We start from the raw sequence: 72,089 nt of genomic DNA on the forward strand, positions 1-72,089 counted from the left end.
ATTTTTTTTAAATGCCTGCAATTTTGTAGTTTTATAAACAACTGATTTTTTTGTAGTTGTTATATTATGCAGAGACATGAATCAATTTTAGTTGTTCAAAATCTCTTGTGTTTTTGAATTAACATCCATTCTACATGTTCTATTTTTTTTTCTTACAATAGCAACTAGATGTGGGTAAGTTTGCCCTGATTGGTGCGGCCTGTCAGTTGGGCGGGATCCTGAGAACTACCATCAGTCTGACCGTCATTATCGTCGAGTGTACGGACGATATTTCATTTGGACTGCCCATCATGATTGTCCTCATGATTTCTAAGTGGGTTGGAGATTTCATCACCACTGTAAGTGATCGATAGAAATTTTTTTTTAATCTCTTGCCTCTTTAATGAGGATTAAACCATATTCAAAATACAATAATGTACACTAAATAATAAGTTCTGTGTATTGTTTTGATTTTATGAATTACATGTACTCCATTATCATGTAATGATATTTTCCATTTGCCAAGTTAAAGCACATGCCCAACAAACTTTATGGAGATCCATTTTAACATGGTTAATATGACATGTTGTCAATTTATTCTATATAGAAAATAATTCTGTGAAATCAAAACTTCTGTTCAGTTCACAGAAAAAAATGTTTCAGCATACATAGATAGCATTAATGCCGGTAAATTCCATGTGGAAACAGTATATGTTTTTTTTTGAATGGCAGGGTTTGTATGACATGAACGTTGAGGTGATGGGTCTCCCTACTCTACCGTTTGAGTGTCCGCCCCTGTGTGACGACCTCAGAGCAAGGTAAATTATTACTGGAGATATAAACTGTGAAATTTATAGCTATAAGTATTAAAATTAAGTCCTTGAAATTATCTTAGTTTGTGTAAATAAAATGAAATATATGCCACCTAATTTTTAGCTCTACTGGTCAGAGACCAGAAGAGCTTATGCGATAGTAATGCGTCCGTCGTCCGTCCGTCTGTCTGTCCGTCTGTCTGTCTGTCTGTAAACAATTTTTCAAAATGCTACTCCTCCTACAGTTTTGGTCCGATTTCAATATAACTTGGCACACAAGTAGACTACACTAAGATACATAATTCTGTGCATCGGTTTCTGATTTGGATGAACGGTGTTGCCGTGGTTACTAAAAATAGAAATTTCTGTGAAATACTTTCAAAATGCTACTCCTCCTACAGTTTTGGTCCGATTTCAGTATAACTTGGCACACAAGTAGATTACACTAAGATACATAATTCTGTGCATCGGTTTTTGATTTCGATGAACAGTGTTGCCGTGGTTACTATAAATAGAAATTTCTGTGAAATTCTTTCAAAATGCTACTCCTCCTACAGTTTTGGTCCGATTTCAATATAACTTGGCACACAAGTAGACTACACTAAGATACATAATTCTGTGCATCGGTTTTTGATTTCGATGAACGGTGTTGCCGTGGTTACTAGAAATAGAAATTTCTGTGAAATTCTTTCAAAATGCAACTCCTCCTACAGTTTTGATCCGATTTCAATATAACTTGGCACACAAGTAGACTACACTAAGATACATAATTCTTTGCATCGGTTTTTGATTTCGATGAACGGTGTTGCCATGGTTACTAAAAATAAAAATTTCTGTGAAATTCTTTCGAAATGCTACTCCTCCTACAGTTTTAATTCGATTTCAATATAACTTGGCACACAAGTTGACTACACTAAGATACATAATTCTGTGCATCCATTTTTTATTTCAATGAACGGTGTTGCCATGGTAACTAAAAATAGAAGTTTCTGAGAAATTCTTTTAAAATGCTTCTCCAACAGTTTTGGTCCGATTACAATATAATTTGGGACACAAGTAGACTATACTAAGATACATAATTCTGTGCATCAGTTTTTATTTTGATGAGTGGCAAGGATCATTTTTAGCTCTACTGGTCAGAGACCAGAAGAGCTTATGCGATAGTAATGTGTCCGTCGTCCGTCCGTCCGTCTGTCTGTCTGTCCGTCTGTCTGTAAACAATTTTTCAAATGCTACTCCTCCTACAGTTTTGGTCTGATTTCAATATTACTTGGCACACAAGTAGACTACACTAAGATACATGAAATAGTGCATCGGTTTTTGATTTCGATGAACGGTGTTGCCATGGTTACCAAAAATAGAATTTTCTGTGAAATTCCTTTAAAACGCTACTCCTCCTACAGTTCTGATTTGATTTCAGTATTACTTGGCACACAAGTAGACTACACTAAGATACATAAAATAGTGCATCGGTTTTTGATTTCGATGAACGGTGTTGCCGTGGTTACTAAATATAGAATTTTCTTTGAAATTCCTTTAAAACACTACTCCTCCTACAGTTTTGATTTGATTTCAATATTACTTGGCACACAAGTAGACTACACTAAGATACATAAAGTAGTGCATCGGTTTTTGATTTTGGTGAACGGTGTTGCCATGGTTACGAAAAATAGAATTTTCTTTGAAATTCCTTTAAAACGCTACTCCTCCTACAGTTTTGTTCTGATTTCAATATAACTTGGCACACAAGTAGACTACACTAAGATACATAATTCTGTATATTTGTTTTTGATTTCGATGAACGGTGTTGCAGTGGTTACTAAAAATAGAATTTTCTTTGAAATTCCTTTAAAACGCTACTCCTCCTACAGTTCTGATTTGATTTCAATATTACTTGGCACACAAGTAGACTACACTATTAAGATACATAAAATAGTGCATCGGTTTTTGATTTCGATGAACGGTGTTGCCATGGTTACTAAAAATAGAATTTTCTTTGAAATTCCTTTAAAACTCTACTCCTCCTACAGTTTTGATTTGATTTCAATATTACTTGGCACACAAGTAGACTACACTAAGATACTTAAAATAGTGCATCGGTTTTTGATTTCGGTGAACAGTGTTGCCATGGTTACTAAAAATAGAATTTTCTTTGAAATTCCTTTAAAACGCTACTCCTCCTACAGTTTTGGTCTGATTTCAATATTACTTGGCACACAAGTAGACTACACTAAGATACATAAAATAGTGCATAGGTTTTTGATTTCGATGAACAGTGTTGCCATGGTTACTAAAAATAGAATTTTCTTTGAAATTCCTTTAAAACGCTAGTCATCCTACAGTTTTGGTCTGATGGCAATTGCTTCTTTTCTCATCCTTTGTTATAAGTACAAACCAGTAGAGCTACAGTCTCGACAGAGACTTCTGGTTGTTAGTACCAAGATCATCTGATGATTTTGGTATGCATTATTTATGTGTACACACAATCATTGTAGTGATGTCATGAATGCTCCACTCGCCACTTTTAAAACAAAAGAAAAAGTGGCCAACATTTACAGGATGTTGAAGGAGGAGACATTTTGTGGATTTCCTGTCATTGAAGATGATCCTAGGGTTAATATGATTTATATTCTATCAGATTAATGATCAGTATTTTTATGGTTTATTTGTTACACCAAATGGTAATTTTTATGTATACGTAGTATGATTTTTGGAAAAGTTTCTCAAGACAGGAAAAATATATATTAAAAAATGTTTACCTGGTATGCATAGTTAACTTTGAGCACAATGATTATGACCTTTCATTTTCTAAGTGCATGTGCATTGAATGATTAAAAAAATGGTTTGTGTACAAACAAAAAATGTATCAATTTATTTATTTTCTTCATGACTGTTGTAGTCTCCAGGAAAAGGCAAGCTAAAGGGACTTATTCTTAGGAATCAGCTACTAGTTCTGCTGAAGAAAAAGGTGGGTTTTTCAGGTTACAGTTATAAACCATTTTGATTTATTACAAAGATATGAATTCAGGATTTTTAAAAAAAATATGCTTCAAGGATTGAAATGTATATCAAGGAACAGTACTTCTTCTTTCCATCATGGAAGTAAAGTGTGATTTTGCTTTAAAAAGAATTCTAACATTGATTGCTATCTGTACATTGTCAGATATTCTGTCCAGAAGGCCAGGTACCACCAAGAAACATAACCATCAAAGACTTCCGAGATTTCTATCCTGTGTATCTGAAAGTTTCTGTAAGTGTCCTTAAACCTAGCAATCTTTCTTTTCAAGTTTCAAAGTATTTTTTGTCTTATTTTCATTATACACATGTACATATATATATATATAAAGTATCTTTTATATATGTGAAGTCAGTAACAATGTAATGGTACAAAGTTATTGAAATAACTCTAAAGAACTTCAAAATATGTTAATATGAAATGATTTACGCTCTTATTTTCCTTTCCTAGGAAATAGAGCTATCAGAGGAGGAGATGACATATGTTATGGATCTGAAGCCGTACTATAACCCCTCCCCCTACACTGTGGAGCAGAAATTCTCACTGCCCCGTGTGTTCAACCTATTCAGGGGTCTTGGACTTCGACATCTCATTGTCACAGATGAAAATAATGTGGTAAGTTAAGGAATCTAGCAGTTGGATAGATAATTCCATGCACTTTCTATTGGTACAATAATCCAATGAATTGGGCATGGACAGATTCTGTGAGGATGATGTGGATATTTCATGTTCATGATCTTATTGAAAAAAATTGTGCAAGAAAATTGGCTTCTTTTATTGCATTTTATTGACATGCATTTTTATGTTTGAAAGCATGTAAAATATTTATATTTAACAGCCTGTGGGTATAGTGACAAGAAAAGACTTGGCTAAATTCCGAGTAGGGTCAAAAAGAGGACTTGTGAAAATTGAGCAGCTGAAAATCCAGGACAAGTGAGAGAAACAGTTCCATGACGGGAGTCTCTATGTAGCCATGTAGTGATGAACTGCAAACCTATATCTGACTTAGAGCTAGCTAAATCATGGTACTCTAGTGTTCATTGTTCTCAGGGGAACAGACACACAGATCTCCATACGCTGTGATTCCAGGGGCCGGTGGGGCATTGTCCATCGATCAGGATCTTCAGTTCTTGAAATAATTCTATAGGCTTAGTTTGTGAACAAAGCGATGTGTATTTTATACTACCTTTATCTATGCAATTATGGTGTTAAATTGTTCCTGTGTTTTTGTTATCGATGATTATGTTTTTCTATATTAATGTATTATGACGGCTTTGATGAACTACATTCCATGTTGTATATAGTATACAATTTACAATGTAGTGGGACAGATGCCCTTTTTTACTGCAACAGAGTAATATAATGTTAATTTTGTAATTTGATGCATTCCATAAAGGGTAATTATGACAGAGTACATGTGTATTTTATACTAGGCTGTGTCTGATGTTGAACATTTTTGGGAACTGGTTTCCCCAGAAAATCAAATAATCTACAACAAATATTCAGCAACTGCACTTGCATTGTCAGTGCAGCAAAGAAATTCTGTTTTTCTTGTGGTTGTTTGTTTTACACACTGGGTATTCTATTAATGCCATAGACAGTTTGTGCCAAACATTTTCATGTTTTTACCCAAGATGTAGATTTTTATTTCCCTGTTTTAGGTTGACATTTTATTGAATGAAAAGTTCTGTTTGGTTTTGTCTATTTCCATTATTTGCTTATAACTTTTCATTATTGGTTTAGAAAACCCATTTTAGCCAGAATTTGCAGGTGCTTATACATGTAACTGAATGGAGAAAACTGTACATTATATATAAATATATTATTGATGAAAAATTCGGCAAACATTTTTCAATTCTTCAGCATCAAAGTGTTTTCATCGACATTTGATTTATATCTTAATAATCAGTCAACATTTTCCTATGATGTGAATTTTTATTTACCAATGTGAATGCTTTAGGTTTACGCATAAATGTAGTCATGTGGCAGGGAACTGCGTGTCTATTGTCCAATCCATTATATTGAAGATTTGTTTAGTTTTGGAATACCTAGTCATTCAGTGTTAATTATTTTTAATATTGCAAATGTGGACACATTATGTTTTTCCAATTGATGAATTTTCCATTTTATACCAAGCTGTGATAACCTGTATTGCTGAGTCCCTTTACTGAACAAATTATCTACACAAGTCAATCCTATTTCAGTTGTTTTTTCCCCCTTATTGCTGGTATATTGCAAGAGTGGATATTTTAAAAAAAAAATAGAAAATTGTATCTTAATTACCTGAATTGGTATTTAAATCCATGTTTTTATACTTTAATAGAATTTTAACCAGATACAATATTGTACACTTCTACCAGGGATACCAATAATGATATGCATATTCAGCAGTTGAGAAAATTAAGATGCCCAAACAGCTGTAATTTTTAGTTGGTCAAATCTTAAATTTTACCCAAATTTGTTTTAGTTTTGGATTGATTAACTTCTTCAGAAAATGTATTGGTTAATTAAAAGTGATCCAGAGAATAGAGTTACTTGTGTTTTGAAGGGAATGTTAGTGTCATTATTTTAATGGCCCCCAAGTAAGAGAGTGTAGAAACATTGTTAAGTGTTGTCTGTAAACATGTTCACTAAATGGACCTTTTTAAAATACTTTAATTTTCAATTAAAATGTGCTCAGAAAGCTGGAGAAGGCTGTAAATTTAGACCTATACTTGGCACTTAGAGCCATTGAGGAGCGAGGGATCTTTTTTTTATGTCAACATCTACTGTCACATATGGTCTCATCCAAAGGACCAGTCTGCATGTCCCACAGTGGGATTTGAACCCATGACATAAGGATCAACTTTCTTCTCAAATGCTGTAGCACAGGACATAGTCTTTGTCCTTCATTTGAACAAACTTGAATCCTCTTCAACCAAGAGTGCTTTATTGCATTGGTCCAGTGGTTCTTCAAAAGAAGTCAAAAATGTGAGAAGGTGAAAGATGAACAGACAGATGGATGCCAGGCAGAATATGACAAATTCACTTGAGCTGTCAGCTTAGACAAGCTAATAAAATGACACAAGAGTTTTTAATTTATTATCACTTTTAAGTGTTTAAGTCAGGTAGACTGGTAAATAATAGATGAATAACAAGGCTAATGAGCCACAACACTCACTTCGATAAGGCCCTGCTGTTCTTCAGCAGTATAAACAAAGATTCAGGAGCATGTAGTTTTAGGCTATCTGTCCATGTTTGTTTCTCTAGTTGTATAAAAAGCTTTCACATTCTCATAACTTTTGACAGTTGGTGCTAGGGTTGTCATATTGCACTTTTATTCCTTGTGACTAGACTTTTCTTTGGGTAATATATGACTCTTAACCTTAGAATTTGACCTAATTTTGCAAAAAGTTAACTTATCCAATCATTATCAGCGAACAGTTAAATCTAGGGCTTTTGTATGTCACGTGTATTCCAGAGGCCTGTTCGACACAGTGAGCCCTCGCAAACATTTCTCAGGAGGTATAGGGAATTTTGGCGAGCACTAGCGAACATTCGCTCTGTTGAACAGGCTCAAGTGTCCAGGCCTTTCTTTGAGAACAAATATCTTTGACCTTCAACTTTGACATTTAAGTGATCTACATAAGAACATCCTCGCAATGTGGTCCTGCGTCAGCATGTTGTGGGGCCCCTGGCAAATTTCATCCAGTATTTTGTGGGCTGACTGTTGTAACATCTTCAGGAAAAATTATGAATCTTGATCGTTTTTCTCTCTCAACTAATCACATTGAGCCATTTTATGATAAACAACTTGAAACACATGCAGGTATCAAGCTGATCCTTATCTTATGTGAAAGCTTCAATTTGTTTTGCGATTCTCGGAAAGAAATCCCTAAAATATCGAATGAAATTTGCTGGGGGTCTCTTGACCAAGGACCCCTGGCATTGGAAGGATGACATTAGAAAAACTTTAACCTTGTCCATATTCTTTTCAACAGTGGGTGCTAATACTTTCATAAATTTGGGTAGACCAACATTTTTTACCTTTCAACCTTGACCTTTGAGTTTAACCCATTTTTGAAAAACTTTAAAACTGCCCATATCTTACAACAGTGAATGCTAGCAAGATCACAGGGTAAAAAAAAGTCAATCCCAAAGAAAGAACATTTCAAATGAAATATACATGTACATGAAATATTGAAACCCTACCACTAACTATTCAGAAGTTTTGCCAAGGTTACATTATTCTAAAGTAGGTCAACTCCAGTTTATGAGCTCAATTATGTCAGTACCCAAGAAAAGTCTGGTCACAAGGAATACACATGGAATATGAGGCCCTTAGCACCAACTGTTCAAAATTTATGGCCAAAATGAAAGCTTATGCAGCCAGATGACCTAACCAAAAATCATATGCCCATGAATCACCAATTTTGGCAGCAAAAAAATAAAGGTTGGTATATTGACCATTCTATGAAAATCATTCTAACTAAGCTAACAATTACAAAAACTAGATCTACAAAAACAAAACAAATACCAGATTCTGATTTGTTCATAATTTCATTTCATCAACTTTTATCAAAAGTACATCAATTTAGATACATTTTCATGTATAAAAAAAGTTAATTATTAATGAAAATAATGCCATCCATTTGCTGGCAGTGACTTCAAAGAAGGCAGTGGTTCATGTGAAATCAAAGGCAGTGGCTCACACAGCTTAACACTGCTTTTTAAAAATACAGTAATGACATATTGACTCACTCTTCCAGATGCATGTTGAACATATGAACAATTCACCTGTATTCTAATGACCTGATTCAAACCTATAATCAACATGCTTAAAATGTTAAATGTGTCAAATTTCATGCTTGATATATGCAAAAATATACAAGTATAAGATTTACAATATTTTTTTAATTGTGAACACACATGTACCTTTCTAACCAAGAAGAATATTAGTGATATACATTGTTGTACATAGCAATTTTATCTGTGTAGTATGAAACATCATTTAACTTCATTGTCTCACGTAAAAATTTAATAAACAAAGTCAGCAATGAAGTCAAAGGCACCACCACCAACACATGCACCTTGTATCTTTACAATACACATGATAAGTAACAATGCAAGAGCAAAAATTCATCAAGTGATGCAAAATCAAAGTACTTTTTAACATCTTTGTTTTACTGCAAAAATAAATCCTTAGTAGAAAACTGATTCAACCCATTAAGGCCTCCTTATTATTAAGCATCAAATATATACATAGAGCAAAAAGAATACAACTTCACTTGAGGTTTTAATCTATGTACAACTGAACACAACTGGTGGACCTTTCCTCTCTTGAAAGAGTGCAACGAATACATTCAATTAAAGAGATAACATTAGCAATATACAATAAGATACACAGTTTTAATTGTACAAATTTACTGCTGATATTGACACAAATATAATTTTTTGTTCATATTTTTATGTTTCATATGCAAACAATTTTAAAAGCAGTGAATACTAGATTATTGATAATATACAAATGTACTAAACGTAAAGCACTGTTTACATCAAAGTTGAGTTGCTGCATATGATGAAGCTGAGTGTATATGATATATACAATATTTCTGTTGGAATTAATCGGGTCACTGACAGAGTCGGATCAGCTTGTTGGTCACGATCAAGAAGTCCTCTTCCTGCAGCTCCTTCAGGGCATCATCAAACATGTCCTTGGTGATAGCCTAAAAAAATACAAGTAAACAAATCAACCACAAAAGCATGTTTGCACGTATAACTTATATTACACATAAAATGGAAGCAGACTATTTCCGTTATTTCTCTGTTAATAACTTGTATCTATAATGACAGCAGGACTGAAGTAATGTATGAAACAATTGGACTGCTAATTTACAAACTTGTTGAACCCCTTTTTCATACAGGCTGTTTTTACGACGCCTTGTTGGAGATATATGAGACCTGAAATCCATAACCTTCGCTTGCATTTAAAGATATATGAACTTCTTCACTAATAGCAGAAACTTGACTCACAAAATCCGAGTTTTCCCTGAATTCCTCGTAGAGTTTTTGGTGTTTGAGTGTGGACACTTTGCCCTTGCCCTGTATGATTTTCTTCAGTGCCTGTGTGATCTCAGCTTTCCTTTTCCTAGCTGCTCCACTTAAGCCTGTAGTCAGGATAGTGACATCTATTTTACCCGTCGATGGATCTACAGCTGCCTGCTTCAGAGCCTCTCTATACAACCTGTTATTATTCAAATACATGTACGTATTTATTTAACCTACAGTGCATGTAATACAATGTATTTTTTAATGTTACAAAATTGCCAATGGTTACATTTATTGAAATGACATGAATTGAATAAATAAACTCCTGAGCAAGTTTTAAGATCTTTCTGATGACCATCAACCATACAAAATGTGTAAAACCCTCAACCTAGTGCATATCAACAAGACTAATTGTCAACTATTTCAAACCTCCTAGCCCCATTACCTTTTTGCTTCCTCCACATCAGCAATCTCTACTGTATCAGAGAGCCTCATCCTGGCATGAGCCTCAGCCAATCGAATCAGGGATTCCAGTTGTCTTGGGTATGCAGAAATTTGACCCCTCCCACTTCCCATCTTCCTCATGTTGACATATGACTCGATCAGGGTTTGTCCGGCTGCTTCACTGATCTTAGGTTGAACATATTTCTTTGCATAAGTCAGGTAATCTTTCAAAATACTCATGTCCTACAAAATAGTGTAAAGAAACAAACTTTTAAAGACACACACAAAAAAAATGCTATTAAAATCTGTAAGACAGTTTAAACAAACTTTTTAGCTTTTACTTTATTTCTCACCAGTTCTTTTACAGAAACCTCAGAAAAAATGAAATCCCATAAAAGAGCAATTTACTCAAATTCATAAAAATGACAATAACATGGCGTGATCAAATCCTCACTTCCTCCAAATTTAGGTATCATGACCTTAATCAGTTGGCGGAGGTGGCAGGGGGTGGGGGTGTCTTTTTTTGGTGGAAAAGGGGGTGCTTATTAATCAGAGTGTTTGTACAAACCAAGTTTTCATCTTCTTCATCTTCATGTGTCTTGAAATACAGGGACACAAGATGTCCTCCTAATTTTCGGTCAAACATTTCATCTTGTGGATCCAAGATCAGGAAAATAAGGTCAAACCTTTGAACATGTAATATCAGAATTAATTCGACATTTTATTTCATAGTTTAACAATTTCTATATATATCCCTTACAATAAATGATTATTATGTACACTTCTTCAATGTTGTAAAATATGCAAGAAATAAAATTTACCTGGAAAGTAAGGTATGTGGTAACTGAATGTTTTCCGTGATCGTTTTGTTTTTGTTCCACTGTGACTCTACAGGATTGGCTGCAGCCAACACGGATGTTCTGGCATTCAAAGAGCAGATAATACCAGCTTTCGCAATGGACAAAGTTTGTTGTTCCTGAAAATTATCATTATACAATAAATATACATGTACATCATCATTTATAAACTTGTCAAACATAATGTGATGCTTATATTGTGAGGTTGAAATTCTAGCTAGAGTTTTGCAGAGCTTTTGACTGACCATGACTTCGTGAAGGACTGATCTTGTACTGTCATTCATTTTGTCAAATTCATCAATACAGCAGATTCCATTGTCACTCAATACCAGAGCTCCCCTGTAAAACGGTCAACATCACCATATCAGATCAAAATGTCATATACATATAATGAACTCCTACTTTTCATACAAATAAGCATGTTTTCTGCATTAAAACTTTTTTTTTCTTCTGGATTACTGACATTCTTGAAGTAAGACTTTTTTAAAAAAATGATTTCTTTAAACTTATATGCAAAACAGTAAAAGTTTAAAACAAATGTACGTTTGTAAGACGAGTTGTCTTGTCTCTGGGTCCTTGGTGATGTAAGCTGTCAGACCCACAGCACTGGATCCTTTCCCCGATGTGTACTGTCCACGGGGAACCAGGTTATAGACATACTGAAGTAACTGGGATTTACTGGTACCTGGGTCTCCACAGAGCAGGATGTTAATCTCAGCTCTGGGAAAAAAGTAAATTCATTAGATATACTTCTGATATTTCATTCTGCCTTGTCAGTGTATAAAGAACAATGTGTCTCAAAACTGAATGCATGTATGTACAATTAAGAACAATCCAAAATTCATCGTAAAAATAAAATTATTGTCTTGCTTAAAAACACCTGATAACAATCTAGCAAAAAAATGGTGATCTTCAATACCTGAATTTTCCACGCCCTGAATGTGAGAAATCTTTTCTGCAGCCTCCAAACAATTGCAACAAAATCCCTTTTTTGATATCTTCATTTTCGTATATACTGGGAGCTAAAATCACAAATTGGAAATTATTTTTGTGAAGAGAAAAAGTAGTACTCAAAACATTAATCAATTTTAACTAAAGCAGAACTCAAAACATTACATCAATTTTAGATAAAAAAAAAAACTTGTAGGAACTTACCAATTGCTCTGGCTAGACGCTCATAAATATCTGGTTTCTTTGAAAGTTCTTTAACTATTTTCAATCTCTCTTCATTAATCAAAGTTTCCTTTCTGAGAAAAAAATTTAACTGCTAACACTGTAACTTATGTATATACTGTTTATAGATCTAGCTTTAACCAAGATGTAATTTACTGAAACTGAATGCTAATTTTAGGGGGAAAAAAACTATATAACGTTAAAAACTAGTCAAACTCCATTTTACTAACCCATCTCCTTCATCATCAACCTCTCTCAATCTCTTTTCATGCACTTTCCTGAAGTGTACTACATCGATGTGCGTTTTATACACGGACTTGACATTCCTCATGCGAGGATTAACCCTGAGGGGCGTGGCTCTGTAGATTCCCGTGACGGTCACCCTGTCTCCGGGCTGAACTTTGTCTACCAGGTCATTGTGAGCATACATCACCACAGTGTGAGGGGTCTGCCCTGGTGGCATATCCTCTGGAATATTTAAAATACAATATAATGCTCTATCAGATCGAAAATTCATTGGAGCTAACAATAATTTTACCACTTTTTTTCTGCAAACAGCATTTGCCATTTTTCACCCCATCATAGTTTATTCAGTATGTAGACAAACTTTGGACCAACTGGGGCCAGAATCCCAATTATAAATTTTAAAAGTGTATAGGAGATAGGGTTGTCACTGCCTATCATGTGTCATACACAATGTATAGGACTTAGACAGGTTTTACATCTCACCTGGCGATTCCTGAAGTTTTATCATTTGTTTGTCAGTAAACTGAGATCGATTGTGAACCAAAGCAAAGGAGTGGTTGGTGTTACAGTTGGTACAGAGCACGGGTTCAGCTATACGCCCCCTGTCAATCTCCACAGAGGCAGTGTTGGCACAGACATAACACTTGAAGAAGGCTTCTCTCATCTCAGGAATTAGGGAACTTGTTCTAATCACCATTCCACCAATTGTAATCAGCTGGTCAATATCTAAATGAATATGGAATTCAACAATCAGAAGAATTGAAAAATGATTTGCTCTTTCATTTTAAAGGAATGGAAGCTTATCTTTGGCAAAGAGGCAATTCACATTTGAATTTTTTTAACCAGAAGTCTCTGTCGAGACTGAAGCTCTACTGGTTTGAACTTATAGCAAAGGAAGAGAAAGTACTTAAGCAGCTGGGATTTAAAACTTTATAAACAGCATTAAATAGAATAATGATCGTTGATAAAGTCTCTTTATGTTCTTAGTGTAGTCTACTTGTGTGCCAAGTTAAATTGAAATCAGACCAAAACTGTAGGAGGAGTAGCATTCTGAAACAATTTTACAGAAATTTCTATTTTTAGTAACCACGGCAACATCATTCATCAAAATCAAAATCCGATATACAGAATTATGTATCTTAGTGTATAGTCTACTTGTGTGCCAAGTTATACTGTAATCAGACCAAAACTGTAGGAGGAGTAGCATTTTGAAAGAATTTCACAGAAATTTCTATTTTTAGTAACCACGGCAACACCGCTCATCGAAATCAAAAACCGATACACAGAATTATGTATCTTATTGTATTCTACTTGTTTGCCAACTTATACTGAAATCAGATCAAAACTGTAGGAGGAGTAGCATTTTGAAAGAATTTCACAGAAATTTCTATTTTTAGTAACCACAGCAACACCAGTCATCGAAATCAAAAACCGTTACACAGAATTATGTACTTTAGTGTAGTCTACTTGTGTGCCAAGTTATACTGAAATCAGACCAAAACTGTAGGAGGAGTAGCATTCTGAAACAATTTTACAGAAATTTCTATTTTTAGTAACCACGGCAACACCGTTCATCGAAATCAAAAACCGATACACAGAATTATGTATCTTAGTGTAGTCTACTTGTGTGCCAAGTTATACTGAAATCAGACCAAAACTGTAGGAGGAGTAGCATTTTGAAAGAATTTCACAGAAATTTCTATTTTTAGTAACCACGGCAACACCGTTCATCGAAATCAAAAATCGATACACAGAATTATGTATCTTAGTGTAGTCTACTTGTGTGCCAAGTTATATTGAAATTAGACCAAAACTGTAGGAGGAGTAGCATTTTGAAAGAATTTCACAGATATTTCTATTTTTAGTAACCATGGCAACACCGTTAATCGAAATCAAAAACCGATACACAGAATTATGTATCTTAGTGCAGTCTACTTGTGTGCCAAGTTATATTGAAATTAGACCAAAACTGTAGGAGGAGTAGCATTTTGAAAAATTGTTTGACGCCGGACGCATTACTATTTTTTTAAAAATCATACAGCCATTCAAGCTAGTAAAACCTACCCTCAGGGTTGAGTGACCTCATGTTCTTGGTGCGATCAGCATTCATTGGTCGAACCTGTATCTGATGTTCCAGAGTTGTGTCAGGGAACTTCTCAAAGAACATTTCATTGACTGCCATATCAAAGGTGGGGATGACTTCCTGGGGGTAATTGACCAGTTGTCTGTACAGGTCGGCATCAAACTCCTTCAGGTGTTCACAATTGATGTTCAGGAACGGTTCTCCAACTAAACTTATCTAACAAGAACAATTCATGCCAGGTTATTCAAATACTTCTTAACATAATATCAAACCTAAATGTACTCTTACTTCAGCCTCTTAGTATATGCACCATTTTGAAAATTGCACAACCCACAGCAAAAAACTTGGCAAGGATCTACCTTTAATTTCCTTTTTAAAATTCAATTCTTATAGGACTTGAATATTTAGCTTTATCATCCTTCAAACTATGAAGAACTGCCCCATGACAATACATGAATTATAGTACTACCTCTTCCAGCCTCTGTAGGTAGTAGGGCTGGGTGATATCCATCCCGTCAAACTGTTCGTCATCTGCTACATTTCGGTCCACATATTTGCAGATGAACCTCTTGAACTTTTCCTTGCAGTGACTGACTACCACATCAGTACCCCATATAACTAGCTGTGGTCCTGCATTGGGGTCACTGCTTATCTCACTTGTAATTCTTGTTGGTTCCTATGAAGAAAAAAATGAAAATATTTATTTTTCACTCTAAATCAAACTTTTTACCTCTAGATTAAGAAAGGAAACTTTTAACATTCAGAATAATTAATTTCAAAATTATGCCATTTACTACAAATCATTGTATCTTAATGCTATTTGAATTAACATATGGTCTTTACCAATATCATATTGTACAAAGAATCTTTGCATCCATCAAGTGTGAAGCTTTCAAACACTGATACTTTTTTATAAACTCTTTCTTTACTCTGCAAGTATTAGATTTTTCTAAAACTCACACTAGGGTCTGAGCCTCCAATGGTAACCTGGCGAATTTTGCGGTCACTTCTAACGTCAGGCCTGGATCGGATGGGGGTGCCAGCAGCTCCTGGGGTCATAGGACCACCTGTTCTTGAACTAGGGGTTCCATAGTTCAAAGGTGAACTGAGGTCAATCTCACTTGTGGGAGCTTGTTAGTACAAACAATTTATGAAATATTTATAAATTTGTGTCGCTCATTTTCAAAAACTAATGAAGGTAAATACTTGGGACTATTTTTTTTCTCAAATAAACATGCATTTCTAAAATGCATTTAAAATATTGTGTTAGATCATACATATACGCATAAAATAACTATTACTTCATGAGCTACGCGTGTAACTTATACCTCCAAGTCTTGACTGTGGGGGGCTTGAGAACAGGGACCTATCCTGATTTACTCCCCCTGATTGTGGTGATGATGGCAGCTGTTCCAGATCACCACCAGGAGAACTATCAATTCGTCGGCCCTTGGATGGAGGGGATGTTGTTTCATCCTGAGAAGTCCGCGTCTTTCTGGCACTGCTTCTTGTTGATGATGCTAAAGAAAAGGAACCAACATATTCTTAAATGCAAAAGAAAGCTTTTGAACACAAAACAGTAAATAAGAAAAGTAGATAAATACTTACGAGTGGAAGCCCCTGATCTTGTTTTTCTTGAAGCTGAAAATAGAAATGAAAGTCCTGTATGCCCTGCTCCGTAAAAATTTTACCACAATTCTCTGACCTACAATTCAACTGTAGCTCTACTGGTTTGAACTTCTTATAAAGGTGCCTTTAAAGAAAGTCTATTTGTGTATCATGTTATGCATGCTGTCCCAAGTTTATCATCTAAATAGTGACTTTCCACCCTCTTATTATCAACAAATTTTCGTTTCGTCGCTACTTTTATCCTCATCTTTACAACTGCGTACACAGTTTTAGTAGCACCCTATATATAGCGTCTATAAAGTATTTAGACAACATGTTATAATTAGCATTGGTGTATTTTTCATGTAAAAAAAAAATTCAATATACAGGTATAGCTGTTGAATGCATATCATTGTATATGGTATGTGCGCTTTTTTAAAGTATTTCACGACAGCTCACAGACTAAATTACAAACTTTTTGGTATGTTATTTATTAAACTCTTGCCTTGAGCAATATAACTTCCAAAAATCTGCTGATAATTTCCATTCATTTTATACTTTAAATAAAAAATCACTTATGAACACACAGGCACTGAACACACTTGGGGATGTTCAATCTTACGTGTAACAGGTTCCTCAGCAGCTGGGGAGCTAGGCTCTTCAGTCCTCCCCCTCTTACTTCTGCGGCGTGGAGTTAAAGGATCAGACATTATCTGTTTGTAATTTAAGAAAAAGATATTCACAATAAATATGCCATAACGTATTTTAGCCAAGTTTTTTTTTTAGATAATGCTAACAGAAGTGCAGGAGTAGAAAATTATTTAATAGACTCAAAACAATAACATCATGTGCGCTATTATGAAAGCGAATACATACACGATTTATTATAGAAGGTACACCAAATTAATTACGTTTGCTGTTTCTTCTTACCAGTTCTTAACGGTCACCAACTTTTCCCGAACAAAGCAAAGAGGAAGGCAATGTTTATGTCACGTGTTCGAAATCCGCGGGAAAAGTGTTTACGACAATGAAGAAGTCATTAAAAGGATAAGATATCCATAATTCTAATGATATATATATCAAACTATATGCAAAACATCTTAATCATTTTGGAAATAATTTTAAGAAGAATAAATCTAAATATTTTACAAGCTACAGTTTCACGACATATCGCCGTTCGACTCCATAACTTCACATCCGGTCAGTGACAGCATGAATTTAAGATGAAACACATGAAAATGCACATGCAGTATCGTTTGTTTGGGATTAGAAATGTGCTTGAAACAATGGCACGATCGGCCGTATCTAAAAATCACGTCAGATTGTTTCACAGTCCAACAGGCGGTGGTGGAGACAATGAGCCACCAAGTGACATTCACTATGTGGGAGCTGACAAGGTTTTAAACGAAATCCCTACAGAAGGAGGACCGCCTGATATTTCAAACAGAGACAAATCACTGGTTGATCCAATTAGTTCACTTCAAAAACACGGACCAGCACGGAAAAAGTTTTATGTGAATAAGAAATTTTCCGTTTTGTTGTTTCCTGGACAAGGGAGTCAGTTTGTGGGAATGGGTAAAAAGTCCTTACACTACCCAGGGGTCAAAGAACTGTATGAACAAGTCAGTGAACATTTCAAGAAAGACATATTGAAATTATGTTTACTTGGTCCAAAAGAGGAACTAGATAAGACGATAAACTGTCAGCCTGCAGTTTTTGTGACATCATTAGCTGCTGTTGAAATGATGAAAGAATTGCATCCAGAAGTATATATTATTTTATTTTTTTTATATCATGATATATTATTAAATAACATAAATGTTTCAGTCCAGTTCAGTATGTTGAATTTATGTGTAAGTAGTGTAATCTTAATATCTTTCTAGGTTTTCCAGAAGCCGACCTACACAGCCGGCTACAGTCTGGGAGAGATCACAGCTTGTGTTTATGCAGGTGTCATGTCCTTGGCTGATGGTAAGCATTTGTAATGATTTCATCAATTAAACATATGTTCTTCCTAAACAGTCTAACTTCTCATTCCTGTAGCACAGATACTTGTGGACAAGACACCCCACTCCCAACCCTCCCCAATATTCAACTCCAGGATACATTGGTCATATCTTCATGAATTATAGAGAGTGCAGCATGTGGTGCAAAACATCATGATAAGCAATGCCTGGGCAAAGAGAGATTTTGATTACAATCAAGTGATTTTTTCCTTCATTTATTAGTAAAATGCATCTCATCACAAACAACATTCTCTCAGTAACAAGACAAACGAGAGATTTATAGGATATTAAGCAGATAAACTGTAGATTACAGGTTTTTGATTAAAATTAGCACTGTTTAACTTTGATTTAGTAATGCAACATACATAGGACGTCATGTGAGGTCAGAGTCTTTACATTGCAGTTAGTGCTTTGAAAAATCCTTAGGTAAACACAACAGAAGTGCATAGAAAATGTATAACATATTATGATAACATCTGAGAGAGATGATTACATCAGGTAATTATGTACAGTTGTGCCTATTTTCTTGAATTTTATAGCTTTGAATATGTTACAAACCCGGGCCTACGCCATGCAGGAAGCTTCAGAGGAAGTCGGGAGTGGAATGATGACTGTAACCATTACCCACAAGTCTAAGCTTGGCTTGGCTAAGGAGGCAGCCATCAAGTACTGTTCTACAGAGTGTGGCATAACTAATCCTGTTGCTCAGACAGCTAGCTACCTCACTCCCTACCATAAAGTGGTGGCTGGCCACAATGAAGTAAGTTGTCTAAACGGCTAGTTACCGCACTCCCTACCATAAAGTGGTGGCTGGTCACAGTGAAGTAAGTACTGGTAGTCCAGATATCCAGCACTTCCTACCATAAAGTGGTGGCTGGTCAAAATGAAGGAAGTAGTCTAGAGAGCTAGCTTCCTCACTCCTTATGTCCAGAGACCTAGCTTCCTCCCTATGTCTAGACAGCTTGCTAACTCACTCCCCCTGCCCCAACAACTAGCTTACTCACTCCCTATGCCTAAACAGCTAGTTATCTCACTCCTTATGCCCAAAGAGCAAGCTATCTCTCTTCCTATTTCCGGAGAGCTAGCTACCTCACTCACTATTGCCCAGAGAGCAAGCTATCTCACTTCCTATTTCCAGACAGCTAGCTACCTCACTCTCTATGCCCAGACAGCTAGTTACATCACACCATATGCCCAGAGAGTTAGCATCCTCACTCCTTCTGCCTAGACAGGTAGTTACCTCACACCCTATGCCCAGAGAGCAAGCTATCTCACTTCCTATGCCCAAAAAGCTAGCTACCTCACTCCCTATTGCCCAGAGAGCTACCTTCCTCACTTAATATGCCAAGAGAGCTAGCTACCCCACTCCCTGTGCTCAGACAGCTAGATGCCTCATTCTCAACACCCAGACACCTTATTACCTCACTCCCTTCCATAAAGTGGTGGCTGGTCATGATGAAGTAAGTAGTCTAGACAGCTAGCTACCTCACTTCCCCTGCCCCAACAGCTAGCTCACTCCCAATGCCTAGACAGCTAGTTACCTCACTCCTTATAGCCCGAGAGCTAGCTACCTCACGCCTTATGCCCTGAGAGCTAGTTACCTCACTCCTTATGTTCAGAGACCTAGCTACCTCACTCCCTATGTCCCGAGAGCTAGCTACCTCACTCCCTATGCCCAGAGAGCTAGCTTCCTCACTCCCTATGTCCAGAGACCTAGCTTCCTCACTCCCTATGTCCAGAGACCTAGCTTCCTCACTCCCTATGCCCAGAGACCTAGCTACCTCACTCCCTATGCCCAGAGAGCTAGCTTCCTCACTCCCTATGCCCAGAGAGCTAGCTTCCTCACTCCCTATGCCCAGAGAGCTAGCTACCTCACTCCCTATGCCCAGAGACCTAGCTTCCTCACTCCCTATGTCCAGAGACCTAGCTACCTCACTCCCTATGCCCAGAGACCTAGCTTCCTCACTCCCTAGTCCAGAGACCTAGCTTCCTCACCCCCTATGCCTAGACAGCTAGTTATCTCACTCCCATAGGTACCATAGTCCAGACAGCTAGCACTCCCTTCCATAAAGTAGTGGCCAGTCAGTTTGAAGTAAGTAGTCTAGAGAGCTAGCTTCCTTATTCCTTGCAGTTCACACTGAAGTTAGTACTTAAGTCAGTTAGGTTCTTCACTCCGTACCATAAAGTAGTGGTCAGTCATAAGATAAGTTGTAGGCTAGATTCCTTACTCCCGACCACAAATGAGTAGTCACAGTGAAGCCCTACCTGCACCAAACTTCGCTATATTCACGGTGTTAATAAATCACGGATGAATAAATTTTGCAGATTTTATCTGGGGATGGACAACGATAGGGCTACATACATGCTTGAAGATGCTGGTCATTGCTGACCGTCATTCAATTAATTTAATTTCCTTAATAAATTCAAATCAGGATAATAACCCGTATTTGTTAAAGGTTTTAATAGCCAACGCTCCTACATGTTTAAATTTCATCAATCAAAACACGTGGGTCAGTACCTGCTAAACCATGTGTATTTGTTACTGCATTATCATGCATGCTGTTTCAGTTGCTGGATTTAACCTACACTTTCCAGACGAGTGATTTTTAGCTATACTCTAATGAAATTAGCCTGGATGATGTATCAAGGGGTGGACACTTTCAGGCTTGTTTGGGATGCTCAATTTGACTTATATTTTCTATATAACTGACTAGGATAATATTTTTGGAGTAGCTGTATAAATATGGCTCGTTATGATCAAACTTTGTTTTCTTGAACTCCTGCTTCAGCACGGATAGTTAGAACTGACCAACATTTTCTTGATCGGTGATCAGGTTTAAGTATTTGGAGTAGGTCCATTTCCAATAAGCCCTACATAAACAAAACATGCATGGATATTGATTTTGTGATGGCTTACTTACATGTATAAACAACATTGGTCAAGGTGAGCTTTGTAAGCTTTGATTACACTTGTTTTCGTATATAGAGAAAAGATTCTGTAATAACATAATGAATATCTGTATTTTAACTCTTTATGACAGGCTTTGGACTTTATTGCTGACACTGCCAGACATTTTGGTTTGAGTGGATGTAAAAGACTTTCAGTTAGTGGAGCATTTCACACAATGTTGATGAAACCAGCAGTTAGTGACATGTATTCAGCTGTCAAAGATGTGACTTTTCAGCTGAAATCAAAACACAGAGTGTTCTACAATTACACTGGGAAACTTCATGACAATCCTTCACAGATAAAGAAGAACTTGTGTGAACAATTGACTCATCCAATCAAATGGGAACAGATAATGCACACAATCTACTCTAGACCCCCAGGGGAGGAGTTCCCTCAGACGTACGAAGTGGGTCCAGGGAGACAACTAGGATATATACTGAGATTGACCAATGAAAAAGCTCACTTTAAAAATTATCATCATATAGACATCTGAATAATAAACTATTAAAAACATCTTTCTCTTGTCTTTGAATTCATCACTACAAAGCAAAGAAGTTCAATATTTTATTTTTACTCATGTTTTAAAAAATGAATTTCATATGATTATGAAGCAACATATAGGTATTTGTACCTATATAATGTATTAAGTCATGTTTTTTTTCCCACAACAAAACCACTGATTTAGTGTCAAGTTTAAGCACTGTTAGCTGGCCTGAGAAGCTTGGAATTCTGACAGATGGCCTGAGTTGCTACTTTCCTTCCAATACTTGTAGTGAGGTCACAGATATGAAGAATGTGTCTGTTGTCTAAAACACCTTGTACACTTCTAAGGAGATTTGACACCTGTAAATTACAAAGATTTCAGTGTGTATGAATGACTCTTTGAATTAAATCTTACTTTTACAGAAAATTATTAAAGATCAAGTATATGAACTCCTTATAAATTGCATGAAACATATACAAAAAAGAATTAAAAGCCAAAAATGCTTCAATTGTGTGAAACATGAAAACAGCTTCAAAAGATACACAAGACTACAAACCATTTGTGGGGGCATAAACTGCAGGATAAACTTGGCATTCTGACTGCCGCAGTTGATGGCTTCTCTAACAAAGCTTATGATAAAACTCAGTCTGGGTGAAATGAGGCTGTCCTGGGATAAAGCATTCATTAACCGCATCAAGTTAGCTGGAAAGAAAAGAGGGGACCAATCACTCCCAGCCTAAATTGTTACATACAGCAATTGTTCTTTGTGAGCGGACACTTGAAATATTTTGCTCACAGATATCTTTAAGATTTTTCCAATAAATACTTTCCCAATATACATATTACAGATACCCTAATATTAGTTAACTTAAAACTTTTACAATATTTAAAGGTAATTAAAATGAAGTGGAGATTACTGGTAGAATTTTATTAATAGATTTGCATTGTTTAAACACCTGTCTTCTCACATCAGGTATAAGGAGGCAATTTCTATACAAAGTTAAAAAAATTTAAGTAAAGCAAACCATTCCAATGCTTACCCAAGGATTTATTCAATGGATCTTTTGCATCAAAAGTTGGGGAAGTTTCTCCATCTTCCTTGGCTGTTAGGAAATCTGTAAACAACCCAATTTTACACTTCAGTGAAGATAAATTTAAAATACAATATCATAATTTGTATAAAGAGATCAAGATATGTCTAAGTTAAAAATTTTAAAGAAGTTATTTGTGTTGTTCATAGTGTTTATGGAAAGAGTTACAATGATTTGCCCCAAGATAAATTCTGAAAAATCATAATTCATTATTTCAAAATATAAGGATTCTATTATTCAAACCAATTAGGAATGTTACCAAAGTTAAATCCCTCCGAATCCAGTGTGAGCTGTGGCTCTAGAGACGAGGACTTGCTTCTCTTTACCGGACGACACTCTGTCTCCTCCATGTCCTGATAACAAACCAAGATTTAAAGGATGATAATAGTGGGGCTGTCTGATAAAACAGGTGCCCCTGAGGTCCCTGGTATTACACAAAGAATTCAAGTTTATTATAAATTATCATATTATTCTACTGTACCTCAAGTTCCACCTCTTTCCGTGACCGCTTTCTACCCCTCCTCAAATGTGGTATTGTGTCTAGAAATATATAATACAAGGGCATAAGTGGAAATGATTTATTCCAGATTGTAATTTACCATTTTATGAAAAGGAATGAATTAAAGAATATCCAATCTATGTAAGTATACAGAGGCTTTATAAAACTGCTTCACAGTTGAAATGCATGTATTGAAGCCTTTAAATACATGCAAGTTTTATTTCTGGCCCTGTGGTTTTCGAAAAGATTTTTAAAAGCTATTAAATTTTCACCAATTCTTAATTATCTCCCCTACGAAGACAGCATGGGTATTCAGTTGAACAAACTTAAGGTATCCGACCCATATTAGGACATAATTTTCTAACGTAAGTATCTATCTTGTATTAAAAACTCTGAAACTAATTCAAAGCAGTTTAGAGTAGAAAAGGATTTACCAGGAGAAATTTTCAAAAATATAATTACCCAAGCAGTAATTAATTAATGAAGAATGCATTGAGGTCTATGGGAACAAGCAAATTATTGAAAACAAAAATTTAAATACTGTGAATATCAAAAAATGCTTTGGTGGAAAGATGTGTACAAATATTTAGAATAGAAAAACGTTTAAAAAATAATTTTTTACCATGTAGATTTTTTTAGAAATGGATTTTATTGATTAAAAGCAAAGAGGGATAACTCTTCCAGAGTTTCCGAAAACCAAATATTTCTATCAGTCATTCGGACTGATGACTTAATGCGTTCTACCAGTCCGAAGCATATTCTATCGGTCCGAATAAATTTTAGAATATACAGTGAATATTTCATGATGTAATTCAAAGAAAATGACATTGAATGTGTAAATTTTTTCATGGTTATCAACACTGATTCAGATTGTGATACAAGGATTATACTATAAAGAATTCAAGCATGGCACCAGCCCACACATTTAAAGTCACTGTGAAACAACTAATATGGCAAAAAAAATGAACAAGCTAATTTCTTAAGGTTATATATAGAATTCTTTTTTAAAATTAAAAGTGGCCTAAATGCACTTGTAAAATGAATTCATATATATAGCAGTTATGATAAAAATTCAGAATAAAAATCAGTTTAAATTAACGTTTTCTCAGTGGTCATTGCACTTCATTATATACTGCATGTGTTAACCATTAACAGAGGAATGGAGGAAATTCAGATTAAAAAAAAACGATCGTTTTTGGAAGTGAATAAGTCAAGTAGAATTGCAAAATAGATAAGAATATGGATATTTACGAAGAATAGGAGCATGCTGCATTGAAAATTTTCATTTATGAAGACATTGCAATAGATCAGAGTACAATAAATTAATCTGGACAAGCCCTCATAACAATCGGTCACACGGACCGGTACTAGAGTGAATTTCATCGGACAATTTTTATCGGTTTTGACACATTCTTCAAGGACACATTCCGCTCTTACATATTGATACTAAAACAGGAAGATTTTGTCTACATCTACTGAGTATTCAGCCAATATTTATCTGTTATGCTTTCAAATTCATTGAATTTGAGGCTATTTAAATGGATACCTTAAATCCATTAAACCATTGTAAGTTTTGTTGAATTTGGCCCAGTGATTCTAAGAAGTCAAAATTTGAAAAACTTACAACAATGACAACAACAGACAAATTTGATCAGAAAAGCTCACTTTAGGCATTAACTCAGGTGAGCTAAATTATATGAAATTTTTAAGGAAAGTTTAACAAAATTAGTTATGTATTAGTAGACAGCATATTTACTGACGGAATATATGTAATGCATAGTTTATGACAATGTGTACAATACAGCCTTACCTTTCTCATCATTCTTTGAGTTCTGTGCGGACACTAGAACCATGACAGATAATTTGGCCAGGATATTTCCCCTGGGGTCAGTGAGGAGAGTGTGGTAGTGTGTGGTCTGGAGGAGGCGTGGCAGGGTGTGGAACAGCAGACTCAGGGTGATGTGTTCCAGGTCCATGTGGAAGATCGCGTACACAAGACTCAGGGCCTTCATCAAGTCCTCCAGACGACTACTCTCCAACATTGCCTGTAATAAGTAATTTTTAAAGTATTCTTTCTCATTTGGGATTCAGTTTTAATTCATAACTAGAACTGTCCAAACGGGACAAAATACCCCCAGCTGGGTTTTTCAGAAGTAAGTTTTTCCTTAATAAAGATATGTATCAAACATGAATAATGAAATTTTTCTTCCAGTGACCTTGAACTTCCCCAAATGACCTTGGGTCAAGGTCATGACACACCCTTGGGTCATGGGCAATATTTGTGTGAAATGAGAACCTACCAAGTTTATCCATAAGAAAGGTATGGACCGGACACAAATTATGAAATTTTTTTTTCCAGTGACCTTGAACTTCTCCAAATGAAATTGGGTCAAGGTCATGACACACCCTTAGGACATGGGCAATCTTTGTATGAAGGGAGAACCTACCAAGTTTATCCATAAGAAAGATATGGACCGGACACGAATTATGAAATTTTTCTTCCAGTGACCTTGATCTTCCCCAAATGACCTTGGATCAAGGTCATGACACACCCTTGGGTCATGGGCAATCTTTGTGTGAAATGAGAACCTACCAAGTTTATCCATAAAAAAAGATATGGACCGGACACAAATTATGAAATTTTTCTTCCAGTGACCTTGAAGTTCCCCAAATGACCTTGGGTCAAGGTCATGACACACCCTTAGGTCATGGGCAATCTTTGTATGGAGTAGTAGATTCTAATGTCCCTCTGTAAGAAAGATATGGACCGGACACGATTGCACAGACAGACGGACAGACGGACAGCTAGACAGACAGACAGCTCGACAGACAGACAGACAGACGGACAAGGTGATTCCTATATACCCCCCCAAACTTTGTTTGCGGGGGGGTATAATAATCAGCAGTGTCAGAAGCTTTGTTTTTATTATTTTTTTAACTACCTCTATACATCTATCACAGAACCAGTCAGATCCACATAAATTCAGGAGATACTCCAAAGTCTGGACAGATTTAATGTCCAACCAACCGCGTCTGAACACACTCTTAATGCATTCATCCATGACCTCACTGGGCAGCTTGTCTGATGGCACATAGTTTGTAAAGTTCACTCTCTGAGGTACTGGCAAGATGTCATTAATCAGTTTCTGAAGAATGGGAGTCATAAGTGCATATCTGTTGGAAAAGAATATGTTGGCATTAAATAAAATTTGTTCTTCAGCTGAATGCTTTATTCTAATGCAGGTATCTGAACATACTTAAACAAAATTTTCTCAAAATTTCATGTGAGGCCTAAATTCAAGACAGCAATATTTTATCCAAAGGGCTCTTGTTTCTCATAGCTGCATTTTCATGGTACACTACACTGACTTTCTTGAACTATGATATTGAGTAATTTTGTATCTTACCTTTCATTGTAATTAAGGTCGGGATCAGGATTCAGAGCAGGTGCTTGTAACATCTGTATCATTTGTAATGGCTTCTCCCGGGCTTTGTCAGGTACAACACTGATATAACTACACAACCAGGCACACAGCACGATAGGAATACAGCACATTCTGTTCTTAATGACCTCAATAATCATCTGTATAAAGAGCACGCCAATAATATTAAACGGGAAAGACCTCTACAAGCTTACAGGTATAATAATAACCCAGTTTCTTATTCTTAAAATTATTTTCCTGATGAAAAACGTTCAGGAATTCTCAGCTTTAATATCTTTTAATTAGTTGGCCAACCTGCTTTTCTGAGATATTTTTGCAACATGACATGAAAAGAGAAAATAAAATAAATACTTTTGACCTTTATTTTGTCTGGAGGAATTGCGCCATGTTCCCAGGCAATCAGAATCTCTTGAAGAGCCAGTGGAAAATTCAAACAATATTCATTGAGTCTTGTAATGCTGAAACAAATACAGTAAAGCATCCTTATAACAAAGTGCCAAGGACAAGCAATTTTGCTTTGTTATAAACATAATTTCATTATATCTATAAACTTCACTATATGAAAACCCAAACCATTGTTTTATGTAAGTGAGAATGAATAAATAAGCAAATATATACATGTATTAATATAAAGAATGTAAAAGAGTAAGGAGATAATCCTACATCAACATAATTTGGGTGCGATTTATATTAAAATCAAAACAAAATTGTACTTTATATTAAGTCTTAGATAACTGATTCTTACTTGAGTTTGTTGATGTCAACACCAGACACGAGATGTTGAATCAGGACGTCTAGTTTACTCTGATCTGTTGCTGTAAAGTTATCGATACACTTGTATTTCCCGTCCTCAGGGAGACACCTGGTGGCCCAGTGGAGGAAAAACGAGTCGGTGTACTCGGGTGATGGGGCTGTGATCTAAATTAGGAGGATAAGCGAGAGAACTTCACATAACTAAATCCATGGCAAAAAATAGTCAATCCCATACTGTTTGTGGGCTTTTATTTTGGATCATTTAAAAATGTTTAATTGATTTGATTCTTGATAAAAATATCTACTATAAATTACACTGTATCATCAATGGAAATGGCTTTCATTTTGTTAAATGATTTTAAAGCTTTAGGCCAAAAAAAATTAATAGTTTCTCAGGCCAAAAAATTCAAAATTCAATGCGGCAGGCAGGCTTTTTTTTTTTTTTTTTTTTTTTGGAAGCAGGTTTTACACCTTTTTTGTAAGTCATTTGTGCAGTAAAATGATAATATCTACTAATTCTTAAGTTTTGTTCTCTGAAATTAGTTATAATATGTATTCAACGTTAAATAATGTTATTCCAAACATTTATTTAAAAGTTAACTGATAAAATACTTTAGATTTAGAAGAAATATATTGTTTTTCTGATAAAAACGTCTTTCTTAGCATTTATAAAAAGGGGAATAACTCGATTTTCTTTTTCCACTTGGAAAAATAGAAAATTGAATTATTTCCCTTTTCAATATGTCAATAAAATTGATCAATGCGGCCGTTTTTGAACTGATGCGGCGGTGCCTGAGAAACTATTGATTAATTTTTTTTGGGCCTTACCTATGTTTTAAAACTATCAAAGAATATAGGAAGATAGTAAGAATATATTACCTCCAGTCCATATATCTGGGAAGCATGACATAGCATCAGGAATGAAATGTCAAATAGCATGACTCGGGTCTGAGCCATTTTTCCAGTCTCCCCTTGCATCTGCTTAGCAAACTCATTTATCCTGTAACACATAAGATTTGTTATCCTCCAGCACAATGTTTCAGCTAAAACACACATTGCACTATTTAGGTATTATGATAAAGTCTTCGAATCCTAAAATCGATTTACAATTTGTTGCTATTGTACACTATATATAGCCAAACTGTATGTTACTTACTTGTTGTTATATTGTACTATATTTAGCTATACTTTATGGTACTCACTTGACCAGTTTGTTTGCCAGGCTCTGTAGTTTCCCTATGGAGGCAGCTGCAGCTAAAATAAAATCCAGGTTCCTCCCTGACATCATCAGACACAGTAGACTCATCATGTCCCCCGGGGTCTTAGAGGAGTCGGAATTTTCCAGGGTCTGGGATAAAAACAAATTTAAATCACTTGTTGTCCTGAGATCTTAGCTGACAGTATGCTAAAGAGAAGCTTTCAGCATGCAAAGCAGATGAACAGTTATTGTTAGTGTCAAAATGGATATTGTTAGAGATTCACTGCACAATAGAGATGTTAGTTAGAGATCAACATCTATGAACATGTACATGAATGCTTGACAATTCAACTCTAGAAGCAGAATGAATTTGAATTACAAAATGAGCATTTGTTAGTTTAAAAGAGGTTAATATTTTCAAACATGATTTAGGTTTGTACATTTACTACGTTTGCACATACATGTATAATACTTTACCACAGTTGGCAAAAAAATTCAAATGAATGACATAAATTATCACTAAGAAAGTTGGAGATAAATTGAAGGTATTTTAAATTACAAATTTAAACATATATGTACTAGTAAAAGTAAACCAGTCTTCACTATGCCATACTAGGTTAACAATGTAGTCAATATCTCTACATAATGTAATATGAAAAAATAAAGTGCTCCTATTTTGATCCTGTGAATGACAAACAAACTACAAACAGCTCACCAATACAACATGCCTTAATTTTTACATTGAATATGCCCCATTGTGTAATACATGTGTAAAAAATTACATTAAATTAAATAAATGTGATTTCCATGTTGTTAATTTTCCTTCATTTTTTTCCATTTACAGAAGTTTGCAACTTTATTAAAAAAAAAAAAAACCATAAGGATGACAAACAACAAATGTTGATCAGAAGAGCTCAACCGCCAAAGGCTTCAAGAGCTGAGAAGCTAAAATATATAAACGTACAGCACTTTCCTTTCCGGAATCAAGGTGTGAGAAATTACTCAGGCCCTGCAAAAAACCAGAACAGTCACAGCAAGCCAATCACTGACCATTCATTTTAATCCCATGTCCAAACTGCAGAACAAATACCGTTAATTATAATTGTACCCCCCCCCCCCTCCTAAATATTTAGATACTTAAGCTAAAATCTTTGGGATATTGGAATTTCAGTAAGACTGATTTAATGCAAGTTTTACTGACTTTAAAAAAAAAATATGTAATGGAGACTGAAATGAATGGTCATGCTGAATCATATACAAGTATAATCAAAGCAGCCTAAAAGTCGACAAAGTTAGGAGAAACAAATTGTGCAGAAGCCACAGTCAATAGCTATAAGCATTCAGTTGATCAAGAATAGTGGCAAACTAGGTCACTTGTGCTTGTAAAATAAAACACGTATAGATATTGATATAAATCTCAGTATGTCACACAAATATCTCCTATCTAAAATAGTGAAATCCTTCATTATCATTTTATGTGGCCATTATTAAGATGCGTAACAGATATTTGTAAATACATGTACTGTAATTATAAACATGATAAAATGAAATTTAAACATTGTAATTTACATCTAGATGTAAAACTGGCCATTAATGTGATTTTTTAAATGTACCGACCCAACAAACATCACACTTAACACCATAGTATAATGAAAACATTAAAGACAAGTTTAAAAGAGAACAAAGTCAAGCTTGAGTTACAATCACACTTCATTATAGCTGACAGCAGTAGACCACTAAAGGTCTAGCAAGTAGTACGATTTTTAGACAAAACCTTTATGATTCTTGGAAGTTGTTGTTCATTCCGTATGATCAGGATCGGAGATGACTGTCCACTGGTCTCCATCTTGTTTCCAGAATTAGTATTTCTAAAAAAATATTACATTTAAAATTCTACAAAATCAATAGTTGTGTGGGAGGATCTACAAATACGGTACAAAAAAATGTTGTTCTGAATGTACATGTAGTTACACATTCTCTTAAATGCCTTAGACTTGTAAAATTATTATTTGTCTGCTGTCAGAGATCTTACCTTCTGTTCAAAAGCAACTGAGTCTGGTTTTTATCCAGTAAATCATTTTTGCTGAACTCCCCTACTAAATATTTTAGACATTCACACCTACAATTTAGTAAATAAATAATAAAAAATTAGAGACAAGAATAATGCAACAATTTCCAATATATGTATGTTTTAAAGATGCTACATGACATTTACAATTTTATTTCATTGATCATCATTACAATACACTGTCAGTTGCTTAGCTTGGTTACTGAATATCCATATGCAGGGTAGGGGAACAAAAATGCATTCCAACTAACCAGTAATTCCTAACACTGTGACATAAACCCCTGACCCAAGGTCCACACATTGCACAAATTTCAAAAAGGCACCCTTAATATCAAAAAAATAAATAAATGTTTTATAAATACAAAAGAGCAGATTTCAAACAATAAATTCATTTTCAGTATATAAGTAGAGCCCCCACCCCACCCCTGACCCTGGGGCTTTGAAATTCTCAATTCTGCAAGATTAAGGCCCTTGCTCATCATAACTATAAAGGTAGTTCATCTGCTTTATACCCAGAGACAAAGAAAAAAAAATTTCAAAGATTTAATGTTTTTTCATTATATAATATACATGCCCCCTAACATTTGTTACCCTGGGGCCATAAAATTCATAATTTTAAAAGAAATTTCACATCATAACTATGTAAGTTTATTTAATTCCTATAGCAGAGAAGAAGATTTTCAAAGAATTCAATATTTTAATATATAATCAATAGACCCCTGCCCTAACACCAGAAACCCTGACCCTGGGACCATAAAATTCACAATTTTTAAAAGCACTCTTGCTCATTTAACTATGCACTTAGTTAGTTTATTTAATACCTAGGAGCAGAGAAGAAGATTTTTTCATGTATTTTTACTTTATATAATCTATAGAATGATTTCTAACACCAGAACCCTTGAGCCATAAAATTCACAATTTTGGTTGAGGCACTCTTGCTCATCATAACTATGCACTTAGTTGGTTTATTTAATACCTAGGAGCAGAGTAGAAGATTTTCAAAGAATTCATGTATTTTCACTATATAATCAATAGAGCCCCCCCCCCCCCCAACACCAGAACCCTTGACCCTGGGTGCCATAAAAAGGAAATTTTGGTAAAAGCATGCTCATCAAACTATGTACGTTAGTATATTTAATACCCAGGGGCAAGAAGAAGATTTTCAAAGAAATCATGTAATTTCACTATATATAATCAATAGAGCCCCGCCCTAACACCAGAACCAATGAGCTGGGGCCATAAAATTCACAATTTTGGTAGAGGCACTTTCATCATAACTATGCACTTACGATTATATAGGGGAAGAAGAACATTTTCGTGAAAATGTATTTTCACTGTATATAATCAATAGAGCCCCGCCCTAACACCAGAACCCTTACCCTGGGGCCATAAAATTCACAATTTTGGTAGAGGCACTCTTGCTCATCATAACTATGTACTTAGTTGGTTTATTTAGTACCCATCATCACAAAACAAGAAATAATACATTTTCATATATACAACTGCCCTAGCACTAAACCCCTGACCCCATGGCCATGAATTTACAATTTTTAATATATAATGCTGATTACAATCATAACATTTAATTCCAGAGAGAAGAAGATTTTTAAAGATTGCATTAATTTTAGTGGTTTTGGCCCCACCCCTCAGACACACACAGGGGGGCAGGGATCATGAAATTCACAATTTTTGGTGGGGTTCACCCATAGATGCTTTGTGCCAAATTTGGTTGAAATTGGTTCAGTGTTAGAAGAAGCTGAAAATGTTCAAATGTTAACACACGACGGTGACGAACGACAGAGAGCCGGACGACGACGGAGAAAACGGTAGCAATAGGTCACCTGAGTTTACTCAGGTGACCTAAAAATTAGAGACAAGAAAGATTTAATATATGTATTTGAAATGATGTACATTTACTTTTATTTCAGTCATGATGAGTCATAAATCTTCTGATATCCATCAAGGATATACTTACAATTAATAATTCCAATTATAGGGGTCAAGGTCAAACACTTACTTGAGTTTGATTTCCACGAGGTCAAGGAGAGGTACAGAGTTCATGAGTTCACTCAATCCCTGGAACAGATCTTCTCCTATGTCCTGATTGGGGGACTGCTGCTTCATAAACCGCAGAATCTGGGGCAGCTACATAATAATGTACAATATTGTGTATTTAGTTAATTATACATGTACATTTGTTATACAAAATAATCAATTTAAATTTCACATCAAACAAATAAACTATACTTTATTCAATCTTTAAGTACTTATTGTACGCAAAAACAGCTAAAATCTTAATTTTTCATTTATTTCAATGAATGTACCTACATGTAGTATTTATTTTTTCATGTACTTATTATATACCCCTAAGAATGATTTCTCACATAAGCATTCTGTTACAAGCTTAAAAATATGCCCATGCAATTACCTTCAGATATGTAAAAGCTGCCCACTTAATCTCCTCTGGGGTGTCTACACAATTATTTAATCCCATAAAACAGGCCCGGATAATTTCACAATACAAGAACGGCCTTGTTAGGTGCTACAAAAGGAAAATGAAAAGATGGCAAAATAGTACATGTATCATCATCACAAAACATGATATACATTTCTGATATTACAATTGAGAAATATTGAAAATATGTACAGATAAATTTTATTATCCCACTTCAAACAAATTTGTAGATTACTGATTGGATAAAAGCTAATCACATGACACCCTCAAATTTTCCGTATTATGTCGCCATCAAGGAGTAATATGAAAATCAGACAAGCGATTCCATTCCAAGCATTGTTATTGTAAATAACAAGAGGCCCACGGGCCTCATAGGTCACCTGAGTATTGTGTAACAACTTTCAAACAATTAAATTTGGTTCGTGTTATAAACCAGAGGCCATGAAATTCACCATTCACAATTTTGAAAGAGGCACCATTGCTTATCATATTATAGACTTAGCATGCTTACTCTATTTACTTAATACCCAGAGGTAGATCAGAGTAACAAAGAGAAAATGCACTTCCACTTTATAACCAGTTGTGCACCTCATCCCAAAGGAACCACTGACATTGGGGCCACATACCAGTATTTCAAATTTTGCAAATTTTATCATAAAATGGTTGATCAATACCAAAGAGCAAATTTCAAAACATTAATTTATTTTCACTTTGTACCCCCCACCCCCTCGCCCAGGGGGGGGGGGGCATAAAAAATAACCATTTTGCTAGATGCACCTTTCTTCATCATAAATACATGTATTATATACACTTGGATCATTGACATAGAACCCAGGAGCAAAAGAAAAGATTTTCAAAGAATTAATGTATTTTCACTATATAATCAATACAGCCCCGTCCTAACACCAGAACCCATGACTCTGGGGCCACAAAATTCACAATTTTGGAAAAGGCACTCTTGCTCATCATAACTATGTACTTAGTTAGTTTATTTAATACCCAGGAGCAGAGAAGAACATTTTCAAAGAATTAATGCATTTTTACTATATTACCAATACAGCCCCCACCCTAACACCAGAACCCCTGATCCTGGGGCCATAAAATTCACAATTTTGGAAGAGGCACTCCTGCTCATCATAACTATGTACTTAGTTAGTTTACTTAATACCCATGAGCAGAGAAGAAGATTTTCAAAGAAATCATGCATTTTCACTATATAATCTACATAGCCCCGCCCTAGCACTAGAACCCCTGACCCTGGGGCCATGAATTTCATAATTTTGGTAGAGGACTCAATGTTCATTACATTCATGCCAACAGTTTGCCTGCTTGATGTCCAGGAGTAAAGAAGAAGATTCTTAAAGATTGCAATAATTTTAGTGGTTTTGGCCCCACCCCTCAGGCCCCAGGGGGGCAGGGACCAGGAAATTCACAATTTTTCCCCCTTCACCCATAAATGCTGTATATCAAATTTGGTTGAAATTGGTTCAGTGGTTTCAGAGAAGAAGCTAAAAATGTTCAAATGTTAACACACGACGCACGACGACGGACGAAAACAGATAGCAATAGGTCACCTGAGTTACTCAGGTGACCTAAAAATGCGGTCTAAGAAACGGTTTGCGTAGGTAGTTTAATTACTTAAATTTCTGGTTATGATATTTTTTGTTGATTCTTATTGGATTAAAACTTGATATTTTCATAATATGCACATAATTTTTTTTTTTTTTTTTTTTTTGGATATTTAAGAAAGTTTTCAGCGGGATAAATTCGTAACACAGTCAATTAGTGACCTAATACGGAGTCATACTGTGTAACTAATAATATATAAGTTGTTTATTATAAATTTGATTTAGAGAGAATAATATTGTAAATTGGCTTTATTACCAGAACCCTCTCAGACACACACAGTTGATCAATGAAGGGCTGAACGTCACTGGTGGGGTTCAGTATGGCCTCCAGGGTGACTAGGGTGTTAATGGTGGGACAGATTCCGAGGTGTGACACCTCACACAGAGCCTGGCTGGGGAGGGTCATGTCCTGTACCCTACAATAGAAAAGTCAGACATAGAGATAGAGGGAGTTATGTCCTGTACCCTACAATAATAGAGGTACTGTGAGGGTCAGGTCTAGAGGGAATTATGTCCTGTACCCTACAATAATACAGGTACTGTCAACACTAAAACATAAAGGTCAGGTCTAGAGGGAGTTATGTCCTGTACCCTACAATAATACAGGTACTGTCAACACTAAAACATAAAGGTCAGGTATAGTCAGGTATAGAGGGAGTTATGTCCTGTACCCTACAATAATACAGGTACTGTCAACACTACAACATAAAGGTCAGGTCTAGAGGGAGTCACTGGGATAATGACTTGTGTAAATGCTTTCTCAGAGGTACTGAGAACACTGACTTAACAAAAGGAAACCCAGCACTCTCATATGGGTATAAGGACAAAGTCCATTTTTTGCTTTGGAAGACTGCAAAATAGCTGTCTATTAAAACAGAATATAAAAGATGCACAACGATACTACGAGGGGTGATCAAAAAGTTTGTGAACTATCTCGATATCTACAAAACCACAATTCAGATTAGAATAAAATTTGGTACACATATAACCATACACAAGTTCTATCAATAGCATATGTTGAATAAAGTTTTACTCCTTGTTTGTGATGTCACAATATGAAAATGACGTCACTTTGTAGGTCACTTGTGACGAAAAATGGTTTTTTCAGTCGTACTCGTTCAACAAACGATTGTACAATTTATTGTATATCTTAGAAAGTCCTTTGCTGTAGCGTATAATAATTTGCATATACATGTAGTTTATTAAGACAAATGACTTATTAAAAATTCAGTCAATGATTGAATTGATCGTTTAAGTGAAGGAAGGCAGGTGGTTAAAAATGATACCTGTCATGTTGCCCTGTGAAAGCAAGTTTGAAAAGATATGTGTTTTTAATTAGGCAGTTTGCTATCAAAGACCTCCAATTTACACTTTGAAAAATAGTTGAATATTTGAACAATAATATAATTATTAAATATCTAAGATATCGTTTATTTTAGATTTTAAACATATCAGATATGATAAAAAGGAGGCACCCATTTTCTATCCACCTCGAATAAATGTCTCTCGAGAGACAGAAGATTTGTGTTTTAATGGTCGCCATGCTTATTTTTGGAAAGGATTTTCTTATCCATCCATTCTGTTGCCGAGATTTGACCATTTTTGACAAATGAACTGTTCTTGTTATAAAAATTAACTTACATGGAAAGAAATATAAAACTCAGAAAAATCGTTCAACTTCTGGGACAGAACGTCACGTGACCGCCAATATCATGTGATTCGCGCATGTGCAGAACGGTGGCTGGTGTTCATTAAAATTGGAGAGGACTAATTTGAAACCTAATCAACACTGAAACCAAATATTGCTTCTTTTATGAAAGTTATTCAATTAGTTCCCGAACTTTTTGATCACCCCTCGTACATGATGAAGATTCTGTGAATGTCTCAAATTTAATTCAGTGTTAATGGAGAAGTTGCATACACATGCATTGATTGTAGTACAGTGTAATAATAATAGATGACAATTATGCTTTTTGAAATTATGTTATATCTGTGAATCTTTAATGTTCTATGTAATAAAGATTCTGTGAAAGTCTACTAAAATTCTGTTTAGTGGTACAGAGTATAGGAGGAGTTGTTAAGAGATGGGTACCCCAAGTGCTACTGATGTACAGATGGACATCTCCTCCATCATATACTCTCTGCTTTTCAAGGGCATAATAATAAAATTAACACATTTCTTAAAATACAAGCACATGTACTTAAATTATTGAGATAATATAGAATTTTCTGTCTTTTTAAATTTTATCTTACATTAATCTGGAGTGAACACTGATTACAATTGATCATACTTTGAGAGAGTCTGTAGAGCTATCCCCACTTTCTGTTTAAAATTATTGCAACATATCTGATAAATGAATGCACATTTATAACATACCTATAAAATCTGTAAAAAATAATACTGTCAATAGACAACTTAAATTTTTTTAAACTAAAAAAATATTTATGAAAATAAAACACACTTTTTGTGTGTTTTTCAAAAATCTAAAAATTTCAAATTGTCTGATTTCTCAATTTTTTTTCAACCCAACTGAATTTGGGATAACAAGGTTTGACTGTATATAAATGCATAATTCAATGATCAGAAACCTGACAAATATCCCGACATGGCCATTTTGGAGAGATCTTGTGGGCCGCCACACTGGCGCTGTCGATGATGCTGGTGTACTCCTGCTGTTGCTGCATGTCTTTCATGGTCTTCAGGGACTGGAGAACACACATCATCAGCCAGTGGAGGGTTTTCTGTAGACATTTACACAGAACCACACTAGACTCTAACCCACTGGTGAAGCTGAAATCAATAAATTTTGGAAATAAATAACTCTCCCAAGATACACCTTGACTCTTGATTTGTTACTCATGCAAAATAAGAAAACCCCAGAAAGAATGATATTGAAAAGTCTAACAACATTTCTAAAAAATCCTATATTTATCAAATTTTTCATGCTATATTTTATAGAATACATGTAATTTAATTGCATATCAGTATAAATTTCATACTTATATAAATCCAACATTAAAAAATTAATTTGGCTGAAATTATACACTGATTTACTATTTGGTAATATAAATCTCAACATTGAAGTACCGTTGGCGGTATACACTGATTTACTATTTGTTAATAATAACAGTGTATTATACCTGATGTTACAAGCTATGACCTCTGTAATCTCGATCAGCCCTATGGTGCAGTAAGGCTTACTTATATCGTCATACTTCTGTACCAAATTCAGCACGGAACAAGGAGGTATCATCTTATACAAACAAAGAAGATTTAAATGGCATAATGGCATACAAGTAATTTAAAAAGAAAACTCATTTTTGATTGTTAAGATATTGATTTAAGCTAAGTCCTTTATGTCAGTTTACCTGTGACAATACAGTGTGCTTTAGATAACCCATGATCAGAACATTGGGATTGGGTCCAACTAATGCCTGCTGTAGAAGAATTTCTGAAAAACAAATACAATAAGCTGGTATTTCAAATTCCAACTTTTTGTACTAGTACATTCACATATTTATTTTTCCATCCACTATATGTATGTGAGATTTCTGATTTCAATTCTTTACAATGAGGGCATGGTGCTTACTCTTGAGTCTGACACCTTACATGTTAAAACTGACCTGGTAGCTCTTTCGTCTCTTCATTACTGCCACTGACTACTGACTTGAGATGGAGTCCCCACTGATGTTCAGTCCACCTCTCTCGCCACGCTCTCATCAAAAGGGCTTTTACTTTACTGGCAAAACTTGACGAAGTTGTTTTATTTGGAGAAGAACCAGTAGTCTCCATTCTTATATTTTAAGATGATGTTATCATTTTATTTTCTAGAAATTGGAAATGGAACAGTCAATTTGAAATTAAATAATGCTACCAAGCAAAAGTAAGAAAAAGATTTTGTATATAACAAAATATCTGACCCCAAAATATCCTCTTATAAAGCTGTTTTGTTTTTTCCTTTGCAAAAAGTTTTTATGTTTTTCAGGCAAACAAAAGACAAATGGTCTTTAAAAAAGCAAGTCTAACTTTTTTCATTTGAATTTTGTAAATCTGAAAACCATGTTATAAAAAAATGTGCTGTGTCTGAGGACAAAGGTAAAATAAAACTAGATTTGGTTGAAAAATCAATAGCTTAGCTGTGAATCAATGAGTTTTACATATTAGACTAACAAAAATCCACAACATCAAGTCAAGGTCTACAAGGTGTCAAAAATTTGGGTTACAAAATCATTGATGCAAAATAATCCCAGAATCTCCCCTTCCGATTCGGGCATTTTGATATGAGACTGGAGCTGAATTTTTTTTTGAGATGAAAAACAACATGTAAACTTCCTGTATTGACCAGATTTATTAAAATTTAGGGAGTGCTGATTTTTCTATATACTGTCAAGAGTGGGGATTGATTAGGCTGTGATTTTCAAGCACCTACTCGATTTCACTAACATAATTTGCCTTGCTGGATAATGTAACTAAAATCTTTATAAAGAATGGTTTTACATTAGGACTGGTACAATCACTAAATTTAGCTACGTAGCTTGATTTACCTACTTAGCTTTATTTACCTACCTGAGGTAGCTTTATTTAGCAGCTACCAAATCAATTTATTTCTATAAAAAAGTGTTTTTCTCAGGGTATGCAGAAAATATCATTTTGATGCAGTGATCATTTTCAACTTTGAACTCATCTGAAAACAATTCATGAAAAATTCACTCTTGAAGAAATGTCTTTTTCTGCCCAATTGCAATCAAAATTCTGAAAGTTTTGGGGCTATGTATGACAGTTAAAACAGTTACTCTTTGAATGAAATGACAAAGAAGTCCAGTTGGTTAACAAAAAGGTAATCATTCAGCACAATGTGAAGTAATCATATAAAATAAAAATTTAAGAGAGGACAGTTAACCAAACAATGAAAACATGTTTTCTCTTAATTGTCCAAACCAGCAATGTAAAATATCTCTGCTCTGGATTGTTTTTTTTTCCCTGAAAAAATATACTGATTTTCAATGAAAACGCAACACACTACTTTTATGGTGAAAAATTATATACGGGATATAACTATGTACTAAACAAGTTAGACATCTTTTACTTTGCCAAATCAATTATTTAATGGTTGAATGGTTTCCATTCCATTACCGAAAGTTAATTTTTTAGCCCTCTTAATAGATAATATTTAAATAAAACCCCATTGGGTTGACAATTTAATCTAAACTTGCTCAGTCCGCCATGTACAACATACATGTATGCAGTCCGATTTTTACCATGCATTAGGTTTACCAATGTCTTTATCTGAGCGAAATAAATATTCTTGGGCATTTTTAATTGCCTGTTGTTCAGATAGAAATAAGTTGGCGCGTATATATAACTCTTGGACTTCCGGCAAAAACTGTTATTTATGCTATTGAAACACATGAGCCTGATGAGTCGTTAAAAAATTTGCATCTGCATTTTGTTTAATTTGACAATCTCCAGCATTAGCAATGAAAATATCATTTTGTGGACATATAGGCATCACATCCGGTTAAAAAGATTTTTTAACTGGATTTTATACAATAATGATAAACAGCTACAAAACCTTGAAAACTCAAATTGTTAAAAATTTCATTAAAAATGATATAAAAACATTTGCTGGCCTTTCTGTTAAGAGGGCTGAAAAGCAACTTCCGGTAGAGGAAAGAAATTCAGTCAACTGTTAAATAACTGATTTGGCAAAGTAAAAGATGTCCTAACTTTTTTGGTACATTGTTATAACCCGTATATACTTTTCTCCCTAAAATTAGAGTGTTGCGTTTTCATTGACGGTGAGTATATTTATATTAATAGTCATTTAATTGCAATTTTTTGTCTCTTTTTTAATAAAAAGAAAAACTATGAAAAGTTGCATTGAAATAGCTAAATAAAGCTAGGCCTATCTGAGGTAGGTAAATAAAGCTACGTAGGTAATTCTACCTACGTAGCTAAATCTAGTGGTTGTACTGGACCTGTACAAGATCTGAAAAGGAAACTTTTCAGAAGTTTGTTTTAAATTAATTACATCTACTCAAACTTGTGCATTTTTGGTAAGAATGTATAGCAGAATTTAATACTGTTTAATACTGTTGTGCAACCTATTATCTGGCTGCGCGCTAAAATTAGCCATTGTTTGACTGAACCAAAACATGCAAAATGGGGAGATGAAAATGCGATTTTGTTAAATTTCAAGTCCAAAGAAAATATATCATAGCATCTATACATTTAAAAAGATAACAATTTATCAAAAAATACGTATGCATACATTATATTTACCTGAGAAAAATTTAACATTTAGCCAGCCTTAGACTTAGAGTCGAGAGAGAAAAAATAAAAAATGATGAACTAGGAAATGATTTGCGCCACGTAAATTTAAAACCCAGATTGGACAATATTTATCCGCAAATATACTTAAATCTATAGTCTCAGTTTATATGGAAAATTTCCACTTGAAAGGCATTTTTTTTATCATATAATTTAAGTTTTATTCTAAGGAGTTGCTTCTCCGCATACTACGACTAAAAATTATTTTCGTTGATCACATTCATCATCCCCCCTTTTTTCCCGTATATTCTGGTTTTGAACAGACATTGAAAAGCTTGCTGATTAACCAATTACTCACTTATTCATAAGTGGATCCAAACTCTAACACAGGGACGTGCACATGTTGCATCATCTTTTAAAAGAGGGGGAGAGGCAGTTTTTTTTTTCAAATTTTCTAAGTAAAAAAAAGACATGTAAAAAATGATCAGAGAAAAAGGAAAGCTGTCTACAAACTCGAAAATCCACCGGATGGGGTGTGTGAGGGTAAGTTCAAAATGATATATTTTTTTTAGTCCGCACATTAACAAATTGCAATGAACAAACTATGATACAACAAAAAGTTGGGGGGGGGGGGTCAATAAAAAACTTCAATAATGCAATGTACTATCGGTATTTGGATCCTCCCTTCGTGCCTGCAACGTACCCTGAACAAAACATTTATTTACTAACCCTCAAAATTTGGACAGTCATTAAAATAAAATATTAAAAGTAACGTACATATAATTAAACATAACATGCCCAATAAAACAAAATAGTTTCAAATTACAAACGCATGCTTAACATTCTTCATAAAAACAAATAAATACATTAATTGTCGAATGATATTTTTCAATTTCAAACCCTCTAAAACAATAAAAGAGTCAATGTTATTAGGGAGGCTTCGGTCGGTCGAGGTATGCTTACGAGGCAGATTTCCCATAATATGTAAAATAATTATTTTTATCAGTTGCTTCAATCAACCCTTTGTTGGTTGCAAATGGGTGTTATGCAAGGCATGTGAGTTTGAAATGCTTAAAAAAAAGAAGATAATTCTAAAAAAAGAAAATCATATGTCGTGAGGGTGGGTGTTATTAAGTTCCAACTTTTTCATAACCAAATTTATTCATACATTACCACAATATCCTGATTGCCTATACTGTTACAAGGCGAGGGGAGGGACTAGTCTTTTAATAAACATTTTCCATGGAAAAAAAATAATGCTTGGGGAAAATTGGTGAGGGGTGGGGATGGGGGGTCACAGCACCCTACCGATACTCCGTGCCTGATCATCTCCATTTCTTTCCTAACTGACACAAACATACACCGAAAAGGAGGCAATGACATAGAAACAAAGTGCTTCTCTAATCACATCCTCTTTACATGATGGAAGTCCTTAACGTAGTGAGGTTATGTATTTAAAGTCAATCACCCATTGCCCGGTATATAACGGTTGTACTTGGAATACTTCTCCTTCATATGTATAATCATAATTAATTGTTGTCAATGGAGGATAGTTCCTGTTTATATTATCAAATGATTGACTGTAACAAAAAACAAAATTGGCTGGAGATGTCACGTATTCGTATATAAAGAATATTTCCCTCTGTGTCCTTCCTTTTGTTTTCTTCCTCATTTCTAAATTTCTAACTACCTAATGTAATCAAACATATAATATCGAGCATTTGCAGTTATATAATCTCATACAATGACTATACACGATCTGAACAGCCATCAATTCAAATTTCTAAACGATTAACAATTCCAAAGCACCTGAATATCTTTTGAAATTATATTTTGAAATTAAAAAAAGAAAATTAATAATAAAGAAAGGAGACGAGTGAACATGGCTTGAAGAATGCCTATGACTTCAGATTCGTTTAGAATAAAGTTCTCATTATTGAAATATGTAAAACAAATTATTGATACACAATTTTTTTTTTGAGAAATTTTTTCTCTGCAAAAGTTGTTCTTGTTATTTAAAAAATAATGTTTAGAACCCTAACAATATAAATCTCGAGGATCATTTTCCTGTGAGACTTGCATGCGACATGCTAACCACTAAGCTGTACAACTCCTAATGGATTGTGGTATCTAGATCATGTTTAATTGTTGTATGACTCTTGACTAATTTTAACTTTTTTCGGAAAGATGTTCAGTAATAAAAGTGTATAGAATGTATCGAGGCATATGACGTTAAGCACGGTGTTGGTGTCAATTTCGGTAACGTCAAAATGACGTTATTTTACGTGACGTAAGACAAAAATTGATTCTAATGCAATTGTTTTGTAAAACACGTTTTTATTGGCTAATGCACTGATGTTTGAAGCAGTTAAAAACACATTAACGAGCGTGAAAGCTTTTTCATTGTGACGTCATAATAGAGCTATATATATATAACACAATGCTTTTTTTGTATATATATTTCATGTAAACAAAATTCAACAAAATAAGACGTAAACAAAAACAAAATGCATGGTCCTTTATTTATAAAATGGGAATAATCATTTTTTAATTTAACATTAAATCTGACCGTTAATGCAAATTTACTATATTCAATGAAATTCCATTCAAGTAGAATTACCGGCTCCGCTATATTTTGTGGCGGAAGCTAGGTTTGCGACCGTTAATGATCAGTTTTTCCATTTTGAACTATAACAGTACTGATAACTTTGGATTCCTATTTTTTCCATCCTGATTGCACACAAAGCTGTTTTTTTAGTGAAATGTGTTATGATGAAGGAAAAATAAAAATTAGTTTTTTCAATGTTATCAAAAAAGTTCATATAAGTATATACATGTAGATAAATTCTCTGCAATTTTGCATGCATAATGCGGGAGTAAAAATATGTGCATAATTTGCCGCATGTAATAAACAATACGGTAGAAATTACAAAACTTGTTTGATATTGCATTTAAAATATACCTGCTTTTTATTTAATTGAGATACATTCAAAACCATTTCATATCATATCTTTTTTTAGTACAAACTTAGAGTTCATTTTGTTTCATGCTTTAATTATAAAAATGTGTAGGGAATATGTTGCAAAAATTTAATTTTTTTAGACACAAATTTCAGTCAAAAAGTTCATATTCAAGACTGTGCACCAAAAGAAGATATAAAATTTTTTGATTTGAATTTTAATGCAAAGGTGGTAGATAGAAACACAAAAATCATCATGGCAAAAAAATGACTTTAAATATCAGGTAACTTAAATGAAAATGGAGAACTTTTTAAATTTTTTTTTGTTTTTACAGATTTCTGCACTTTCAATGATGTAGTTATAGGAGGTACCATCTTTCCACACACGGAGATACACAAAACAACCTGGAATTCACCAGATGGAAAAACAGGAAATCAAATAGATAATATCACCATCATGAGTAAGTGGAGAAGAAGTATGCCAGATGTCAGGACAAGACGAGGAGCAGATGCAGCCTCAGATCACCAACTTGTTACAGCCACGCTAAGGATGAAACTCAAAGCATTCAAAGACAAATGAAACACACCGCACTACAAGTTCAACATCCAGTTTCTTAAAAAACAAAGAGAAGAGAGAGAAGTTCAACATTGCAATAAACAACAATTTTGAAGCACTAGAGTGTCTGACAGAGGCAACCATAGAAGATCACTGGGTAAAGCTCCAACACACTTGGAAAAGTGCATGCAGTGAAATCCTAGGAAAAAAAAAAAAAAAAACAAAAAAAAAAAACAAACAAAAAAACAAAAAACGAGGGAGTTCAAAGAGTGGAAGACATGCAGTAGGATCATGGGAAAACGTAAAACAAAGGACAGATTTGAAGCAAAAAAAACACAAAAAACAACCAGTGTCAAAATACTCAGCAAAACGAGAAACTGAGAACAGAATATAGAGAAGCCAACAAACAAGTCAAAAGGAGTGCTAGGAAGGACAAGAGACAGTTCCTCCATGACATGACATGACTGAAGAGGCAGAGAAAGCAGCCAGACAGAACAGCATGAAAAATTTCTATGAAATAACAAGAACACTCTCTGGAAGAAATGTGAACACCAACACCCCAGTAAGGGACAAACAAGGAAACATTATCACTAGCGATGTAGGACAAGGAGCTAGGTGGGTAGAACACTTTAAGGAAGTTCAAAATCGACCACCACCACCCAATCTTGCAAGTATACCACCAATGAAAGAAGAACTTCACATCAATGCAGGACCACCATCTATAATAGAAATCACCAAGGCTATAAAAACACTGAAAAATGGAAAGACAGCTGGTCCAGATGGTCTCCCCCTAGGCATTCAAAGCTATTCCAACAAAGTCAGCAGAAATGCTACAACCACTTCTGCAAAAGATATGGGAAAAGGAGAAAGTACCAGATGAGTGGAAAACAGGATACCTGGTTAAACAACCCAAGAAAGGGGACCTGTCGCAGTGTGGATATTGGAAGGTATAATGCTTTTATCCATTGCCAGTAAGACCCTAACAAGAGTAATCTTGGAAAGAAAGAAAGGAGCATTGGACAAGAAACTAAGATCAGAGCAAGCAGTGAGAGTTCCACCAGGACAGATCATGCACACATCATATTGCCACACTTCATATAATCGTCGAACAATCCATTGATTGGCAGTCTCCCCTTGACTCAATCTTCGTGGATTTTGAGAAAGCCTTTGACAGCGTGGATAGGACAACCATCTGGACATTGATGCAGCATTATGGAATACCATCAAAGCTTATAAGTGTCATCAGGCAACATGTCACATCATTTATAATGGGAAGCTCACAGATCCTTTTAATATGGACACAGGAGTGAGGCAAGGCTGCATCCTCTAAACAACCATATTCCTGATAGTCATTGACTGGATCATGCAGGAAACAATAAAGGGCAACTAGTGCTAATTGTCAGTGGACCTTCACCAAACAGCTTTTGTGAACCTGGACTTTTTTTTTGCAGAGTACTGAAGGATTTCATATAAGAATTATGAAGGCTACAGTGTTATCAACTATATGTCTCGCACAAGCATGCACAAGATGCATGTTGTCTAAACAACTAAAATATCTAAATATCGTGAGAATCAATAAAAAAAAATCATAAAAATATCAGTGTTACCGTTTTTCAAATATATTGGTCATTTTGCGTATTTTGCGCACGCACGTGCAAAAAACTGTCCTTGCATTCAAAAAGCATAATGTAGGAATCAACAAAAAATTCTAAATTTTATTCCATTTTGCTGAGAATCCAGAAAGTTAAAGGCATTTAAAGTTTCAGCCAATCAGATTGCAGCACACGTGCATGCGCATGCTTTCATGAAAATTCTTATATATAATGCTGTAGACCTTAATAGTGTATGACCATATTCAAAATTTCAAAGGATTTTGTCAAAAACAAGAAAGATATTAAGACTTTAGTTTCAGCCAACATACAAATGCATTAGATAGCTATTTTCATGTCTTGATATACTTCTAATATATTCTTATAAGAGTTTCAAAAACAAAAAATAAAAAGTTATGGCTATATCTATTACATTGGTCATTTCACGTGTTGCACGTGCGCACTCTTGCAAGGCCACGTATATGCACATGCTTTCATGTTAATTCTTATATATGGCTGATATCATATAAAATTTCAAAGGATTTTATCAAAAATCAAGAAAGATATGTATTGACATCAGAGAGAAAGTGGTGCATGTTGGATAGGCCACACTTTACTATGATACAAATATATCCTTATATTATGAGTTTCAAAGCATTTCATAAAAAATTGAAAAAGTTAGGGCTATATTCATTATATTGGTAATTTCACGTGGAGGGTGCGCGCAAAATGACCTTCGTTCCGCAAAGGCAAACCTGTGACCCTAAAAAGGTTTCACCTTAATCAAATGTGAGTTTACAAAAGAGGAAAAGATTTTACCAGGAAGAAGAAAAATAATATAATAATAATAATAATAATAATAATAAAATAAAAACAGAGTAAAAACCGATGGCGCGGTGTGGTTGGGGAACCCTCCAAGGAGCAAACAGCTTGATAACCTGGATTTTCAATGTGAAGTCTTGTAAGTACAAGATGTTTAAAAACTTTGATTGGCATACTCAAAAAACTGGCCTTAAAATAAACACCAAAAAGACAGAGGTGATGAGAATCAACAAAAAACAAGAGATAGCAACCGAGTTAAATGGGGAGAACATCAAAGAAACCGACATATTTACTTATCTGTGGAGTATCGTAAACAAGGACTGTGGTATATATATCAACACAAAATACAAGACATATTTTAAAATACAAATTTTTAAAGCACTCTCCATCAACAACAAAATAGGATTTTTAACACAAATGTTAATGCAGTTCTTTTTAAATGGTTCCGAGATATGGAAGGTAACAAAAACAATAAATAACTAACTGCAGTCTTTCACAAATAAATGCCTCCGCCATATCCTTAACATCAGATGGCCTGATATCATATCAAACAACATCCTATGGGAGAAAACCAACCAAAATCCCATATGTATTGACATAAGAAAGAGAAAATGGAATGGATAGACCACACTTTACGCAAACCCTCAAACAACATCACAAAACAGGCTCTGGATTGGAACCCAGAATAAAGAGGAGTGTATCAAGGCAAACCTGGAGTTTTTGATAGATATATAGGCAAAAATAGGCAGGTTTTACCTGGACCTAACTAAAAAGCATAGCCCAAGAGTCCGTTGGCGCGGTGTGGTAAAAAATAATGCTCCCCAAGGAGAATATATAAGTATTAAGTCAAGTACTGATTTTAAAAACTTTGTGATACTGAACTTCCGAACTTTTGTGACACACCATCTCATTCAACATTCGCACAATAAATCGACTTAATATCAGGAATTCCAGCATATATATCAACACAAAATATCAGTCTATTCTAAAATATAGTTCTTAACACACAAAATGAATTATTGCGATCTAATTTCAAAATAGATTTAGCTCATGTTCTAAGTAATCAAAGGCATTTCATGTTCATTCCATATTTCTTCGGTTAACGCTTATATACATCTCTGTCTTGCAATTTAAGCAACACATTCACAACATACGGATTAAACGACAACACAATTGTAAGAATTTACATCAATAACATCATATTTTGAATTTTTCTGCCAAATTTTATGTTTGTATTGTTTGTTTTATGGAAGTTATCAAAATTTTGTCATTGCATGTGCGTCGCTCCTGTTACCGGTCTACATGCGTTTTTGACGTAATTGATGAAATTGTCAAGTTAACATATTTAATAAATGGAGTTATTTTAACAATATTTTTGTTAAAATGCATTAAGTATACCATTATCAACCGAATGATATATAGTTTTCATATAGTGAATTGTTTTATACTATACATTTAACAATTGTAATTTTTGACTTTGACGTTATAACACCAACACCGTGCGCGTACATAACATAAAATATCACAATTTGTTTATTTATCATATATCTTTTTAAAATTTTTGTAATTCATATTATATGTACTAAAGAGTAGTGAAAATTTCAGAATGCAGTGATGATTATTTTTTGTTCACCCATGTCTTTTATTGTTTAACTTAAATAGCTAATCATTACAAAAAATCAATTCGCAGACGTTATGTGAGTGTCATTCGACACTTTGAAAAGCTTCAAGACAATATGGACACTGTGATGTTGTTGTCTTGATTATGAACTTTATTTTTAAAATTACATTCATAAAAATGTGGCTTGATGTTATTTCGTCCTAAAATACTTTATAACTTACAGAATACCTGAATCCATGCATTGATTTTGCACAAAAGTCGAGAGTATTTCAGACTTTGTCAAATCTTTATGTAATTGTAATCACGCATTCAAGATATTCAATCTGTTTTCCTCGTAAGAAAATGTGATGTTGAGCATTTAATAAAAACGTGACAACAAACTACCTCGATCAGCGCCCACGTTTTGTAAACTTGTTTACTCTATATTGATATATAGTAATCGAAACTGAGCATAAAAAACGACGTAAAAGGGCGTATTTTAAAAACTATTAGGTCTTTAATTCTTAGGTCTGTAAGAAAAATATCTTGAAGGAAATATGAATTAGATCATATGATCTCAAACGGTTGTGTTAAAATTGAATAACTAGGCCTTGGTACTTTAATATTCAGGCCTCGGTACGCCAATAAACAGGAAGTAATACATGACTACCAAATTAAGTGTCACATATATATAACCCTTTCTTAAACGGAGGTTGGGGTTTTGTCAAAATTACACGTACACTGGAATCTATGGTGGCATATTTCTGCCCCCTACATGTAAGATAAATTATGTAGACATGCAACATATTTATGTCAACATGCATTTAGTTATGTTGACATGCAAATTACCAATCTTATAAGAAAATATAATTTAAATATGGTTAAATTTACTTACTATCGTCCGTATCTGACATCGTAGATGCCAGATGCAACATAATTATATAGACATGTGACTTATTTTATGTCAACATGCAAGATAATTATATTGACATGCAAAATATATATGTTGATATGCAACTTATTATCTTGCATGTTGACATAAATAAGTAGCATGCTGAAATAAATAAGTCGCATGTTGACATAATTAACTTGCATGTTAACATAATTAACCCGCATGTTGACATAAATATCTCGCATGTTGACATAATAAGTTGCATGTTGATATAAATATCTTGCATGTTGACATCATTATCTTGCATGTTGACATAAATAAGTTGCATGTTGACATAATTATATTGCATGTTGACATAAATAAATCGCATGTTGACATAATTATGTTGCATCTTGCATCTACAATGTCAGATACGGGCGTTAGTAAGTAAAATTAACTATATAGAAATTATATTTTTATATAAGATTGATAACTTTCATGTCAACATAATTAACTTGCATTTTAACATAAATATGTTGCATGTCTACATAATTTATCTTGTATGTAGGGGGCAGAAATATGCCACCATAGGAATCTGATAACATTAATAGAGAAGGAATGGAGATTCCCTATTACGTTTATATCTGTTTACTATAGTACCTCTCAAATTTAATTTCAATCCCATTTTGTCCGAATTCTTATTTGACTTTTTTCTTTCACTTTCTCCTTACTGTCAACGAAAAAACCATTGTCAAACAACTGACAACGAATAGTAGATAGATCGTTATATTCTCATTAGAAGTATGAAGCCATGGCGATAAATACTAGTAGACCATTTGTCAATAAATACATGCTGCAGTAGGGCGATTTATTGATATTGTTATCGTCTGGCTCTAAATTGATTTTCTATCTTTTCATCATTTAAAATTATCTTTATTTTACTCATTGTCTTTTTTTCAAGATAGATAATTATACAAAACAAATCCTTCCGCGACATCACCTGTTGTACTCACAGTCATCTTGTTGTGATTCAGATGTTATCACAAAGAGGAAAAAGCAACAAAAAAGTACCTGGTGACTTAAACACGTCAATGCAGGTCCGTAACTAGTAACGTTTTCGAAGGGGATGCACAAAATATTTGCCATTTTACCCCAAACAAGTCTTTGAAAAAATGGGGAAGGGGTTAAGTTTCCACAGTTGAAAATCGCATTTCTTAAGAGTTAGGGTGCAAGAATCCGTTAAAAATACTGTGCACTACGAAGGGACAAACTGACTTTATTACTGAAAATTAAACCAAAAAAGGACGGGTGTAGGGTATAACCGGCCTCAATGAACATTTTCAACAGTAAAATGTTATGACTGGACAAAATTGGAACCCCCTCCTCTAGTTACTAAGTGCATGCAATGTCAATAATATATCAACAATTTACGTACTTTATGATGAAACATGCATGTAATAATTCAAAACTGCATTCAGATTTGCCTTTATTTTATACACATACCGTGAATGTTAGAGATCAGGGTATAATTTTATATCGGGTATTGTTGATTTCTAATTTTAAAGGCGTCATGTTGTTTAAGTCATACTCGAATGACCTGAACAGTCATCAGCCCGGAAGAGAACACGTATAACGTATATAAAGAGGAGAAACCAAATAAAGACTCAGACGATCGCATAGTGCAGAGAGGTTAATCATGGACATCCTTAGAGGACTGGGACTGATTTTAGTGCTAACTGTTTCACACGTGTTGTCCTCTACCACCGAGTCTTCGGATTTTTCCTCGACAACTGAGTCGAGTCCTACTGTTCCCACAAATACTTCAGATGAATCTGGCTCTGAGTTATCAGAGGAAGGGGTCTATGTTCGAGTTTTGGGACAATCCGGGAAGATTCTCATGGGAAGGACCAGAAACCCAGCGGAAGACCCCAATGGCATCAAAGTGACTTTCGATGCCATACAAGAGACAGATAAAGATGGAAAAGCTATTGGTACATCAGGGCGTGTCAAACACAGCTTCAACACGTTCGCCAGCCAGAAATTTACGGTCTCTGACATTACAGACGACGTTTACCAGAATCTGACCGCCAAAAGACTTGACTTTGTTGCTAGCCTAGCGTCAGTTGGAGCCACGCTAACTGTTCAAATTTACCTGTTTAGTGAAGAGGGAAATATCACGCAAAGTGATGAGGTCACTCAAGTATCTAAAGGGACATTAAAGTTTAACATCATCATTGAAAATTGGACATTTTGTGGAACCAATGGAGAGGAATGCAGACAGGGGCAAACACTGAATGAAGGGGAATTCATTGATTTTACAATATCAATAAAAGGCAAGAAATCGGCCAGCAAAAAGCAAGGTGGGAAAAAGAGAACCAACGCCCAGGAATTCGACTTGGGCGGGGAGGCGTCTGTTGTACTCTCAGGAAAGGTAGGGCTGACGAATTAATATAACACTTCTGTATTCTTATGTTTCTTTTATAGTTTGGTGAGAAAAGGTTTAGATGATGAAAAGAACTATGCAAAAAAAAAATATATATATTCATTTTGAACACTTTATTTAGACAAATTCTTATGGATTTTGAAATTTATTTTCTACGTTTGAAAATTATTTAAAAGAGAGTACAAATTCATATAATTTTAAAGTTATATTTTCATGACAGATTATCAGTTCAAATGAAATTTTAATGCAAATTCTCCTTGACCACTTTTTCAGGCCCGATACGATAACAGTTCAAATTACGATGATCTGCCAGAAGGATTCCCCAAAACTCTAGTGAGAGGATCAAGCCAGTTTTTTGTGTTCAGATTTAAGAAATTCAACTCCTCTGTGTTTTATGACCCTCAGTTGAACTTGGAGGGAAATGATACACTGGAGGGAAGCACCACCGAGACTCCCCCATCAGATGAAACTATTTCTGCTGCCCAGATTACAACCAGGATTCTAGGAAGGTCCGGGAAAATGACAATTGGACAAGGTAGCGACCCCAACCAAGATGCCAACAAAGTGCAGGTGACATTTGATGAACTGAAGGAAGTGAACAGCGCCGGGACAGCTGTCGGAACAAGTGGTGCAATGAAACACAGCTTTAATACCTTTGCAAGTCTTGACTTCCAGTTCTCCCAAACGGAGGACGTTACATATATGGGTCTATCGGCAAAAAGATTAAACTTTACTGCCGACATTGTTTCTGTTGATGCCAAACTTACAGTGCAGGTTTACATATTTACGAGGGCTGGGGAAATCGATGTAGATGGAGAAACCACCAAAGTGGCTTCAGGATCAGTGAAGTTCAACATTAGAATAGACAATTGGAAATTCTGTGGATCTAATGGGGTCACATGTAGAGCTGGCAACACAAATGAAGTTGGGAGGGCAATAGATTTTACCATTTCAATCAAAGGCAAAAGCACTGGACTGAAGAGAATGAAGAACAAGAGGACAGATGGCGAAGAATATGACTTGGGTGGAGGCGCTGCAGTTCTTCTATCCAGAAAGGTAATAACATTAAGGAAATCATGTAGGCCTACCGACTTTTACTCTTATTCACTACACATGTATGTCTGAAATGTTATGTTTGATACCTTTTTCATAGTCATTTGTACAATATATCTTTCTTTTTGACAGATACGAATTGATGGAGGAAACTACACAAACATGGCAGAAGGGTACCCCAAACTTGATGCACGTGGCAGTCAACAAATGTTCGTCTTCCGGTTTCCAAACTTTACGTCATCAGTCCTGTATGACCCTCAGATTGTCCTGTCTGTCAGTGACGGCACGGACGGCTCCGGTGTCGTCACTTCCTCTCTATCCCTCTTGTTCACAAGTTTAGCGATCTTAATGTCCATGTTTCTTGAATGAATTGAAATGAGTCTTAAAAGAATATGTATGACAAATCCAGCACCTTGTTCACTCATTTCAATTGAATCTACAACAAAAATGATAAAAGCCATTGAGGAATAACAATATTGTTCATGAGCCTGTTCTCTCTAGAATTTATTTCATTCACTTCGTTATTAAGAAAATAAACATTAAGTATCACCATTTCTTACCTCTGTATCATTCTTAACTCCTGATCACTAGGGACTGGAACTGTTGAATATATGACGATGTGAGAGAAAGTTGCCAGAAGATGCAGGCGTCTTTTGTATATTATCACTATGAAGAATGCCAAATGACATGTGTATCATGTGCATTATATTATTAGTATAAAGAATGTCAACTGTCATGTACTTCATCAGCAATGTCATTTTTTGCCATTTTTATAAATCAGTTGTTATATTAAATTATTTGTTACTATTAAAAAGTTAGTTACCGGTGTTAGCCTTTCTCACTTTTTTTCATTTTTTGTTTTATTAACTAATTTATTTCTTCATTTTTTGGTTTTGAGTAGCATTTTGTATTTTGTTATGTACATTGCCTGTACTTTATAAGGTCTGCTAATACTGTTACCGCTGAAATATCATTTCATAATAACTAGCCTACAAAGTGTAGTATAGGGATGCAATTTTACACATAACCTCAAAGGTCAAAGTTATAAATTATAGTTCACCGTGATCTCACCTATGTAATTCCCGAGGGTCCGTGTTTTGCCCAGTGCACAGTTTTGTATTGTTTGTAAAAAAAAATTGAGATCGCTCACTGTTCATCTTTACCTTTTTCCCGATAGATTCTAAGTATAACCATCTTCATGTACACGGTTTGGTTGTGTACCATTAAGGTTTTATATTCCTGTCAAACCCTAAAGGGGGTAGTCGTGCAATTTTGATAAATTTTATTGCAATACTTTTTTTTTTACTTTTTAGATAGAGGAGATGATTTGTCTGACAATTTCATCTTTAACTTTTACTTACGTGTGTATATTTACTCATATGTTAATTTGCACACATAAGCAAATTTTCGTCGTATGAATGGGTTAGTATCTACGAAAGCCCAGAAGGCTCATTCGAGATTCGAGTTTCCAAATACGAGATTAATATTCGAAATTCGAGATTCAAAATTCGAAATTCGAGATTCAAAATTCGAGTTTCGAGATTCAAGATCCAAACGAACCAATCAAAAGCGGGTTCAACATTTGATTATTTCCCTTTATTATGTTTTTACTATCAAGAAATAATTCAATATAATTATATCAAATGGGTCATTTCATTAAATTACAATGCAAGAAAAAGTGTTATATATATTAGAGGGAAATTTAAATAATTAATGGATTTTTGATCCGCAATGAATATTTCAATTTATATCATAGATTCTTAAATACTAAATAGATTACATATATCAGGAGTATATAATTATATTTTTGTCTTGATGACAATTTACCGGCCGCCAGGAGATGGTCGGTTATATGATATGAAAGTTCGAAGTCGCTGTGCGATTCTGCGGAGTTAAAACAATTTAAATAAACAAGAGGCCCAGGGGCCACAGCGCTCACCTGAGCACATCAGCTAGGAAAAAGCACATATTTGATCAGAACTGAAAGTTAACTGAGGTGGGGGGGGGGCTTGAATTTTAACCCCCCAAGGGGATCATAATTTGAACGAACTAGAATCTACATTACCTGAGGATGATTCCATACAAGTATTACTAATCCTGGCTTTGAAGTACTTGAAAAGAAGATTTTTAAAGATTTTTCCTATATATTCCTATGTAAAACTTTGATCGGCCATTTTGGCCCCGCCCTACCCCCGGGGGTCATGACTTGAACAAATTTGAATCTACTCTACCTGAGGATAATTTCACATGAGTTTCATCTTTCCTGTTTCAATGGTTCTTGAGAAGAAGATTTTTTAAGATTTTTCCTATATATTCGTATGTAAAACTTTGATCGGCCATTTTGGCCCCGCCCTACCCCCGGGGTCATGACTTGAACAAACTTGAATCTACACTACCTGAGGATGATTCCACATGAGTTTCATCTTTCCTGGCCCAGTGGTTCTTGAGAAGAAGATTTTTAATGATTTTTCCTATATATTCCTATGTAAAACTTTGATTGGCCATTTTTGCCCCGCCCTACCCCCGGGGGTCATTGAACAAACTTGAATCTACACTACCTGAGGATGATTCCACATGAGTTTCATCTTTCCTGGCCCAGTTGTTCTTGAGAACAAGATTTTTTAAGATTTTTCCTATATATTCCTATGTAAAACTTTGATCGGCCATTTTGTACCCCCGGGGGTCATGACTTGAACAAACTTGAATCTACACTACCTGAGGATGATTCCACATGAGTTTCATCTTTCCTGGCCCAGTGGTTCTTGAGAAGAAGATTTTTAATGATTTTTCCTATATATTCCTATGTAAAACTTTGATCGGCCATTTTGGCCCCGCCCTACCCCCGGGGGTCATGACTTGAACAAACTTGAATCTACACTACCTCAGGATGATACCACATAAGTTTCATTTTTCCTGGCCCAGTGGTTCTTGAGAAAAAGATTTATAAAGATTTTTCCTATATATTCCTATGTAAAACTTTGATCGGCCATTTTTGCCCCGCCCTACCCCCGGGGGTCATGACTTGAACAAACTTGAATCTACACTACCTGAAGATGATTCCACATGAGTTTCATCTTTCCTGGCCCAGTGGTTCTTGAGAAGAAGATTTTTAAAGATTTGTTCTATATATTCCTATGTAAAACTTTGATCGGCCATTTTGGCCCCGCCCTACCCCCGGGGGTCATGACTTGAACAAACTTGAATCTACACTACCTGAGGATGATTCCACATGAGTTTCATCTTTCCTGGCCCAGTGGTTCTTGAGGAGAAGATTTTTTAAATGCCAATAATTTTTCTCTAAATCATGATTATCTCCCCTTGGAAAAGGGCGTGGCCCTTCATTTGAACAAACTTGAATCCCCTTCACCCAAGGATACTTTGTGCCAAGTTTAATTGAAATTGGCCCAGTGGTTCTTGAGAAGAAGATGAAAATGTGAAAAGTTTACGACAACGACAACGCCGACAACGACGACGACGACGACAACACCGACAACGACAACGACAGACAACGGACAAATTGTTCAGAAAAGCTCACTTGAGCCTTTGGCTCAGGTGAGCTAAAAATATTTAACATTAATATAATAGTATATTAAAAAGACGGTCTTAAGGTTAAAGAAAAACGCACAATAAACATAAAATTAAAAATTCTTATGAAGAATGAGGTAAATAATTCATCCAATACTGACTGAGAAATTTAGATATGTTTGAAGTGCGGAGAAAATTAAGACATGTGTTGGGCGTAGTCTAAATCAAAGACCGCGTTATGTATATTACACAATTTTACTTTCTCTATTCAAACGGGATTTGTTGTACGTATTTATTTTAAAATGACGTGTACATATGTACACATATAAACATTTTGAAAAATATGGTTAAATGTAAATTCATCAAAAGACTTAGCAGGCTACAAAATATTACAAGATTTGGCCATTAGCAGACGAGGATAATGCACGTTTCACAATGTGCCAAGAATTTTCCCGCTACAACTCAAAGAGAAGAAATGAAGTGGCGGATCTAGAGGGAGTTTAGTTTTTTCCTTAAGAGAGAGCAAGGATACCAACATATTTGCTGCATTTTTATTAAATTAAACTACACTGCATATCTAGTTGTAGATTACATTTAATGTTAGTTTTAAACTTTTAATGTAAATGCCATACAGGCCCACGGTTCAAAAGTTGTTGACGCAGAGTACCAGGGGTTAATACTGAACATGCATTATATAATTAAGAAAATCATGCAATGTAGAGCACAAACTTTTAATATCACGAGGATATATATTAAAAGATAAATATAAGATATTTTAAAAACAGACCACCATAGTCTTTAGTTGCTTCATAAAAGGAACAGTAATTGGTTTGCGGCTTATTTTTGACGCTTACGTCAATACATGTTTCTTGTCTTAATTTTTAGAAAAACACAGGTACGTGTGGACAAGACCCCCCCCCCTTATATTGAACCCCGGGGCTTATTTCTCTGTTATGTGTAGCCTTACAATACGAAAAAAATCGCTTGAATAATCGCTCAACCAAAAAAGCACTATTTATTACCCCACTTTACAAGAAAGAAAGCTGTTTACGGAAAAAATGTGGGATTATTACGTGATGCAGAGTCAGTCCGATAGCATGGACTAAGACAGAAATCAGTGGCAGATTTAAGGGGGGCGCACCCGGCGCGCGCCCCCTTAAAATTGTCCAAGTTAGCATAAAACATAGTTTGTCGAGAAAATGTTTTAAATGTCTACTCGGTAGACCTCATTTTTACCCTACAAAACCTCTAGAATCCAAGAGCTTCCGGGGCCTTCGCCCCCTGGGCCCCCACCAGGGCTTTGCCCTGACCTACTGGGGGCCTCAAGGTTTTACCCCCTGCCTGAATCTGGCGCCCCCTAACTTCAATTCCTGGATCCGCCCTTGGAAATACATTGTATATGTAGAGACAGTGTGAATCGACATATAAAGTTAAAACAAAATAAATGCATTTAACACCAGTTACAACGTAAACAGACTGGAGTGGCATATCCGTCTCTTATAATGTATAGTGGGTATCTGGGGGGGGGGGGGTGTTGAGCGATTATTCTGGGGATTTTACAATTTTTTGTTATTGTATACATGATGAATAAGTTTAATAAATAAAACTTGTGAAAAAAATGTCCAATAAGCCCTAGGGTTGAATATCGAGGGGGGGGGGGGGGGTGGTGGTACCTTTCACAAGTACCTGTGGTTTTCCTAACACAGGAAATGCATAAAAATTAAGTTTAGTAGACAATTCAAAAATATATATACTCCTGATATATGAAATCTATTTAATATTTAAGAATCTATAATATAAATAAAAATATTTTTTGCTGATCAAAATTCCATTAATTGTTTAAATTTCCCTCTAATATATATAACAATTTTTCTTGCATTGTAATTTAATCAAATGACCCACTTGATATAATTATATTGAACTATTTCTTGATAGTAAAAACATAATAAAGGGAAATAATCAAATGTTGAACCCGCTTTTGATTGGTTCGTTTGGATCTTGAATCTCGAAACTCGAATTTTGAATCTCGAATTTCGAATTTTGAATCTCGAATTTCGAATCTCGTATTTGGAAACTCGAATCTCGAATGAGCCTTCTGGGCTTTCGTAAGTATCCACTGTAAAATACGTGTAAATATTTTTTGTTCTAATATTTACACGAGAAATTATCCTCATAATATACATGTATTTGTATCTGTAAAATCGCCATGTCTCTAATCAGTGTACATGTATAGAGCCTAGGACTCACGTACATGAGCATGATAGCGAATCCATAAAAAAAATTAGAATGTAAATCTACATAAAGATACAAAGGTGATGGTTATCTAAATTCCTGCGTGTCGTGTCATCCCATTATACTAGGATAGTACTGTGAGCTTTTTTTTTGTTTTCGTCAAAGTGTATTGCAATAAATGTGTGGGTTTTTTTTCATAGGTAAATGCACATTTTAATTATTTTACTAAAACATTCATTCAAAGATTTTGGGAATAGATTGGTGTGTACCCGTTATGATTTTTTTTGGTTAAATTTCGTTGTGCGTTATAATGTTTATTGTTGTAGGTGAGGCATTTGGCAGATTCTTTTTTTATTCTCTAAGGAGAGAATTATTGGATCATAAAAGAATAATTACGGTTTATATTTGTAATTGAACAAGATACAGTCACGTGAAATATTTTACGTATATATTTGAAAGTTAGCTCATTTGAATAGAGATGGGCGTTGGTGTATAATGTCCATTAAGGAAGTAATCCCACCCTTTAATTGTCTATGAATACCCGCAGTTTGTTGATGGGGAGTGTGTCAGAGTCATGCGTTCTTGATGTCTCATTGAACACGAGGAATGTTTACATTTACGTAAAATCTTTAGATGTTTCATCCTTAAGGATATTGAGATTCTCTAGTGAAAGTGGACCGATGTTGAATGTTTTATATCATGTTCGTTCACAGTTAACAGTTTTAATTTTCAGCTTCTTTTGATGTTTTTCATTTAAAATATAGGTTTTTTTAAGCTCACCTGAGCTTTTCTGGTCAAAATTTGCCCGTTGTCTTTCGTCGTCGTTGTTGTCGCAAACTTTTCATATTTTCAACATCATCTCCAAACCCCCGTGCCATTTTCAACTAAACTTGACAAAGAGCATATTCTTGGACATAAAGGATTCATGTATATTTAAATATAGGGACGGAGAAATAATTAAAATTAGTGAAAATTTCAAGCAAATTACAGTTTTCAGAAATTATCTTCTTCTAAAGAACCACTAGAAAGTTGAAACTTCAGTTTTGTTCAAATTATGACCCCAATGGTAATGTGGGGCGACAATAGGCGAAAAAAAGTTTTACACGGGATACACAGAAATGTTTTCTTTTTCAAGAACCTTTAAGTCCTGATGAAATGAAAAGAATGAAGAAAACAAACATGCAGAGATCAATTTCAAAATATCTATAAACAATACAAACCTGTGAAGAGGGAACAATTTATATTAAATCACCATCAGGTGGTATAGATTCAAGTTTGTTAAAATCATGAGATCCAGGATATGTAGGGTTGGACCGCAAGAGGCGATCAAAGCATACAAAAATGTCTTTAAAACCATCTTCTCAAGATAATATATAAAGTTACCTACTAGTACATTGGTCCTTCTGTATAAGCTCGATTCCCTATTGTCGTTCCATCCTATCCCTTTGGGTCAAGCTTTGGATCCCACAGCACTGGAAGATACTTTAACGACATTTCTAATCATGACTTTGCATTTCTTAAGAAATTTTTTCAAAGAAATAATGCATTTTCACTGTGTATTCTATTTAGCCCCGCCCTATCACTAGAACCCCTGACCACGGGGCCATAAATTTCACAATTTTGGTAGTGGTCTCTATGCTGATTACAATCATGCCAATAGTCTGACTGCTTAAGGTCCATGAGTAAAGAAGTTTTTAAATATTGCATTAATTTTAGTGCTTTTGGCCCCAACTCTCAGGTCCCCGGGGTGGGGGGTGGGGGCAGACCATGAAATTCACAACTTTTGTTTTCCTTTACCCATAGATGCTTTACGCCAAAATTGGTTGAAATTGGTTGAGCGGTTGCAGAGAAGAAGCTGAAAATGTTAAAATGTTAACTCACGATGCACGAAGACGGACGAAAACGGATAGCAATAGGTCACCTGAGTTTACTCGGGTGACCTAGAAAGAAGAAGCATAACTAGGATAAATTTTATTTTTTCAATTCATGGCTCCGGGATTAGGATGGAACCGTATAACCAGAGTCATCAGGCGAACAATGTAACCCACGGATCTCTGGTTTTATATTTAAAGAGCGGTTGTATTTCTACAGCAACACCTACGCTTTCATGAAAATCACATTTTATTGGATTAAATAGGCAAAAAGCAATGGGCACATTGGAATTTATACTGCAATCTATACTGCATTTCATACTAGTTATATCTTCACAAAACATGTCAGCTGCTACTTTTCGTTTGTGTTTTTGAATGTGAGAATATATTTGGTGTAATGATTTTGATTAAAACAGGTGACACGTGGACCAAACGCCAACTAGATCACATAGACCCAACTATTCTTTGAAGATGATTCTTTATTCACCTAAGTCGAAGGCTCATATAAATTTTTATGGTCGAGTTTTATCTAGTATTTGTCTTTCTCTCTGTCTGTCTGTCTGTTTGTTTAGCTGTAATCTATCATGTTGTCTGCGTAATGTTCACCTTTTTAGATTTCTTCAGTCGTCCTCTTAATTTGGACATATTTTGTCTGACAAACCGTATTTCATATCAATTACTAGTATTAGGTCTTTTTTAATTGATAGAAGGGAGTCTCCATCCGCTTTTTAATAAAATTCTATGAAAAATTCCGTGGAATAAAAGAGAAAAAGAGGAAGATTAAGTGGTACATGACGGCGTGCCAAATACAGTTGCAGTAAGCTAGGAAGCTACGAATAGAGGCATACTCAAGTTGAGCGAAGGTTTAACACAAGGTAAGGCGTCAAGTGCTGGGTATCAGAAGGAGTTTCAAAAGTCAACATAATCATTCAAGATTCGTCTTTCTTTGGAAATCGTGGAAAGGAATAAAGAAGGAACAGACCATGCTTGATAAATACATACAATAGTAATGTTCTCTTTCATTGAAATCTATGAAATTATGCATCGTCTGAATCCCACAGTCAATCTTGCCCACACATACTGATGAGTAAAAGACGAGATCAACCTTGAGTATCCGACGATGAAAATTTTAATAAATAAAACTTTTCTGAGGAAAATGTTCTCTGCAAAAACTATTCTGTTATCAAAAATATTATGATACCTGTGGTATTCGTGGGTTTCAATCCAAAGCAATAAAAATCTGAGTTTCAAATTCCTTTAGGATCAACACATGCTAACAATACGCTTGATGAATAGTGTTTGTGATATGTCCTTTTACTAAATGTACCAATTATTTCTCCAAAAGATGCGAATGTTGTGTCATAAAAATGTATTTTTATGGTAAATTGGTTCTTTGTTATTGTTGACCACGGAATGTACATTTTCACGCAAACTTCGAGAATGAACTTTTAAAAAAATGGAGCGAAGACCCACTCATATCAAAATTGTGTAATAGTATGAGGAAAATTATCTGTTTTGCCCTCTTTAGTCTATGTACTAGTATGTTATTTCATAAGCAATTGATTTAAAGCTTTTTGATTTTTTTCAATTGAGGATATTTTATATAAAATATACTTTAATGTTAGATAAAATATCAAAAAATGACATTTGATTTTAACCTTCGATGTTCTAAAGGTATTTTGCATACGTTGCTCGTCAATATATTTTTTCTTTGATATTTGAAGGTACACCTTCCGTATTTAAAATCTCCGTAATATTGTCAGAAATATTAAAAGATTGAAACGATGTTCCATGAAATAGTATACACACACCAAAGAGATAAAGAATGACCATTTCTTCATACCGTATAACAATTTTCCCGCACGAATGAGTCTTCGCTCCATATTTTTTGAAAGATTATACTCAAACTTTGTGTAAAAATAAAAAAAAAATAGAAACATAGAGCAAAGAACCTATATGCCTAGAGAAATTTATTTTGATGGAAAAATCATTTGTATTTTCCAGAGAAATATAGGAATATAGACTTGTTTGTGTATTTATCTTTATTCTATCTACACTGTCCCGCAGAGTATAGATGTATAACATTTATCGAACAGAAATGGTATTATTATTAAAACATTTCTGTTCGATAAATCGAAGGTCTGATCATTTGCAAAATTATTTTGTTAAAACACATTCTGATTGCACACACAAGTACTCTGAATTGACATCAAAAAGATGTTTGAGTTTCTGATTGACAATATATATGTGGTTTTTGGAGACCAAGACTTCCAACAATCTATTGGAATCCCCATTGTTACCAAATACGCTCCGTTATTAGCAGACCTATTTTTGTATTCATATGAAGCAGAATTTGTGCAAAATCTTATGCGCGAAAAGAAGAAAACACTTGACCGACGACGTACTGTCAATTAACAATGGTAATTTCCATTCCTATGTCGATACAATATATCCTGGGGAGCTTGAGATAAAAGATACCACAGAGTCTGACACATCTGTTTCATATTTGGATATTTTACTTGAAAAGACATTTAATGGAAATCTAACAACCAAGCTCTATGAAAACTTGATGACTTTAACTTTTCCATCCTCAACTTCCCTTACTTATGCAGCAATATAGCTTCATCACCTGCGTACGGAGTTTATATATCTCAGTTGATTCGATACGCAAGAGTATGCTCTACGTATGAACAATTTCTAAAACGAGGTAAATTATTGACGAACAAGTTGATGAAACAAGAATATCAGCAATCTCGTTTAAAGTCATCATTTCGTCAAGTTCTTTGAATTCTATGGTCGATACAATGACCTTGTCAGCAAATACAATTTATCATTGAGTCTAATGCTGACTGACGTTTTTCATACCAATTGTTAGTCCATTATTTATACACTGAATTGACGACGGATTTTCCGTTATTTCCCGATCATGACAAGGGGCACACGGCGGGTGTGACCGGTCGGCAGGGGATGCTCACTCCTCTATGGCACCATATCCCACCTCTGATGTTTTGGATGTCCGTGTTTGCACAGTTCCTGTTTAGTATTGTTTTATGGACTTTTGATCTTGAATACTTTTCGTTATCTCCAGGTTTCATGTATAGTGCTAATAATGATTGTGTCAGTCTCGAATAGACACAGATTTTAAAATCACAGAATATTTAGATTTTCTAGATAAAGAAATTTCCGCTAAAACTAGAGGTACTGTGAGCAATGAGCTCACTAAATGATACCCCCGCCTAACATATGAATATAATGGCTGTGCCCATGTTTTGCTATTGGAAACCCAAAATATGCGTCGGATCAAAACGTAAAATAGGAGGCACACATTGGCAATATGTAATAAAGATTCTGTGAAAGTTTCATCAAATTTCATTCAGTGGTATGAGAGGAGTTGCAGATAAGAGATGGGTACCCAAAAAGCGTAACAGACGGACGGACATACCGATAACTATATACCCTCCCGCTTTTCAAGTGGGGGGGGGTATAAATATATTACAGTTTTACAATAGTGAAACATATGGAGATAACGAATAGTATTCAAGATAATAAGATTCACTAATCATTAAAAGAATGGTTAACCTAGCCATTAAATGCTATCGTGTATAAATAACTTTAGTTTTATTGCATCAAATGTAAATGATTCAGAGTTATGACCCATTTTAAATTAAGGATGTTTACAATTACGTGTGTCCAAATTCTAGGCGATTTAAATATTTCCGAACGGAAGCTAGTTGAGGAAGTGATAGATATAGTTTACTGAAAACAAAATATATGTTTTAATTAGAGTAATAATAAGATAATATTTCTGGCAAGTTAAAGAAAAAAGGAATAATTTACACCTTATACACGTAATAACTTATCATATAAATGTATAAGGGGCAACTTATGTTGCAAGATACTACTGTACTTTAATAACGATTGATATGCAGTTATGTATTGTTTTAATTAAAAACGAAAGCCCTAGCGCTAACTGTTCAAGTTGTGGTCAAGGTTAAAGTTTTTTTTTAAATTAAAAATGGGGCAAACTTTTTGTCAAGTTCAAAAAGAAAAAAAACACATTTATACCCTTTGAAAGGTCTTATAACAATGCATACTCATGTGAAGTATGAAAGCCCTAGCACAAATTGTTCAAAAGTTATGAGCAATGGTAAAATTTGAATATTTTGATAAAAGTGGTTCAAACTCAAAGTTCAGAGGAGGTCAAAAAGGTGGGACCATAAGAAAGGTCTTGTCACAAGGAATACATCATGGAAATATATGAAACATTTAGATAAATACATCATGGAAATATATGAAACCCATCCACTCAAAAGTTATGGACAAGGTTAAACTTTTTGCAGACAAACAGACGAACAAATAAACAGACAGAGAGACGAACAGACAGAACAATCATACCCCGAATCTTCGATTAAATCAAATTTAAGGTGTCTTTAGTAACTACATGTATAGAAATGTTTAGAACATCTACGTACATGAATGTCAACAATACTAAATAGAATGCAGTATCGTGGGTATTACTTGTTATGAAGAAGGTGGTTAACCTAGCTGTTAAATGTTTAAACCGTCTATAAATAACTGCATTTTAATAGTATCCTATTGAAAAATGAAGCATGTTTACATTTACTTGTGTCCAAAATCTAGGTGATATTTTTTCCAATTGAAAGGAAATGAGTTACACGTATACTGTTTATTGAAAACAAAAGAGATGCTCTAATCTGGTTATAATTCTAAAAAAAAAGATAATAATGATAGTTACTGCTGTGTGCTTGTTTGTTGTTTCGATACAAATTTATTCAAGAGACTTAAAATGATTTATCTCAATTTTTAAAAAAAAAATGTTAGTAAGTACTGCAAACTTAATTTTTGTCACCTTAAATTTAAAAAAAAATTAATTTACAAAAACCATATGGGCGCAAGTCATGCATGTCAATTACACGTATAGTCACATAGATCTTCAATTGAATGCATCACGTATGATTTTATTTCTTGTTGATTTATCATCTGCATAGAATATACATGTCTTGTGAAAAAAGTGTTCGATTTTCACTTCGCAGTTGTTTATAAGGAGGACTTACGAATAAAAATTATCTTCAATATGATAGTAAATGCACATGTTATTTGTATTTTTAAAGTTTATAATATGCGGCACATATTGATAGTTGTTTGTTGTAAGGTTTGTTCTGGACTTAACCACGGAAAAGATAACTCTTGTTGTCTACCTGTACATTGTATCATGGTAATAGGGCCTTCAAATTTCATATGTATATTCCTTGTGAAATGTATTCCTTCGATTACGGGGCCATAAAAACACACCTCATAATAATTATGCTATCTTCAAAATTTCTTTTAAGAAAAAAAAGTTCTTTTTATACCCCTGTAATCGAAGACTGGAGGGTATGTCTAGCTGTCTTTTTGTCTGTATGTCTGCAAAAAATTGAACCTAGTCCATAACTTTTGATTAGTGCGAACTTTGGCATTCTTATTTTCATACTGTATTCTTGTGAAAAGACCTTTCTTTAATTTCAAACATATTTTGGAAGATCACCCATTTTACAAAATTTTACAAAACTTTAACCTTGACATAACTTTTGAACAATTGGGCTAGGACTTTCAGATTTCACACATGTAAACTTCTATATGTATTAATGTGTTTTTATACCCCCTCCCCCCGCTTGAAAACGGGAGGGTATATAGTAATCGGGATGTTCGTCCGTCCGTTCGTCGTGTACGTCCGTCTGTTACGCTTTGGGGTACCTATCTCTTATCCGCAACTCCTCTTTTATACCACTGAATGAAATTTAATAAGACTTTCACAGAATCTTTGCTATTGTGCACCTCCTATTTTACTTTTTAATCGGACACATATTTTGAGTTTTCCCGAGCAAAACATTGACACTACCATTTTTTATATAATATTAAAAGGTTACCCATCTCTTATCCGCAACTCCTCCTATACCACTGAATTAAATTTAATGATAATTTTACAGATTCTTTATAACATAATGCCATTGTGCACCACCTATTTTACTTTGTGATCTGACTCTCATTTTGGGTCCCCAAGAGCAAAATAGGCACTTTGTCACTATAATAATATGGAAGGCGGGGTATCATTTAGTGAGCTCATTGCTCACAATACCTCTAGTTTTTCTTACCTTTTGACTTTGGTCTTATAGAATACCCATGGCAAAATCTTCTGAACATTTCGTACTAGGGCTTTAAATTGTAATGGATATAGTCCTTGTGGCAAGACGTTCCTTTGGATAACAACAAGAATTTTTGGCTTTAGAGATTGACCTTTATTTTTTGAAAAAAAATTACCTTTGTCATAACATTTGAACAGATGGTACTATGGATTTTATATTTTGCATTTTTCTTTTGACAAGGTCTTCCACTGCTTACCATTTATTTGGACCTTTTGATCTTGGCGTATAACCAACTTTTAGAAAACATTAACTTGACAAAAGATTTGAATTGTTTGTTTCATATTTATAAGGTACTGCTATATCCACTCACACAAATCCTTTCTTCTGACAGCAACATTTGACCACCAGATCGAAGAGTTTGACTTGCATTTAAGAAACATTAATCCTCGCCATAGGCTGCCATACGGGGGCATCTAAGTTTCACAAAGACATTACTGATGTACAGATATTATATATGACAATTTATTGCTGGATTAATGCATAACCAAAAATACAATTAAATAGCGTAACACGTTTAACATCATTTAGTTTTAGACGATATCAAGCACATTGCAGTTTTAAAAGAAAATATGCAGGAAATGTTTTGAATATTTTTAATGTTCCTTATTTCCTTAAACCAATTGACTCCTCGGTGTAAGCAAATGTAAAATGTTTAAAACTTTGTTTTTCCAATGGCGTTTAACAAAGTTATCAAATGAAATGGATTTTCTGAAATAGAAAAGATGGGGAAAATTGTGTTTCTACCAAAAAATTCTAGAAAAAAGATTTTTCAAGACAGATTCAAAGTAATTTGTTAACTTATACCCCATTCATACGACATGATTTGCATACCTCAGTATATTTTACTCATATGTAAATTTGCTCACATGTGCAATTTTTGTCGTATGAACCGATTTGCTCACATGTAAATTCTGCACAGTTGAGTAAATTTACACCTGGTCAGGACTAGGTGCAAATTAACTTTTGCATACATGTTGTCGCAAATTATTTGTTCATGTGTGTAAATTTTGGTCGTATGAACACGCAGCAAATTTACTTATGTATGTATTTTGTTTGTTTATTGCATAAATCTCCATTTTAAGTGTTGTTTCGGTTGTTTATGTTTATGTTTATTGTTGTGTGTATAATATCAGTCAGTTAACATCGCGGCTAGAAAGCAAAACATTAAAAACTGGATTTTTTATGTTCATCTTTGCTGTACTTCAAGGACAGCTGAAAGTAATTTTAGTTTTGATAATGGTACTGCTTTAAATCTATAAAGGATACACCGAGTTGTTCTAGCATATTTCTTTCCACAAATGGTTTTTTCAACTCTGAAAACAACGGTCCACACTATATCTCCAGTCTCCTCTGAGAAAAATATGAATTTGCAAAAACGTGCGCATCTTGCACCCTTTCCAGAAAACCTATGTTTTTGCCTCTAAATCATAAAAAATATAACTGTGGTCGCTGAAACATGTGCCCTGCAGGATCAATAAGTAGTCCCCTTACAATTCAAGTAGTATTCATGGAAATGCTCCGGAGCTGTGATAGGAATAGGCATTACATCAATCGCCCGGGCCCCATTACAGATTGACTTTCTTCTACATTTCTTCGTTTTGAAACCAAGACAAGCTACAGACAAATAAATTGATGCTACAGGAATTTGAACAACCCTGTTGAAAATAAGCATTTTAAAGTATTTTCGATCCTTGGCACCATGAATTTCTAGGGGATTCGTGTTTATTTCCCATTTACATATTTGTTTTTGTTTGATTTTTTTAAAATCGATTGCCCATTTCATTCTCCTGGAAAAACATAAAATATTCAAGCAGAAACTTCATAATGACCTCGCAAACTTGATGTACTGTAAATTTCCAAACATCAAAAAGATTTCCAGTCGTCCTTTATTCAGCTGGAGATGCCAATTAGTAGATGGCAATATACATCTTTTTCTTCACACCCAACGGCTCTATAGTCTTTAGGACCAAGGCCAAAGAATTTTCCAATTTTAAACAATGATTTTAATTAATTTCCTTTTTACGTGTGTAAATTTTTCCTAAAAGTTATTAAATTCGCTTTTTTCCATACCAAAAAATGAATGGATCGGATTTCCCCCTACTTTCTTTGAGGAACATTCAAAAGTTAGTTTTATACCCTAATAGTAAGAAAATAACCTTTTTCTTTAAAAATCCACAATTCTGAATCTGCGGATCTCCTTATTTCATATGAAAATATAAGGATTTATTTACAGTACGTAAATCTCGCCTGAACGCATAGCAAATTAATTTTTCCTTACGTGTGTATATTTACTCCTATGTTAATTTGCACACATAAGCAAATTTTCGTCGTATGAATGGGGTATTAGATATGTTCATTGCATGTATGAAGAAGTAAATTTTTGAGTGTTTATGTTTTGAAATACTCATTGCATTTCTCCCATGTTTTCAAAGTCGATGTCCTAATGGGACTTTACAAGGCTGCAGAAAGAATACTAAAGGATAAGATAATGAGGTAACGCTTATCTTTTAAAAGGGTAACTGAGTCGATCTAGGCAAGACAAAAAAGGACTACTTTTTAAAAAAGATGGGATATAAAGACAGCTGCAGTTTGCAGAAACCATGAAAACCATTTGGGAACTGTTATGAATAATCAGTATAGGCGTCGGAACCGTGGGGCTAGGGAGGACTTAATTAGTAGCCTCCCCCCACTTTTTTCAAAGATAGACTTAATGTAAGCACTGAAAATTGGGGCTAACCTTTTTTCGTTGGTTAATTAGCCCCCCCCCCCAACTTTCAATTAGCCCCCCACTTTCAATTTGCTTCCGACGCCTATGATCAGTCAAGGTTATTTCAAAATCCTATCAATTATTATATGTGGATTATGTTCTTAGTTAAAAAATATAAAATCAAAATAAGTAAAACAATCTATTTTTAAAAATATACTTTGTTGCTGCATTACACAAGTTTGCATTGTAACAATGTGATGTTAATTTTAGCGAAAAACCGCGTGAATGTAACAAGTTCACGATGCTTTACAGTTACATGTACTATATAAGTAGTCAAATGTTTGAAGATTCATCTTCAGTTATATTTTCAAATAAGGCCATATAACTCTACAAAAAATGTGTTCAATATGTTTGTTACTTCGTTTATTATCCGGTAACCGAAGACTTGGGACTGTATATGTTTTGCCTTCCGTCTGTCTGTCTAGCTTTCCCTCTGTTTGGTGATCGGTTTGTCCGTTTGCCCGCAAGAATACTTTAACTTTGCCCATTATGTTTGGTTAAAGCTATGGATTTAATATTTCACATGTGTATTCCCTGTGATAAGAACTTTCTTTGGTATCAATATATTTGGCCTCTTGGCCTTGAACTTGGAATTTGGCCCACTTTTGCAAACAAAAAAAAACGTGTTTGTGAAACACGGACGCCCCCGTATGACAACTTATGGTGAAGGTTAAGGCTATGGTTACATTTTTTTTTACAAAGTTTGTCAAACTCTAAGGTAAAAAATATTTAGATTTGAAATGTTTCGTCACGATGAATACACATGTGAAGAATGAGAACCCCCTAGAACCAATTGTATAAAAGATATGGCCAAGTTTAAAGTTTTTTTTTTCGTAAAAGTGGGTCAAACTCCCAAGGTCAAAAACTCAGAAAGGTGGTACCATAAGAAATGTTTTGTCACAAGGAATACACATGTGAGTATGAAAGCCATAGCACCACCCAGTCAAAAGTTAGAAGCAAAATTAAAGTTTTTGAGGACAAACAGATAGACAGATGGACGGCAAGGGCAAAAACTATATACCACAGAATTTTCGATATAGGGGCATAACAATTCAAATGTTATTCCAGGTCATTATTTTTGTATGATTTGTATCAGGACTTTCATACTTCACATGTGCTCTCATTGTGACTCTACCTTTATTTGAGAATAAATACTTTTGATTTTCTGATCTTGACATTAGACTTTGGCCCACTTGAAATCTTTCATAATGGCATTAACTTTTCAACAATTAGTACTAGGGATTTCATATCTCAAAGGTATACTTGTGACAAGGCCTTTCTTTGGATCCCAACAATTTTGACTTTTTTGACCTTGACCTGGAGTTTGATGTAATTAAAATAAATAATGGTCATCACTTTTGAATAGTAATGTCTTGGGATTTGCTTTTATATTTCACATGTATATTTCTTGTGACAGGTTTCTCCCCTGTTTATGATTTAATAAAGACCCTTTTACCTTGTAGTTCAACTTACTTTTTAAAAGCTTTGGCTATGCACAAGAATATTCACTGATACAAGTTTTTTCTTTAACAAACAACATTTTTGATCCCTAAGTATTTCCATTTCTATTTATTAACAGAAACTTATTACAAAGAAAGCAAATGGAAATATCAACCAATAAATTATGTATGCATGACTTTTCATTGTATTTTACATTTATGCCAATGTTAAATGCATTAACTTTGTATTATACATCTTTTTTGTTGAATGTAAACTGGAAAAATTGGGCTTAAGAATAAATAAAACTGTAACTTAATCATAGAAACAGAAAGACAGACGGACAGAGTAAAAAGTATAAATATACTGAAGTATACCTCAAAGTCTTTGATTACGGGGACATATATCTGTATCTGTGACAAAGTGTGTTAATAAGAAAATACATTTTTAGAAGGACATAGATGGTTTATTGACTTTGAGAAAACCTCGGACATTACAACAATGTTATTTTAAATTCACAAGGTAGGTACATTCATATAAACATACAGTATAAGGCATATGTATCATATGTTGATTAGTTCTATGTAAAGGATAAACCTAATTCAAGAAAAAACATTCCACCCAGATGTGGTTTGACAGTTACTTGTGGTCATTTTGTTATTTATAATGTTCAAACCTCTCCAATTTACGTTCTTTCTGGTTGCAATTTTATCATTATAAATTGCTACTGTCTGAGCATTCTTGCTTATCAAGGGCATTTACTTACTAGTATTCTTCAATAAATCTTTGCTGGCTCCTGTACATAAAGAAAATACTATTGATTTTAAATAAAGCTAAACATGGGATATGTTTAAGATTAAAAAAAAAACTTTATAAAATGAAATAAAAGAAAGTTCAATTTATTTCATATTATTTGCATATTTAATTACCTTTTTCTTCCTTTTTCCAGTATCAAGGACATTGTAATTACATTTTAAAGGAAATACACTCTATTTTTTGGGGTAAATAGAGTCTAAACTATAATAAAACCATATTGGTTCTTAGGTTTAATTCCAAAAATATCCCTTTTA

At 34.6% G+C, this 72,089-nt stretch overlaps 5 protein-coding genes across 15 annotated transcripts in view; 3 read left to right on the forward strand and 2 right to left on the reverse strand.

Annotated features, from left to right (window-relative positions):
* Nucleotides 1-5,625, forward strand: part of LOC134229102 (H(+)/Cl(-) exchange transporter 7-like) — a 45,161-nt gene extending 39,536 nt beyond the window's left edge. For all 11 annotated transcript variants that reach the window (XM_062710811.1, XM_062710812.1, XM_062710813.1 and 8 more), the window contains 7 exons: nucleotides 162-338; nucleotides 712-797; nucleotides 3,287-3,404; nucleotides 3,691-3,759; nucleotides 3,955-4,041; nucleotides 4,258-4,422; nucleotides 4,646-5,625. In XM_062710811.1, coding sequence (XP_062566795.1) covers nucleotides 162-338; nucleotides 712-797; nucleotides 3,287-3,404; nucleotides 3,691-3,759; nucleotides 3,955-4,041; nucleotides 4,258-4,422; nucleotides 4,646-4,744 — 801 coding nt within the window. In that variant the 3' untranslated portion in view covers nucleotides 4,745-5,625. The remainder of the gene's footprint in view (nucleotides 1-161; nucleotides 339-711; nucleotides 798-3,286; nucleotides 3,405-3,690; nucleotides 3,760-3,954; nucleotides 4,042-4,257; nucleotides 4,423-4,645) is intronic.
* A 3,342-nt stretch (nucleotides 5,626-8,967) lies between these two features.
* LOC134229104 (DNA replication licensing factor mcm4-A-like) lies at nucleotides 8,968-16,962 on the reverse strand. The gene is made up of 17 exons (XM_062710822.1): nucleotides 16,868-16,962; nucleotides 16,246-16,278; nucleotides 15,966-16,157; nucleotides 15,598-15,767; nucleotides 15,107-15,313; nucleotides 14,619-14,853; nucleotides 13,038-13,280; nucleotides 12,539-12,776; nucleotides 12,291-12,382; nucleotides 12,055-12,157; nucleotides 11,679-11,855; nucleotides 11,381-11,474; nucleotides 11,100-11,254; nucleotides 10,847-10,964; nucleotides 10,280-10,521; nucleotides 9,820-10,030; nucleotides 8,968-9,512 (listed from the first exon to the last, which is right to left on the reverse strand). Exons 1-17 carry the CDS (start codon nucleotides 16,953-16,955, stop codon nucleotides 9,417-9,419), a joined length of 2,694 nt encoding a protein of 897 aa, XP_062566806.1. The 5' UTR covers nucleotides 16,956-16,962; the 3' UTR covers nucleotides 8,968-9,416.
* Nucleotides 16,963-17,432: 470 nt separating this feature from the next.
* Nucleotides 17,433-21,757, forward strand: LOC134229110 (malonyl-CoA-acyl carrier protein transacylase, mitochondrial-like). The gene is made up of 4 exons (XM_062710829.1): nucleotides 17,433-18,011; nucleotides 18,129-18,216; nucleotides 18,791-19,011; nucleotides 21,293-21,757. Exons 1-4 carry the CDS (start codon nucleotides 17,469-17,471, stop codon nucleotides 21,692-21,694), a joined length of 1,254 nt encoding a protein of 417 aa, XP_062566813.1. The 5' UTR covers nucleotides 17,433-17,468; the 3' UTR covers nucleotides 21,695-21,757.
* Nucleotides 21,750-41,136, reverse strand: LOC134229095 (mediator of RNA polymerase II transcription subunit 24-like). The gene is made up of 24 exons (XM_062710804.1): nucleotides 41,104-41,136; nucleotides 38,445-38,648; nucleotides 38,190-38,272; nucleotides 37,962-38,074; nucleotides 37,410-37,611; nucleotides 37,112-37,167; nucleotides 35,077-35,236; nucleotides 33,166-33,279; nucleotides 32,755-32,882; nucleotides 30,702-30,788; nucleotides 30,444-30,537; nucleotides 29,634-29,678; nucleotides 28,674-28,819; nucleotides 28,351-28,471; nucleotides 27,464-27,636; nucleotides 27,077-27,176; nucleotides 26,683-26,858; nucleotides 26,218-26,449; nucleotides 25,086-25,320; nucleotides 23,258-23,316; nucleotides 23,036-23,129; nucleotides 22,726-22,800; nucleotides 22,242-22,387; nucleotides 21,750-22,044 (listed from the first exon to the last, which is right to left on the reverse strand). Exons 2-24 carry the CDS (start codon nucleotides 38,611-38,613, stop codon nucleotides 21,895-21,897), a joined length of 2,958 nt encoding a protein of 985 aa, XP_062566788.1. The 5' UTR covers nucleotides 38,614-38,648; nucleotides 41,104-41,136; the 3' UTR covers nucleotides 21,750-21,894.
* Nucleotides 41,137-51,107: 9,971 nt separating this feature from the next.
* Nucleotides 51,108-53,698, forward strand: LOC134229105 (uncharacterized). Its single transcript, XM_062710824.1, has 3 exons — nucleotides 51,108-51,919; nucleotides 52,205-52,987; nucleotides 53,117-53,698. The coding sequence occupies exons 1-3, from the start codon at nucleotides 51,185-51,187 to the stop codon at nucleotides 53,351-53,353; spliced, it is 1,755 nt and encodes a 584-aa protein (XP_062566808.1). The 5' UTR covers nucleotides 51,108-51,184; the 3' UTR covers nucleotides 53,354-53,698.
* The last annotated feature ends 18,391 nt before the right edge of the window (nucleotides 53,699-72,089 follow it).

The sequence above is a fragment of the Saccostrea cucullata genome, unplaced genomic scaffold, assembly GCF_032062105.1.
Source record: "Saccostrea cucullata isolate Sc308-1 unplaced genomic scaffold, CSIRO_AGI_Scuc_v1 ctg405, whole genome shotgun sequence".
Classification (NCBI taxonomy): Eukaryota; Metazoa; Mollusca; class Bivalvia; order Ostreida; family Ostreidae; genus Saccostrea; species Saccostrea cuccullata.

What these genes read in the sequence shown, in the direction of transcription:
- LOC134229104 (XM_062710822.1), bottom strand. Translation starts at nt 16,955, where the DNA reads ATGTCTGATCCTTTAACTCCACGCCGCAGAAGTAAGAGGGGGAGGACT. An exon ending in TGCTGAGGAACCTGTTACAC is followed by an intron (nt 16,279 to 16,867) that starts GTAAGATTGAAC and finishes TTCTATTTTCAG; the next exon opens with CTTCAAGAAAAACAAGATCA. An exon ending in GATGTGGAGGAAGCAAAAAG is followed by an intron (nt 10,031 to 10,279) that starts GTAATGGGGCTA and finishes GAATAATAACAG; the next exon opens with GTTGTATAGAGAGGCTCTGA.
- LOC134229110 (XM_062710829.1), top strand. Translation starts at nt 17,469, where the DNA reads ATGAAACACATGAAAATGCACATGCAGTATCGTTTGTTTGGGATTAGA. An exon ending in TGAAAGAATTGCATCCAGAA is followed by an intron (nt 18,012 to 18,128) that starts GTATATATTATT and finishes ATATCTTTCTAG; the next exon opens with GTTTTCCAGAAGCCGACCTA. An exon ending in TGTCATGTCCTTGGCTGATG is followed by an intron (nt 18,217 to 18,790) that starts GTAAGCATTTGT and finishes TGAATTTTATAG; the next exon opens with CTTTGAATATGTTACAAACC.
- LOC134229095 (XM_062710804.1), bottom strand. Translation starts at nt 38,613, where the DNA reads ATGGAGACTACTGGTTCTTCTCCAAATAAAACAACTTCGTCAAGTTTT. An exon ending in AGAGACGAAAGAGCTACCAG is followed by an intron (nt 38,273 to 38,444) that starts GTCAGTTTTAAC and finishes TTTGTTTTTCAG; the next exon opens with AAATTCTTCTACAGCAGGCA. An exon ending in CAGTTGCTTTTGAACAGAAG is followed by an intron (nt 30,538 to 30,701) that starts GTAAGATCTCTG and finishes ATATTTTTTTAG; the next exon opens with AAATACTAATTCTGGAAACA.
- LOC134229105 (XM_062710824.1), top strand. Translation starts at nt 51,185, where the DNA reads ATGGACATCCTTAGAGGACTGGGACTGATTTTAGTGCTAACTGTTTCA. An exon ending in CTGTTGTACTCTCAGGAAAG is followed by an intron (nt 51,920 to 52,204) that starts GTAGGGCTGACG and finishes CCACTTTTTCAG; the next exon opens with GCCCGATACGATAACAGTTC. An exon ending in CAGTTCTTCTATCCAGAAAG is followed by an intron (nt 52,988 to 53,116) that starts GTAATAACATTA and finishes TCTTTTTGACAG; the next exon opens with ATACGAATTGATGGAGGAAA.